This window comes from Loxodonta africana, chromosome 1, assembly GCF_030014295.1.
Source record: "Loxodonta africana isolate mLoxAfr1 chromosome 1, mLoxAfr1.hap2, whole genome shotgun sequence".
Classification (NCBI taxonomy): domain Eukaryota; kingdom Metazoa; phylum Chordata; class Mammalia; order Proboscidea; family Elephantidae; genus Loxodonta; species Loxodonta africana.
The window spans coordinates 146978924-147051012 of NC_087342.1; positions in this window are offsets into that span (position 1 = coordinate 146978924).

Here is a 72089-nt window from a genome sequence, read left to right on the forward strand (position 1 = left end):
AAGGGACAAAATCAAAACTTTAGCTACACAACTTGAACAAATAGATAGACAACAGCAAAAGAAGCCCATAGCCACCAGAGGAAAGGAAATAATAAAGATCAGAGCAGAAATAAATGAAATAGGGAACAGAAAAACAACAGACTCAACAAAACCAAAAGTTTGTTCTTTGAAAGACTCAACAAAATCAACAAACTACTGGTCAAACTGACAAAGGAAAAACAGGAGAGAACATAAATAACTCAAATAAGAAATGAAATGCGGACTATTACAACAGACCCAACTGAAATAAAAAGAATCATAACACAGTATTGTAAAAAAAAACTATACTCTGACAAATTTCAAAACCCAGAGGAAATGGACAAATTTCTAGAAACACACTACCTACCCAAACTAATGCAAAATCATGTTGAAAATCTGAAAAGATCCATAACAAGAGAAGAGATTGAAAAGGCGATTAAAAAAAAAAAAACTTCCAACAACAACAACAAAAGAATCTCTAGCCCAGATGGCTTCACTGGAGAATTCTACCAAACATTCAGAGAAGAGCTTACGCAAGTACTACTCAAACTAGTACTAGTACTAGTACTAGAACATTGAAAAGGAAGCAATACTTCCAAATTCATTCTATGAAGCCAGCATAACCCCGATACCAAAACCAGGCAAAGACACCACAAAAAATTAAAATGAGTATTAATGCAAAAATTCTCAACAAAATTCTAGCGAATAAAATTCAGCATCATACAAAAAAAAAAAAAAACACCACGATCAAGTAGGATTCATACCAGGTATGCAAGGATAGTTCAACATTAGAAAATCACCACCATAATCCAGCACTTAAATAAAAAGAAAGAAAATAATCACATGATCATCTCAACAGAGGTAGAAAAGACATTGGACAAAGTCCAACACCCACTCCTGACAAAAACTCTCAATAAAATAGGTATAAAAGCAAAGAAGTTTCCTGAATGAACTGAATGCTTCAAAGGCCAATGTAGCAGGGGCAGGAGTTTGGGGACCATGGTTTCAGGGGACATCTAAGTCAACTGGCATAATAAAATTTATTAAGAAAACATTCTGCACCACACTTTGAAGAGAGGCTTCTGAGGTCTTAAACGCTAGCAAGCAGCCATCTAAGATGCATCAATTGGTCTCAACCCACCTGGATCAAAGAAGAATGAAGAACACCAAGGACACAAGGTAATTACGAGCCCAAGAGACAGAAAGGGCCACATAAATCAGAGACTACATCATCCTGAGACCAGAAGAACTAGATGGTGCCCGGCTACAACCAGGAGAGCAGTGGGATGCAGACCCCAAATTCTCATCAACAGACCAGACTCAATGATCTGACTGAGACTAGAAGGACCCCAGTGGTCATGACCCCCAGACCTGCTGTTGGCCCAGGACAGGAACCATTCCCAAAGCCAACTCTTCAGACATGGATTGGACTGGACAATGGGTTCGAGAGGGATGCTGGTGAGGCGTGAGCTTCTTGGATTAGGTGGACACTTGAGACTATGTTGGCATTTCCTGCCTGGAGGGTAGATGAGAGGATAGAGGGGGTTAGAAGCTGGCAAAATGGACATGAAAGACAGAGTGGAGGGAGAGACCGGGCTGTCTCATTACGGGGAGAGTAATTGGGAGTATGTAGCAAGGTGTATATGTTTTTGTGTGAATGACTCGATTTGTAAATTTTCACTTAAAGCACAATAAGAATTATTTTAAAAAACATATAAAAAATAGGTGTAGAAGGGAAATTCCTCAACATAATAAACAGCATCTATACAAAGCCAACAGCCAACATAATTCTTAATGGAGAGAGGCTGAAAACATTAGCCTTGAGAACAGGAACAAGACAAGGATATCCTTTATCACCATTGCTATTTAACATTGTACTGGAAACCCTAGGTAGAGCAATAAAACAAGAAAAAGAAATAAAGGCATCCAAATTGGTAATGAAGAAGTAAAACTGTCTTTATTTGCTGATGTTATGATACTATACACAGAAAATCCAAAAGACTCAATGAAAAAACTACTGGAAGTAATAGAAAGATTCAGCAGAGTAGCAAGATATAAGATAAACATACAAAATTCAGCTGGATTCTTATACACCAAAAAAGAGAACAATGAAAAAGAAATCAGGAAAACAATACCGTTTATAACAGCCCCTAAAAAAAAAATAAAATACTTAGGAATAAATCTAACGAGGGAGGTAAAAGACCTATACAAAGAAAACTACAAAACACTACCGCAAGAAACTAAAAGGGATCTACATAAAATGGAAAAACATACCATGTTCCCAGATAGCTAGACATAAGATTGTGAAAATGTCAATTGTACCCAAAGCAATTTACAAATACAATGCAATCCTGATCCAAATACCAACAACATTCTTTAATGAGATGAAAAAACTAATCATTAACTTTATATGGAAAGGGCAGAAGCCTCAGATAAGTAAAGGACTATTGAAGAATAAGAATAAAGTAGAAGGACTCACACTACCTGGCCTCAGAACCTAGTATACATCTACAGTAGTCAAAACAGCCTGGTACTGGTACAAGGACAGATACATTGACCAATGGAACAGATTTGAGAACATAGATGTAAATCCATCCACCTATGGTCACCTGATCTTCAACAAGGGCCCAAAGTTCATCAAATGGGGAAAAGTAAGTCTTTTTAACAATTGGTACAAAACTGGATGTCCATCTGCAAAAAAATGAAACAGGACTCATACCTCACACCATACACAAAAACTAATTCAAAATGGATCAAAGACCTAAATATAAAGCCAAAAATTATAAAGATCATAGAAGAAAAAAATAGGGTCAATGCTAGAGGGATGAATCTGGAGGGCATTATGCTAAGTGAATAAGTCAATCACAAAAGGACAAATATTGTATGACACCACTACTATAAAAACGCATGAAAAGGTTTACACACAAAAAGAAACAATCTTTGATAGTTATGATGGAGGGGAGGGGCGGGGATGGAAAAGCACTAAATGGACAATAGATAAATGGTAACTTTGGTGAAGGGTAACACAATACACAATACTGGGGAAGCCAGTACAACTTGTCCAAGGCAAGGTCATGGAAGCTCCATAGACACATCCGAACTCCCTGAGGGACTGAATTGCTGGGCTGAGGGCTGAGGGTTGTGGGGACCACAGTCTCGGGGATTATCTATCTCAGTTGGCATAACATACTTTATAAAGAGAATGTTCTACATTCTACTTTGGTGAGTAGTGTCTGTCTGGGGTCTTAAAAGCCTGTGACCGGCCATCAAAGACATTCCACTTATCTCATCCCTTCAGGAGCAAGGGAGAATGAAGAAAACTAAAGACGGAAGGGAAAGATTATCCCAAAGAACTTATGGACCACAACTAAGATGGCCTTCACCAGACTGAGTCCATTACAACTAGATGGTGCCCAGCTACCACCACTGACTGCTCTGACAGAGATCACAATAGAGGGTCCCAAAAAGAGCTGAAGAAAAATGTAGAACAAAACTCTAATTCACCAAAAAAAAAAAAACAGACTTACTGGCCTGATAGAGACTGGAGAAATCCTGAGAGTATGGCCCCAGACACCCTTTTAGCTCAGTAATGAAGTCACTCCTGAGGTTCACCTTTCTGCCAAAGATTAGGCAGGCACATAAAACAAAACAAGACTAAAGGGGCACACCACCCCAGAGGCAAGGATCAAAAGGCAGGAGGGGACAAGAAAGCTGGTAATAGGGAACACAAGGTCAAGAAGGGAGAGTGTTCACATATCATGGGGTTGTTAACCAATGCCATAAAACAATATGTGTTCTGTTTAATGAGAAGCTAGTTTGTTCTGTAAACCTTCATTTAAAGTACAATAAAAAAATTCAATGGAACAAATAAATACCAATATCCTAGGCATTAGTGAGCTGAAAAGACTGATATTGGCCATTTTGAATCACACAGCCACATGGCCTACTATGCTGGAAATGACAAATTGAAGAGGAGTGGCGTCACATTCACCATCAAAAAGAACATTTCAAGATCTATCCTGAAGTACTACACTGTCTGTGATAAGATAAAACTCATATGCCTACAAAGAAGACCTGTTAAAGGACTATTATTCGAATTTATATACCAATCATTAATGCCAAAGATAAAGAAACTGAAGATTTTTACAAGCTTCTGCAGTCTGAAATTGACCAAACATGCAATCAGGTTGCCTTGACAATTACTGGTGATTGGAATGCAAAAGTTGGAAACAAAGAAGAAGGTTTGGTATGTGGAAAATATGGCTTTGGTGATAGAAATGATGCCGGAGGTAGCGTGATAGAATTTTGTAAGGCCAATGACTTCTTCACTACAGAAACCTTTTTTTTTTCAACAACATAAATGGCAACTATACGTGGGGACTTCACCAGATGGAATATACAGGAATCAAATCAACTACATCTGTGGAAAGAGATGATGGAGAAGCTCAATATCATCAGTCAGAGTAAGGCCAGGGCTGACTATAGAACAGACCATCAATTGCTCATCTGCAAGTTCAAGAAGAAAGCAAAAAGAAGAAAATTAAAACAAGTCTAGGAGAGCCAAAGTACAACCCTGAGTATGTCACCTGAATTTAGAAGCCATCTCAAGAATAGATTTGATGCAACATTGCTCTATAGACAGAAGCACCATTCTGTCCCTCTGCAGCAAAGACCCAAAAAACTACATAAAACAGATACAAATGTCAGTTCTGGAACCCTAAGCAACAAACGAAGAAACAAAGAAATCAAACACCAGATGGAATAAGGAACTGACAGAAAACAGAGAACGAGCACTACGGAGTGGAGGTCCACTACCAGCTAATGCGGCACAGATTTGCTGACTTGGACTACAGCCACAAAGGAACACAGACAGGGTGTACGGGAAAGCAACTTCATGGTGCTGCCAACAGGAGACACAGACCCAGTAACCAGGAATACACACTTTCCAACCCGCCACCCTTCCCTATACATGGTCTCCATCACTTTCTGATGGGCCACAGCCACTTGGCTGAAGAGACAGCAGCTCACTACCACCTGGGGCTGCCCTGCCCCCACCAGCCAGCTCCTTGGTCACCATTTTTTTTTGTTTTGTTTTGTTTTTGTTATTGTTTTTCTGGCTTTTTTTTTTTTTTGCTTCTCTCTCTCCCTTCCTTTCTCCCACCCAGCCAACCCTGTGTGCTGGCTACTCCCCTTCTTGACGGGCTGTGCCACATCACTTGGCTAGAGAGCCATTAGCCCATGGCTGCCTTGAGTTTGTATTGGCCCTGCCAGTAGGCTCCCCTCAGTGCCATTTTTTATTTTATTTTTTCCTGTTTCTTCTTTCTCTCCCTCTTCCTTTCCTTTCTCCAGCTCACCTAGCCCCATGAGCTGCCCCTGCCCCTTCTCAACAGGCAGTGTTGCATCACCACTGGCACATGGCCTCCCTGGGTCTGCACTGCCCCCACCAACCAGCTTGCTGAACACCATATTTTTAGTTTACTTTATTTTTTTTTTCTGTTTCTTCTTTCTCTCTCCTTTCTTTTCTTTCCTTTCTCCCTCCTTCCTGGAACTGTGTACCACACCCACCTCTTCTTGAAGGGCTGTGCTGTACCACTCAGTTGGAGAGTCACTGGCATGCAGCCTCTCCAGGTCTGTGCCACCATCACTGACCAGCTCCCTCAGTGCCATTTTATTTTTTTAGCTTTTTTTTCTTTGTTCTTTTCTTTTTCCTTTTTTTTTTTTTGTTTGTTTCTTCTCTCTTCCTTTCTTCCTTTCCTTTCTCCCACTCACCTAACTCCATGAGCTGCTCTGCCCCCCCCCCACCCGGCTGTGCTGTATCACTTGGCTGGAGAGCCTCTGGCACATGGCCTCCCCAGACCTGTGTCACCCCCACAGGTCGGCTCCCTCAGTTCCATATTTTTAATTTTTCTTTGTCTTTCCCCTCCTCCCTTTTCCTTCTCCATCTCACCTAGGCCCTGTGCTGCCTTGGCCCCTTCCTGACAGGCTGTGCCATGCCACCCAGTAAGAGAGATATCAGCTCACCGCCACCTGAATTCTGCCTCACCACCAACAGCCACCTCCCCCAACACCATATTTATTTGTTGTTGTTATTGTTATTGTATTGCTGGTTGCTTGATTTCTTCTCTCTCCCTTTCCCTTCTTTCCTTTTCCCACCTACCTAGCCCTGTGTGCTGCCCACACCCCTCCTTGACAGGAAGAGCTAGATTGCTCTTCTAGAGAGCCACTGGCACACAGTGTCCCTGGGTCAGGAACACCCCCACCTACCCAATCCTACAGTGTTACAATTTTAGTTATTTTCTTTTTTCCTTTTTTTTTTTTTTTTTGCTTTTCTTTCTTTCTCTTCTTTCACTCACCTACTTAGCTCCACACATAATGCCCTCTCAATTCCCTCCTACCCATCTGCACCACATGCTGAGCACTGCACCCCCAAGCAGCACCAATGCAGTCTACTGGACCCAGCCCTGCACTGCCCCCTGGTTGTGCCCTGTTGACCCAGTTCATGCTGCAAACTACCTATTCCTGCCCTCCACCCCTGCTGGACCTGCCCTGCTGTACCACAGCTGAGTGACCAGCCCTGCCTACCTGGACAAGGTGGTGAGAAGTATTGTGCCCACAGGAAAGCAAGCAACAAATCATGCCCAGCCTGCCTGCCTAGACATAACTAAATAAAACAAAAAAGCAGGAGAAACAAACCTACGATCAATAAATGAAGAAAATAATTCCTGAATGTCCCAGAGACAGCAGACAATATCAAAACATATGTATATAAACAGAACAGGATGGTTCCAGTAGGCATCCAAAATAAAATACCAGATAACCTTCCAGTAGATGAAAGGACATTGAAACTACCTGATAGAGAATTAAAAACTCTAATATTTGGGGTTCTCCAAGAGATGAAGGAAAATGTAGATAAAAATAAGTAAAAATAGACAAAATCATGGAAAATACAGACAAAACACAGACAAAGCAATGGAAAAATTCAGGAAAATAATACAGGAACAAAATGTCAAAACAAATAAACAACTAGAAATCATACAAAAACGGCTATTAGAAATCCAAAAGAAAAACAATAAGATTTCAGAAATGGACAGTGCAGTAGGTTTTAGGAGCAAATTTGAAACAATGGGAGGATCAGTGAAATTGAAGAAAAACTTGGATACCACTTTGAGTTAAAAACAGAGAAAAGGACGAAGAATAATGAGGAACCCTCAGAACTATGTGGGATACAATCAAAAGCAAATATTTGCATGTTATCAGAGTTCCAGAACAGGGAAGAATATGAAAAACACAGAGAGGATCACTGAATATTTGCTGACATACAACGTCCCTAATATCATGAAAGACAAAAAGCTGACCATTGAAGAAGCTCAACGAATCCCATAAAGGATAGACCCAAAACAAAATCACCAAGATCTATCATAATCACATTCACTAAAACCAAGGACAAAGAAAGAATCCTCAGCACAGCCTGAGAAAAATGAAAAGTTACATACAAAGGGGAATCAGTAAGACTAAGCTCTGATTACTCAACAGAAACCATGCAGGCAACATACAAAACCCTGAAAAAAAAAAAAAAACTGCCAATTGAGAATAATAAATCCTGCAAAACTCTGTCTTAAATATGATGGCAAAATTAGGATATTTCCAGATAAAGAGAAGTTAAGAGAATATGTAAAAACCAAACCAAACTTACAAGAATTAGTAAAGAGAGTCCTTCAGTCACAGAACCACCAACATCAGACAACAACCAGAATCGAGGACACAAGACAGCATCAGCCATATATCAACCAAGGTAATGAACTCTCAAGGATAAAACAAAACTGAAAGATTTACAACACAGTACCAGAAAGGTCAACCTGTAAATGACAACAATATCAGAACAATAAAAGAGGGCATAAACAATGTAGGTATAGAACTTTCAAATGGAGAGGAAGCCAAGGTGGTATCAAGTTATAAAAGACTGGTTCAAACTTAGGAAGATAGGGGTATATTTCAAGGAAACCACAAAAAGGTTAACAAAACTATTCATCAAAATAAAGAAGAACTGGAAGGCATTATGCTGAGTAAAATTAGTCAGATGCAAAAGGACAAATATTGTATAAGATCACTATTATAAGATCTTGAGAAATAGTTTAAACTGAGAAGAACACACTCTTTTGTGGTTATGAGTGGGGGGAGGGAGGGAGGGTGGGAAAGGGTTATTTACTGATTAGATAGTAAATACGAACTACTTTAGGTGAAGGGGAGGACAACGCTCAATACAGGGGAGGTCAGCACAACTGGACTGGACCAAAAGCAAAGAAGTTTCCTGAATAAACTGAATGCTTCGAAGGTCGGCGAAGCGGGGCGGGGGTTTGGGGACGGACTATGGCTTCAGGGGCATCTAAGACAATTGGCAAAATAAATTCTATTAAGAAAACATTCTGCATCACACTTTGAAAAGTGGCATCTGGGGTCTTAAATGCTAGCAAGCAGTCATCTAAGATGCATTAATGAGTCTCATCCCACCTGGATCAAAGAAGAATGAAGAACACCAAGGTCACAAGGTAATTATGAGCCCAAGAGACAGAAAGGGTTACATGAACTAGAGACTACATCATCCTGAGACCAGAAGAACTAGATGGTACCTGGCTACAACCGATGACTGCTCTGACAGGGAGGATAACAGAGAACCCCTGAGGGAGCAGGAGAACAGTGGGATGCAGACCCCAAATTCTCATAAAAAGACCAGACTTAATGGTCTGACTAAGACTAGAAGAATCCCGGTGGCCATGGTCCCCAAACCTTCTGTTGGCCCAGGACAGGAACCATTCCCAAAACCAACTCTTCAGACATGGATTGGACTGGATAATGAGTTGGAGAGAGATGCTGATGAAGAGTGAGCTACTTGCATCAGGTGGATACTTGAGACTATGTTGGTGTCTCCTGCCTGGAGGGGAGATGGGAGGGTAGAGGGGGTTAGAAACTGGAAAAATAGGCATGAAAGGAGAGACTGGAAGGAGGGAGAAGGCTGACTTATTGGGGGGAGATTAAGTAGGAGTATGTAGTAAGGTGTATATAAGTTTATATGTGAGAGACTGACTTAATTTGTAAACTTTCGCTTAAAGCACAATAAAAATTATTTTAAAAAAATAAAGAAGAAAAACATAAAGTCTAACTAAACACAAAATCTACAAAAACGAGAGAAACAAAACAACAAAAAAATCCACAAACGAAAAGAATTCAGCACTGAAGAGTAAGAAGAACAAAGAAAACGTCGGGAACACACACACACAAAACACTACAAAATGACAGCCATAAACTCACATCTATCAATAATTATACTGAATGTAAATGGCTTAAATGAACCCATAAAGAGACAGAGAGTTACAGAAGGATTAAAAAAAAAAAAAGGACCCATCAATATACTGTCTACAAGAGATACACCTTAGAAAAAAAAGAGATAAATTTATTTAAAATAAAATAATGGGAAAAATACATCTAGTAAACAGCAACCAAAAAAGAGCAGCAGTTGCAATCCTAATCTCAGATAAAATAGATTTAAGACAAAATCCATCACAAAAGACAAGGAAAGACATCATATAATGATTAAAGGGACAATCCACCATGAAGATGTAACCATAATAAATATCTCCTCTCCACACCCAATGATAGGGCTCCAAAATACATAAAACAAACTAACAGCACTGAAAAGAGAAATAGGCAGTTCCACAATAACAGTATGAGACTTCAACCCACTATTTTTGGTAAAGGACAGAACATCTAGAAAGAAACTCAACAAAGATATAGAAGATCTAAAGGCCATAATCAAACAACTTGACCTCATAGACATATACAGAATACTCCACCCAACAGCAGCAAAGAACACATTCTTTTCTAACACACATGGAATGTTCTCCAGAATAGACCATGTCTTAGGGCACAAAGCAACCCTTGACAAAATCCAGAACATTGAGATAATACAAAGCATCTTCTCTGATCACAATGCCGTAAAAGTCGAAATTAATAACAAGAAGAACAATGAAAAAAACCCGAATACATGGGAACTAAAAAACACCATGCTTAGAAACAACTAGGTAAAAGGAGAAATAAAAAAAAATAGAGTAAAAAAATTCCTAGAATCAAACTAGAATGCAAACGTTCTTTTGCAAACCTTTGAGACAGTAAAGGTGGTGCTCAGAGGTCAATTTATAACAATAAATGCACACACCAAAGAAGGAACAGACAAAAAACATCAACTATAAAACTTGAATGAATAGAGAACAGCAAAAGAAGCAGAGAGCCACCAGAAGAAAGGAGATAATAAAGACTAGAGCAGAAATAAATGAACTACAGAGTAGAAAAACAACAGAAAGAATCAACAAAATCAAAAGTTGGTTCTTCGAAAGAATCAACAAAATTGACAAACCACTGGTCAAATTGACAAAAGAAAAACAGGAGAGAACACAAATAACCCAAATAAGAAATGAAATTGGAGACGCCACAACAGACCTAACTGAAATAAAAAGGATCATAATAGAGTACTATCAAAAACTATACTCCAACAAATTTGAAAACCTAGAGGAAAGGGACAAATTTCTAGAAACACACTACCTACATAAACTAAGACAAACTGAGGTCAAATATCTGAACACTCCCATAAAAGAGAAGACCTTGAAAAGGATATTAAAAAATCCTAAGCAAACAAAAACCCTGGCTCAGATGGCATCACTGGAGAATACTACCAAACATTCAGAGAAGAGCTTATACCAATACTACTCAAACTATTTCAGAACAAAGAAAAGAAGAATACTTCCAAATTCGTTCTATTAAGCCAGCATAACCCTGATACCAAAGCCAGGCAAAGACACCCCCGCCCCCCCCCCCCGCAAAAAAAGAAAATTACAGACCAATATCTCTCATGAATACAGATGCAAAGACTCTCAACAAATTCTAGTCAATAAAATTCAGCACCATATAAAAAAATAATAATACACCACAACCAAGTGGGATTCAATTATATGCAAGGATGGTTGAACATTAGAAAATCAATCAACATAATTCACCATATAAATAAAAAAAGTCACATGATCATTTCAATTGACGCAGAAAAGGCATTTGATAGAGTTCAACGCCCATTCCTGATAAAAACTGTCAAAATATGTATAGAAGGGAAATTCTTCAACATAATAAATGGCATCTATACAAAACCAACAGCCAACATCATTCACAACTGAGAGAAGTTGAAAGTATTTCCCCTGAGAATGAGAAGGAAACAAGGATGTTCTTCATCACCACTCCTATTTAACATTGTGCTAGAAGTCCTAGCTATAGCAGTAAGGCAAGAAAAAGAAATAAAGGGTACCCAAATTGGTAAGGAAGAAGTAATACTATCCCTATTTGTAGGTAATATGATACTATACATACAGAACACAAAGGACTGTACAAGAAAACCACTGAAACTAACAGAATGATTCAGCAGAGTAGCAGGATACAAGATAGACATAAAAAATCAGTTGGATTCCAATATACCAATAAAGAGAACTGTGAAAAGGAAATCAGGAAAGCAATACCATTTATAACAGCTCCTAAGAAAATAAAACACTTAGGAGTAAATCTAACCAGGGACATAAAAGACTTATTCTAAGAAAACTACAAAACACTACTGCAAGAAACCAAGAGACCTACATACATGGAAAACATTACCATGCTCATAAATAGGTAGATTCAACACCAAAAATCTCAATTCCACCCAAAGCAGTCTACAAATACAAAGCAATCCCAATCCAAATACCAACTGCATTCTTTAACAAGATGGAGAAACTAACCATTAACATTATGTGGAAAGGAAAATGGTCCTGAATAAGAAAAGCACTATAGAAGAATAAAGTACAAGGACTCACACTACCTGACCTCAGGACCTACTAAACAGCTACAGTAGTCAAAACTGCTTGGTACTAGTATGACAGATGCATTGACCAATGGAACAGAACCTAGATGTAAACCTATCCACCTATGGTCACCTGATCTTCCACAAAGGCCCGAAGTCCATCAAATGGTGCTGGCGAAACTGGATGTCCAGCTGCAAAAAAATGAAACAGGACCAACACCTCATGCTATACACAAAACTAATTCAAAATGGATCAAAGACTTAAATATAAAACCAAAAACTATAGAGATCATAGAGGAAAAAATGGGGTCAATACTAGAGGCCCTAATACATGACATAAATAGGATACAAACCACTACTAAAGATGTACATTACTAACAATGTACAAACACTGGAAGACAAATTAGATGACTGGGATCTTCTAAAAATTAAACACACTCATCAAAAGACTTCACCAAAAGAATAAAAAGAGAACCTACAGACTGGTAAAAATTTGGGGCTATGACAAATCCAGCAAAGGTCTAATCTCTAAAATCTACAGGAAAACCCAACACCTCTATAACAAAAAACACAAATAATCCAACTAAAAAATGGGCAAAGTATATGAACAGACACATTACCAAAGAACACACTGAGGTGGCTAACAGACACATGAGGAAATGCTCATGATCACTAGCCATTAGAGAAATGCAAATCAAAGCTACAGTGAGATACCATCTCACCCCAACATTGCTGGCACTAATAAAATTAAAAAAAAACAGAAAATATCAAATGCTGGAGAGATTGTGGTGAGACTGGAATTCTTATGCACTGCTGGTAGGGATGTGAAATGGTACAATCACTACAGAAAATGATATACACCTCCTTAAAAAGCTAGAAATAGAAATACCACATGATCAAGAAATTCTACTCCTAGGATTATATCCTAGAGAAATAAGAGCCATCATGTGAATAGATATATGCACACCTATGTTCTTTGCAGCATTATTCACAATAGCAAAAGACAGAAACAACCTAAGTGCCCATCAACAGATAAATGGATAAACAATCTATGGTACATAAAAAAAAAAAATTGAATACTATGCGGTGATAAAGAACAATGATGAGTCTGTGAAGCATCTCACAAAAACCAAAGACATAAGGGAAAGATTAGTACAAAGTACTAATGGGCCACAACTATCACGGCCTCCACCAGACTGAGTGCAGCACAACTAGATGGTGCCTGGCTACCGCCACTGACTGCCCTGACAGGGATCACAATACAAGATCCCAGACAGAGCTGGGGAAAAATGTGCAGCAAAATTCTAACTCACAAAAGAAGATCAGACTTACTGGTCTGACAGAGACAGGAGAAATGCAAAGAGCATGGTCCCCAGACACATTTTTAACTCATTACTGAAGTCACTCCTGAGGTTCATCCTTCAGCCAAAGATTAGACAGGCACATAAAACAAAATGAAACTAGTTGGGCACACCAGTCCAGGGGCAAAGAAGAGAAGGCAGGAGAGGACAGGAAATTTGGTAATGGGGAACACATAGTTGAGAAGGGAAGAGTGTTGACATGTCATGGGGTTGGCAACCAACGTCACAAAATGATAAGCATATTAAGTATTTAATGAGAAACTACTCTGTAAACCTCCATCTAAAGTACAAAAAAAAATGAATTTGTTAAAGAGGAGCCTAATTTGCTGTGTAAACTCTCACCTAAAACACAAAAAAAAAATTTAAAAAAAAAAAAGAGTAGATTTCACACGTTGAATACTAATGGCCAAAGACCAGATGAGCTGTGGGATAACATCAAACGTCATACATGAAGAAAGAAAAAGATCATTTAAAAGTCAGGAGAGAAAGAAAAGACCAAAATGCATGTCAAAAGAGACTCTGATACCTGCTCTTGAATGTAGAGTAGCTAAAGCAAATGAAAGAAGTGATGAAGTAAAAGAGCTGATCAGAACATTTCAAAGCACAACTTCAGAATACAGAGTGAAGTATTGTAATGCAGTGTGTGAAGACATGGAGTTAGAAAACAAAAAGGGAAGAATACCCTCTGTATATCTCAAGCTGAAAGAACTGAAGAAAAAATTCAAGCTTCGAGTTGCAATATTGAAGAATTCCATGGGCGAAATATTGAATGACACAGGAAACATCAAAAGAAGATAGAAGAAATACACAGAGTCACAATACTAAAAAGAACTGGTTGACTTTCCACCATTTCAGGAGGTAGCATATGATCAAGAGCCAATGGTTTTGAAGGAAGAAGTCCAAGCTGCACTGAAAGCGCTGGTGAAAAACCAGGCTCCAGGAAGTGACAGGGTACCAACTGAGATGTTTCAACTAATGGATGCAAAGCTGGAGGTGTTTACTCATTAATGCCAAGAAATTTGGAAGACAGCTACCTGGCCAACTGACTAGAAAAGATTCATATTTTGCCCATTCCAAAGAAAGGAGGTCCAACTGAATGTGGAAATTATTGAAAAATATCATTAATGTCACACGCAAGTAAAATTTTGCAGAAGATAATTCAAAAGTGGTTGCAGCAGTACATCGACAGGGAACTGCCAGAAATTCAAGCTGGATTCAGAACAGGAAGTGGAACAACGGATATCATTGCTGAAGTCAGGTGGATCTTGGCTGAAAGCAGAGAATACCAGAAAATGTTTACCTGTGTTTTATTGACTATGAGAAGGCATTCCACTGTGTGGATCATAACAAATTATGGATAACATTGCAAAGAGTGGGAATTCTAAAGCACTTAATTGTGCTACTGAGGAATCTGTAAATGGACCAAGAGGGAGTTGTTTGAACAGAACAGGGGAATACTGCCTGGTTTAAAGTTAAGAAAGGTGTGTGTCAGGGTTGTATTGTTTCACCATACTTATTCAATTTGTATGCTGAGAAAATAATCTGAGACGTTGGGCTCTATGAAGAAGTACATGGCATTAGAATTGGAGGAAGACTCATTAACAATCTGTATATGCAGATGATGCAAACTTGGTGGCTGAAAACTGAGAAGTCTTGAAGCCTTTACTGATGAAGATCAAAGACTATACCACAACATAAAGAAAAAAAATTCCTCATAACTGGAGCAATGAACAACGTCATGATAAACAGAAAAAATATTGATGTTTTCAAGAATTTCATTTTACTTGGATTTATAATTAATAGCCATGGAAGTAGCAGTCAAGAAATCAAACAACATATTGTGTTGGCCAAATCTGTTGCAAAAGATCTCTTTAAAGTGTTAAAAAGCAAAGATATCACCTTGAGGACTAAGGTGTGTCTGACCCTATCCATGGTATTTTCAATTGCCTAATTAATATGTAAGAGCTAGACAATGAATAAGGAAGACCAAGAAGGACTGATACCTTCGAATTATGCTTTTGGCATAGAATATTGAATATACTATCGACTGTCAGGAGAATGAAAAAATCTGTCTTTGAAGAATTACTCTTTAGAACGCTCCCTATAAGCAAGGATGGCAAGGCTTCATTTCACTTATTTTGGACATCTTATCTAGAGGGATCAGTTCCTGGATAAGGACATCATGCTTCTTAAAGTAGAGGGTCATAGAACAAGAGGAAGACACTCAACAAGATAGATTTACACAGTGGCTGCAACGATGGGCTCAAGCATAAAAACAATTGTGAGGATGGCACAGGACTGCGCAGTGTTGTGTTCTGTTATACATGGGGTCAATATGAGTCAGAACAGATTTGACAGCACCTAGGACAACAATATCCTCTATCTTCACAGTTTTTCTGGAAATCTAAAGCTGTTCTAAATAAATAGTTTATGTAATTCACAGATCTCCCTTCTTGAGAAGTGAAGGTGTAGCATTCCACCCTACAGATTGTACTATCCTGGGATGTGAGACTTTTGAATGCCTATGTGCACTCATGACTCTTGAGGCTGCTCAGCCTGTGACAGTGGATTAGGGCAACACTCATATACTTAGAAAATGATTTGTACTTGGAGACTTTAAAAGCCTGTGAAAATTTTTTTCCGTATGTACTCTTTTCCAATTTATTCTTCCTGAATCAATTCAACAGCACTGGGTTGTTTCTGTGCAAGACAACAGGGCTCAAGCTCATCAAGAAAATCTACTGGGAAAATACAGAAACTCATGTAACATTAGGAGATCGATTGTTCTGAATTTGTTAGGGAAAGACTACTCCTTGAAGTTCTCATTTATGAGCTTCTCAAACTGGCTCCTAAACTAGCTTCCAGGTAAGAAATGTGTTAAAGCACCAATAAAACTTCTCAAATAATCCCTCCATAACTAAAACCTAATTGAAGCTTATGGAGAGAGAGAATACCAAGTACTCCTTAAAAGGCAAAGAAATGAGATTGGTCTTTGATATTCAGCTGCACTGTGTGATGTTGCTGCTTTCTCTCTGACCATGTCAATCTTGGAACCTTAAGCATCAAAGGAAGGGATAAAGAACTAGATCAAACAACAAATGGAAGAAGAAACTGAAGGAAAACAGAGAATGAGGAGAGATATGAGTGGAGGCTCCCTAACAACTAACACAACACAGCAGCACCATCTTGGAGCACAGCCAACAATGAATCCAGACAGGGAGTACAGAAAGGCAACTTCACGGAACTCCCGGCGGGACACAGAGCACCACCCTGTATGCCACAGCCCCTTCCTGCCTGCGCTTGCTGTGCCACCACAGCTACAGCATCACCAGCTAAGGCCCACCGCTGCACCAGGCCTACACAGCTCCTCTCCTCCCACCACTTGACCAGCAGCTGAAATGAGGGAAGCAAGCTACTACCACTCCATATGACACCACTGCCTATCTGGTGAGGGGCTTTGAATGCTCCCACACTGCTAGACCAACATCAGGATGAAAATAGCACCTGCCTGTCTGCCCTCAGCCACCTTGCCAAACCAATGTATAGTGATCAGGGTTTGTCCTTCCCCCGATGCACTGCCCACCCAGAAAAGGTGATGAGAGCTTTCATGCCCACAGACGTGCAAGCAGCAAAACACACCTGGCCTGCATACACTGATATTACAAGACAAAACAAAGAATCAGAATGAAACAAATGAACATACCATCAATAAATAAAGAAAATGATATCTTAATGTCTCAAGACAGCAGACAATATCAAAACATACAAAAAAGCAGACAAGATGGTTCCAGCAAATAACTAAAACAAAGAATAAGATGATCTTCTAGAAGAAAAGGCAATGAAACTGCCTGACGTGGAATTCGGAAGACTAATATTTAGGACTCTCCAAGAGATAAGGAAAGAGGTCAAGGAAAACACTGACAAAACCAACAAAAACACAGCCAAAATCTAGGAAAACACAGAAAAGCAAAGGAATAAATCAGGAAAATAATACAAGAACAAAACAACAAAATAAATAATTAGAAATAATACAAAAACAGCAACTAGAAATTCAAAAGATAAAAAAATGTTCAGAAATGGACAATAAAATAGAATGTCTTAGGAGCAAATTTGAAATAATAGAAGACAGAATCAGCAAGATTGAAGACAAATCCATGGATGCCACTTTGAGGAAAAATCAGATAAGAATGAAGAAAACCTAAGAATTATGTGGGACACAATCAAGAGCAAAAATTTGCACATGGTTGGTGTTCCAGAACAGATGGAGAAAATGGAAAACACAGAGAAGATGAAGATTTGTTGGGAGAAAACTTCCAAATCTCATGAAAGACAAAAAGCTGACCATCCAAGAAGTTCAATAAATCCAATATAGGATAGACCCCAAAAGAAAATCATTAAGACATATCATAATCACATTTGCCCAAACCAAAAACAAAGAAAGAATCCTGAGAGCAGCTCAAGAAAAATGAAAAGTTACTTACAAAGGGGAAAAGTAAGATTAAGCTCTGATTACTTGGCAGAAGCTATCCAGGCAAGAAGGCAATGGGATGACATATACAAAACCTTGAAAAAAAAAAACTGCCAACCAAGAATAATATATCCTGCAAAACTCTCTCTCAAACTTGATGGGGAAGTTAGGATATTTCCAGATAAACAGAAATTAAGGGAATTTCCAATAGCCAAACCAAACTTACAAGAAAAATTGAAAGGTGTCCTTTGGTTAGAGAACCAACAACATCAGACAACAACCTGAGTCTAGGACAGAGGACAGCATCAGCCAGATATCAACCAAGGTAAAGAACTCTCAATAATAAAACGAAGCTAGAAGACTTAAAAAAGGGAAACAGAGATGTCAATATGTAAATGATGACAATATCAAAACAATAAAAGGGGGGAATAAACAGGGAAGATATAAAATTTTCAAATGGAGAGGAAGTCAAGTCAATATCAAGTAATAAAAGATTGGTTCAAACTTAGGAAGACAAGGGTAAACTTCAAGGTAACCACAAAGATAGTTAACAAACCTACTCATCAGAATAAAAATGAAGAAAAACACAGTCTCAGTAAACACAAAATCTATAATAGTGAAAGAAAAGAAAATATACAAACAAAATGAACTCAACACAACAAAGTAAGAGGAACAAAGAAAACGTCAGCACCAAAAAAAAAAAAAAAACACCAATATGACAGCAAAAAACTTGTATCTATCAATACTCACACTGAACATAAGTCACTTAAATGCACGTATAAAGAGACAGAGAGTGGCGGAATGGATAGAAAGCACGAGCCATCAATATGCTGTCTACAAGAGAGAAATCTTATACATAAAGACATAAATACATTAAAAACCAAAGGATGGAAAAAATATATATCAAGCAAACGATAACCAAAAAGGGCAGGAGTGGCAATACTAATCTCATATAAAATATATAGACTTTAAGGCAAAATCAACCATAAAAGACAAGAAAGGACATTATATAATGATTAAAGGGACAATACACCAAAAGACATAACCTTAATAAATACCTATGCATCCAATGACAGGGTTTCAAAATACATAAAACAAACTCTTAAAGCACTGAAAAGAGAAATATTTCCACAATAATAGTAGACAACTTCAACACACCACTCTCACTAAAGGACAGAACATCCAGAAAGAAACTCAACAAAGATATAGAAGATCAAAAGGCCAAAATCAACCAACTTGACCTCATAGACACATATAGAACACTTAACCAACAGCTGCAAAGTACACATTCTTTTCCAATGCACATGGAGCATTCTGCAAACACATTTTTGGTCACAAAGCAAACACTCAATAAAATCAAAACATGGAAATAATACAAAGCATTCTCTCTGATCATAACACCATAAAAGCAAAAAGCAATAACAGGAAGAATGAAGAAAAAAAATCAAATACATGAAAACCGAATAACACCTTGTTTAAAAACTGGGTAATAGAAGAAATCAAATACAGAATTTAAAAAATTCCTAGAGTTAAATAAGAATGAAAACACATCATACCAAAAACTTTGGAACACAGCAAAGGCAGTGCTCAGAAGTCAATTTTAAGCAATAAATACACATTTCAAAAAGAACAGGCCAAAATCTAAATGTTAGCCCTACAACTTGAACAAATAGAAAGAGAACAGCAAGAATCCCGCAGCCACCAGAAGAAATAGTAAGGATTATGGCAGAAATAAATTAAATAGTGGAAAAACAATAGAAAGAAGCAAAAAGACCAAAAGTTGGTTCTTTGAAAAGATCAATAAAATTAAAAAACCACTGGCCAAACTAACAAAAGAAAAACAGATGAGGAAGCAAATAATCCAAATAAGAAATGAAATGAGGTACATTACAACAGATGCAGCCAAAATAAAAAGGATCATAACAGAATTCTATGAAAAAAATTGTACTTCAACAAACTTGAGAGCCTAAAGGAAATGGAAAAATTTCTACAAGCACACTACCTACCTAAACTAACACAAACTGAGAGAGAAAATCTGAACAGACCATTAACAAGAGATTGATGAAGTAATAAAAAAACACCTCCCAATGAAAAAAAGAGTCCTTGGCCTGGACAGCTTCACTGGAGAATTCTACCAAACATTCAGAGAAGAGCTTACACCAGTGGTGCTCAAACTGTTTCAGATCACAGAAAAGGAAGGAATAATCTCAAATTCATTCTATGAAGCTAGCATAACCATGATATACCAAAGCTAGGCAAAGACACCACAAAAAAAGAAAATTACAGACCAGTATCTCTCATGAATACAGTTGCAAAAATTCTCAATAAAATTCTAGCCAACAGAATTCAGCATCGTATCAAAAATATAATACATCACGATTAAGTGGGATTCATATCAGGTATGCAAGGATGGTTCAACTTTAGAAGATCAATCAACATAATCCACCACATAACTAGAACAAACGAATCATATGATCATCTCAATCAACACAGAAAAGGCATTTGACAAAGTCCAACACCCATTCCTGATAAAAACTGTTAATAAAATGGGCATAGAAGGGAAATTCCTTAACACGATAAAGGGCATCTATACAAAACCAACAGCCAACATCATTCTCAACTGAGAGAGGCTGAAAAGATTTCCCCTGAAAATAGGAACAAGACAAGGATGTCCTTTATCACCACTCCTATTTAGCATTGTGCTGGAAATACTACCTAGAACAATAAACAAGAAAAATGTACCCAAATTGGAATGGAAAATGTAAAATTATTCCTATTCACAGATGATATGATCCTATACTTAGAGAACCTCAAAGATTCCACAAGAAAACTACTGGAACTAACAGAGTATCAGGATACAAGATACACATACAAAAATCAGTTGGATCCCTATGGCCCCCAGACACCCTGCCTACTCAGAAATGAAGCCACTCCATAAATTCATCTTTCAGCCAAATATTAGACAGGCCTATAAACAAATAAGGAGCTCTGGTTGCACAATGGTTAAAGGGATCGACTGCAAACTGAAAGGTCAAAAAGGAACTTAAGAAAGCAATACCATTTATAATAGCCCCTAAAAAAGATAAAATACTTAGGAGTAAATCTAACCAGGGACAAAAGACCTATTCAAAGAAAACTACAAAACACTATTGCAAGAAACCAAAAGAGACCTACATAAATGGAAAAACATACCATGCTCAAGGATAAGAAGACTCAACATTGTAATAATGTCAATCCTACTCAAAGTGATCTACAGACATAATGAAATCCTGATCCAAATACAAACAGCATTCTTTAAAGAGATGGAAAAACTAATCACCAACTTTATAGGGAAGGAAAGTGGGCCTGGATAAGCAAAGCATTATTGAAAAAAAAGAACAAAGTAGGATGCCTCACACTACCTGACTCAGAACCTACTATGCAGTCAAGGTAGTCAAAACAGCCTAGTACTGGTACAACAACAGACATGTAGACCAATGGAACAGAATCGAGAAGCCAGACATAAATCCATCCATCTATGGTTAGCTGATCTTTGACAAAGGGCCAAAGTTGATTAAATGGGGAAAAGACAGTCTTTTTAGCAAATGGTGCTGGCAAACTTGGATGCCCATCTGTAAAAAATGAAACATGATCCACACCTCACATCGTATACAAAAAGTAGCTTAAAATGGATCAAAGAGCTAAATATAAAACCTAAAATGATAAAAATCATGGAAGAAAAAATAGACAATGCTGTTGTTGTTGTTGTTAGGTGCCATCAAGTCAGTTCTGACTCATAGCCACCATACATACAACAGAACCAAATACTGCCCTCTCCTGCACCATCCTCACAATCCTTGATATGCTTAAACCCATTGTTGTGGCCACTGTGTCAATCCATTTATTGAGGGTCTTTCTCTTTTGTGCTGGCCCTTTACTTTACCAAGAATGATGTCCTTCTCCAGGAACTGAGCCCTCCTGATAACATGTCCAAATTATGTGAGATGCAGTCTTGCCATCCTTGCTCCTAAGGAACATTCTGGCTGTATTTCTTCCAAGACAGATTTGTTCATTCTTTTGGCAGTCCATGGTATATTTAATATTCTCCGTCAACACCATATTCAAAGGCATCAATTCTTCTTCAGTCTTCCTTATTCATTGTCCAGCTTTTGCATGCATATGAGGCTATTGGAAACACCATGGCTTGGGTCAGGTGCACCCTAGTCTTCAAGGTAACATCTTTGACTTGACTGCTGCTTCCATGGATGTTGATTATGGATCCAAGTAAAATTAAACCCTTGACTACTTCAATCTTTTCTCCATTTATCATGACGTTGCTTATTGGTCCAGTTGTGAGGATTTTTGTTTTCTTCATGTTGAGGTGTAATCCATACTGAAGGCTGTAATCTTTGATCTTCATCAGTAAGTGCTTCAAGCTCTCTTCACTTTCAGCAAGCAAGGTTGTATCATCTGCATAACGCAGGTTATTGAGGAGTCTTCCTTCAATCCTGATGCCACATTCTTCTTCATATTGTTCAGCTTCTAGGATTATTTGCTCAGCATACAGATTGAATAAATGGGTGAAAGGATACAGCCCTGATGGACACCGTTCCTGATTTTAAACCATGCACATTGCTAGGGGCCCTAAGACACGGCATAAATTCAATACAAACCATAACTAACAATGCACAAACACCAGAAAATAAACTAGATAACTGTGATCTTCTAAAAATTAAACACATATTCATCAAAAGACTTCACCAAAAGAATAAAAAGGGAACCTACAGACTGGGAAAAAAATTGACTATGACATATCCCAGAAGAGTCTAATCTTTACTAATACTTAAACACCTCAACAACAAAGACAAATAACCTGATTAAAAAATGGGCACAGGATATGAGCAGACATATCACCAAAGACGACATTCAGGAGGCTAACAGACACATGTGGAAATGCCCAGGATCATTAGCCATTAAAAAAATGCAAATCAAAACTACCATGAAATACCATCTCACCCTGACATTACTGGCACTAATCAAAAAAGAAAGAAAATAACAAACGTTGGAGAGGTTGTGGTGAGATTGGAGCTCTTATGCATTGCTGGTGGGAATGTAAAATGGTACAATCAGTATGGAAAATGATATGGCACTTCCTTAAACAGATAGAAATACAAATACCATATGTCCAGTGGTCCCACTCCAAGGAATATTTCCTGGAGAAATAAGAGATGTCATAAGAAGAGACATATGCACACCCATATTCATTGGAGCATTGTTCACAATAGGAAAAAGATGGAAAAAACCTAAGTGCCCATCAATAGATGAATGGATAACAAATTGTGGTACATACACACAATGGAATACTAGGCAATGAAAAAGAACAATAATGAATTCACTGAACATCTCACAACATGGATGAACCTGGAGATCGTTATGCTGAGTGAAATAAGTCAGTCACAAAATGAGAAATATTGTATGAGACCACTATTATAAAAACCCAGGAAAATGTTTACACACAGAAAAAAACCAATCTTTGATGGTTATGAGGAAGGGGAGGGGTGGGGAGAAGTAATCACTAACTAGATAGTAAAACTAGATAGTAGACAAGTGTTAGCCTTGGTGAAGGGAAAGACAATATACAATATAGGGGAAGTCAGCACACCTTGACCAGCGAAGTCATAGAAGCCTCCTAGACACATCCGAACACCTTGAGGGACTAAGTTACTGGGGCTGAGGGTTGGGTCCAAGGTCTCAGGGGACACCTAGGTCAATTTGCATAACATAGTTCATGAAGAAAATGTTCTACATACTACTATGGTGAGTGGTGTGTGCAGTCTTAAAAGCTTGTGAGAGGCCATCTAAGATACATCTATTGATCCCATCCAGTCCAGAGCAAAGCAGAAGAAGAAAACAAAGACACAAGAAAAATATTAGTCCAAAGGACTAATGGACCACATGAACCACAGCTTGCACCAGTCCGAGCCCAGAAGAACTAGATGATGCCTGGCTACCACCAACAACAGTTCTAACAGGGATCACAGTAGAGGGTCCCAGACAGAGCAGGAGAAAAATGTAGAACGAAATTTCAAATTCACAAAAGAAGAAGACCAAACTCACTGATCTGACTGAGACTGGAGGACCCATGAGACTATGGCCCCCAGATACCCTGCTAACTCAGAAATGAAGCCACTCTATAAGTCTATCTTTCAGCCAAAGATTAGACAGGCCTATAAAACAAATAAGGAGCCCTGGTTGCACAATTGTTAAAGGGATTGACAGCTAACCAGAAGGTCGGTGGTTTGAAACCACTCGCAGCTCTGCAGAGAAATATGTGGCAGTCTGCTTCTCTACTTATAGCCTTGGAAACCATATGGAGTCACTATGAGTCAGAATCGGCTCAAAGGCAGTGGGTTTGGTTTGGGTCATAAAACAAACAATAACACATGTGAGGAACATGCTTCTTAGTTCAATCATGTATATGAGACCAAATGGGCAATACCTTTCCAAAAGTAAAGATGAGAAGGCAGGAATGGACAGGAAAACTGGACAAATGGTATTGAAGGGATTGCAACTAGTGTCAAAAAAACAATTTGTATATAAATTTTTTAATGAGAAACTAATTTGCGCTGTAAACATTCACCTAAAGCACAATTAAAAAAAAAAGTCTGGTGGACTATAAATGACACATTACATAGAATATCTTAAATCATGCATGGATAGACTGTCTGGAGACTGAGAATTTCTGATGACTTCAGTCTACACCACTTATTCACCTCCCCTACACCAGAGATATTTCTTTCCTGGCTGTGCTCATTCTCTTCCATTTCTGAGACTTCACTCTGAGTCTCCCCTTGAAAACACCTCTGTTAGGTCATTACTACTGTTGTTAGGTGCCATAAAGTTGGTTCTGACTCATAGCCACCCTAGGTACAACAGAATGAAACACTGCCTGCTCCTGCGCTATCCTCGCAATCATTGCTATGTTTGAGCCCATTGTTGTGGCCACTGTGTCAATCCATCTATTGAGGGTCTTCCTCTTTTTCACTGACCCTCTGCTTTACCAAGCATGATGTCCTCCTCCAGGAACTCGTCCCTTCAGATAACATGTCCAAAGTATGGGAGACGAAGTCTTGCCACCCTCACTTCCAAGGAGCAGTCTGGCTGTAAGACAGACTTGTTCGTTCTTCTGGCAGTCCATGGTACATTCAGTATTCTTTCCCAAAACCATAATCCAAAGGCATCAGTTCTTCTTCAGTCTTTCTTATTCATTGTCCAGCTTTCACATGCAATTTTCATTAGCCCACTAATGAAAGGTCATTAACTCACTCCATATTTAGGGATACCTTGCACACTCAAAGCAAGCTCTGATTGTTGGAAGTGGTCAGGAAATTCCTTTCATATCCACCCAATTGCAGTCCTATTTTTCTCTCCATTTTTCTCATTCCAACTGCCCAGTTAGAAATCTCAACCCTTTTTCCTTGTGGTACTTCCCACAATGTGTGTGTGTGTGTATATATATATATATATAGGGCTTTCCTGTTTCCAGTTTTCTTAGAGTAACTTGAAGCAGACTTGAGAGTGCTTATTTAAGGGGCAAAAAAAGCCTCTAGAAAAAGGAGAGATAATGGATGTCCACATCCAGAAATGGGATGCGGGGGACTTAGGGTTTGGAATACAGGTGATTGAGAAGGAGGGAAGGAGGAATAGAAAGACAGTGGCGTTGGGGTAAGGTGGGGAGGATGATAAGATGGTTAATTCCCATAAATCCAAACCAAACCCACTGCTGTGGAGTCAATTCTGACTCCTAGCAGCCATATAGGACAGTAGAACTGCCCCATAGGGTTTCCAAGGCTGTAAATCTTTATGGAAGCAGGTTGCCACATCTTTGTCCCAGGGAGCTGCTGGTGGGTTTGAACCACCAACCTTCTGGTTAACAATCCAGCGCTTTAACCACTGCACCACCAGCGATCCTCTTCATTCCCATAGCATTTTTGTAGTGAAAGGAAAAAAGGTTCTCTGCCAAAACTGCATGTGGGCAAGAATTATAAAAAGTAATAGTAAAATTTTTTTTTTTAATAGTAAATTAAGGGATAGCTGTTGAAGAGAATGGGAGAAAGAACTGCTTGGAAACAAAAGTTAGGATTTCTCTCATCACGTTGCAAGTCCCAGTGAGACCGGCTATAACTTTCATAAGCCAATAATGGCACTTACTAGCCATTTTGGTAGGCTTCATATTAGCATGTAGACCTTAAATATTTCCATAAAATTTCTTTAAAGGAATTTGTGATCCAAAAAGGGAAGCCCTACTGCTCTAGGCAATCATGCAAATTTTTCTGACACAGAGTTTCTATCCTGGAATGCCACAGAAGAAATGCTGACGCGCCTCTATCTGGATTTGAAGTAAAAGAGACATAAGGTGCTGCAGGGAAAATTTACATTCTCATAACTTTCCTTCATCATGGGCATTATTTTGGTATATTGCCAATCGCTAATCAAGTCTGCGTAGTGACTGCATTCCAAAATAATTCTGCAAGAATATATTACTCTATGAACAATAAACTATTGTAATGTTTCTTACTTCCAATATTGGGCCTTAAAGAACACCACATCACTTGTTCTCTTGATTATTTTCTCATGAACCTTGAGTATTTGATTTATGCTCAACTATTTCCACATCTAAAAACATTTTGGTGTTTCATAATCAAATTTTAATCTTCTAAAGTAGATGATTCGGAGAAAATACTTAATCCATCAAAATAACTCCAAACCATGTGTTTTTCAAATCACCCCCAAAATGGCATATAGTTTCCATCATCTTTGGATTGTAAAAGGCTTTGCAATTTATGACTATTGGCTTATTTCCAGTTCCCTGAGCTGTCGATGCGATACTAATACCATCCTCCAGAGATATCGTGTCATGAATTCACAGAGATATCTATGGGTTCAGATTAGCAAGAATAACTGATGAATTTATTAACAGCCATTAGCCTTGAACTCTGTTCCCAAGTGACTTTGTAGTTCACCAGAGGCAGATTCTACCCTTGAATGGGAAATAAGTTAAATGGAAAGAGAAAGAAAACTATAAGTATTAAGTGCCTATAATAAGCCAGGTACCCTACATATATTATTTCATTTAAATTTAGGGGATTATTTACCATATGGCCAGAAAATCAAGGCTCAGGGCTTGATAGTTTACCTAAGAACACACATACAGGGATTAGAACCCAGGTAGGTCTGATTCTTGAGCTCTCGGTCTTTTCACCACTCCATTCTCTTGATTTCTACTAACAATTGTACAAACTAGATAAAGTAAACACCTCCAAAACTCTTTCCTAACAAATTCCATTGGGGATATGAACTCTTTCATATAATTTTTTTCTTCCCCTGCTGAATATACAATATGGGAGTGAATTTGGTCCACCAAGACAGTAACAGTAGAGGAAAATGTCTTTTCTTAAGTCACAGGTAAGAAGACAACACACAGCTCATTGCTTAGTGGGCACCAAGTTTCTCTTAAGGGTGATGGAAAAAACTGGAAACAAACAGTGGTGATGGGTGAACATCACGATGAACTTAATGTCACTGAATTGTACATGTAAAAAGTATTGAAATGGCAAATGCTTTCTTACATACATATCTGCCACAATAAAAAAAAAAGGAGTTCTAAATAACTTTACAGACTTAAACTAAGGCTGGAAAAAGCAGACTGGAAAAATAAAAAGCATATCAAACAGTACACCAAGTGAATAAAAATAAGAAAAATTATCATGAAGTTAATTTCCCCAAGAAAAGTCCTTTTTCCAATGTAAGTAGGAATATATTATTCATATTGTTGGGAATAGCTGCCCTTAATTCTATCTTTAGAAAGTATACACAGACATTGCTGAATATAAAACATGTATACCATGCAATCTTCCAACATAATTCAGGTTTGAAGAAACAAAATAAAACCACCCCTTCAGAAATTCCTTTCTGGTATTTTGTTTTGTTCTTAAGAGATCTATTTTTTAAAGATCTAGAGGACTTTACTGTTCAATAGAATTACTTACTTTCTCACTGCAATGTAGCCTTCAAGTCATTTTCATTATTCTACTACAAAAATGAATACATTTTTATCAATAAAAAAACAAAAAGTGTTGCCTTAGAGTTGATTCTGACTCATAGTGACCCCAAATGTTAGAAAGTAGAACTGAGCTCCATGAGATTTCTTGGCTATAATCTTTATGGAAGATTACCAGGCCTTTCTTCTATGGCACTGATGGGTGGGTTCAAACCATCAAACTTCTGATTAGTAGTTGAACACAAACCGTTTGCACCACCCAGGGATCTTATCAACAAAAGATCTTTTAAAATTTTTACTTCTTATTAAAGCCTTCCAAATGCTTTTCTAGGGATGCTTCAAATGCTTTTCTTTTTCTTATTGTTTTAAGTATGTTTCTACCTCTTGCCTTACCGGAAAAGCAACGACAATAACAAAAACCAAAACCTAGCTTGAGGAGCAGTATTTGTTGTGGTTGATTAAGGGTCTTAGACCCCTGAGTCAAAAAGGACTTAGTTTACCACTTATGAGTCATGTGACCTCATACAAAGTACTGAGGCTCTCTAATGCTCAATTTTCTCATCCTTGAAATGGAATCCTAGTACCTTCTCAGAATCATCATGAAGATTATACGAGGCATATGGAACATTTATACCATGCCTGATACTGCCTTTCACTCAATCTTGGACATCATTAGCTCTTAATTATGGATTGGTATGGTAAGACATAGAGTCTATTCACCTGAAGACTTGGAAATTCTAGTAGACACAATCATATAAACATTTCCATTTCATTATCTACATTGGACTGTTATGACTGATAAGACCACTCATGCAGAAACAGAATATGGATCTGTCCTCAGGGTTCGTCTGAATGCCCCGATATTGTGTGGCTAGTTCCACATTCATATAATGTAAAAACATAAGAGGACACTAATATTTTTGAAGATTACAATTTTTTGTTTTTTCATCATCTCTTCCCTTGTCTATCAAGTTATTTTTCCTTGTCTTTCTTCAACCAATCAAATCATAGCTACTGAGTACTGGATTGGAGGCTTACCCAGTAGCAGTGAATTACAAGGTTTGGTCCTTGAAATCTGTGTAAAAGACAAAATTATGGCACAAAAAAAGAAACCTTAGTTCAGGATGGTGGATTGCTTAGTGTGAAATAGTAGATACAAAGGAGTTCATAGAAGAGAAACTCTTATAAGTGGGAAAAAAATACTTTTATTTTTTTAATATCGCCTGCCCTCCCACCATGCCCTCCAGCCTAGCTATCTGTGGTTTTCAAATAACGTGCTCTGAAAGTTCAATGGATCCAGTAGATGAGAAGGTGATTGTTTTTTCTTGGGCCCTGTGAGATTTAACTTTAGGGAATGTATAAATTATTGTGTTTCAGCCAATTTTAAGAGAATGCGGAGGTAGGAGAAGCTACTCCCTAGCTCCCAACAAAACTGATGTGTGCCCCTCCCAACATTCCCTATTCAACTCCCTGTGTACAATAGTCAACATTCCCTTTCATTGCCAAATTCAGACTCACCCTGACTCAGAGAGGGAGGAAGCGGTTTGAACTGTGTTGCCTACAAAGTGTTGCACAAATAGGGTTAGCCTAGCTTGAAAACAGCCACTGAGGATTTGAGTGACTAGAGTCAAAACACCAATTTCTACCATTAAAAAATATAAACCTTAGCACTTCACTTTCCACTCAAGTTGTTTTCCCTAATGGCCTTGTGTTCCACATTATGGTAACCTGCAGCCCACCTTGTCGGAGCTCCATCTGGAAGCCTAGGTAAACTCTTTCCTGTTCTTCTTAGTGTCTCCTGTGTTTACACTTGCTTCAGTAAACAGTGAGGGCTGGGGAGAGCATTATTCTACATAGTCAGGGAAGAAGAAATTGCCAGATTTGGGTTTGTTAACAATGTGATGACATATTTCTCATTTAGAACCTCCTTGTTCTCAGCAGTCTAGTTATACCTCTTTTTGATAGTGTGAGTTGCAATTTTAGCTACAAAATCTGAAAGTTGCTAGAAGAGTTATTCAATGGCAAAGAAAGGAAGGGGAAGTTTTTTCTGAGAAAAGATGGGGAGAGAGGTGAATCTGATGTATAAAATCCTTAACTTTTAATAGAGAATGGCATAACCCATTGTGGTCGGGTAGATTTCGACTCATGGCAATACTTTAGACAGAGTAAAACTGCCCCATAGGGTTTCCAAGGAGCAGCTGGTGAATTTTTTGATTAGCAGCTGAGCTCTAAACCACTGCACTACCAGGGCTCCACAAAGAACAGCATAAGGATCATCATAATTACTACTTTGATTTCCATAATTCACACCTTTCATTTAAGAATACTTCCTAGGAGATCTCCAATTTTAATCATTTCTGGCAAAGTTAATTATTATTTTTAATGAGCAGAGTCTAAATAAGAGATGGGGAGGGGCAGCTGACCAAAAGTCAGAGAGGCACAAACAGCAGATCCAAAAGAGGAAGGAGACTGGTGCTCTCATGCATGCCCCCTAGAGGGGCTTATAGAAATTCTGTCTCAAAATCACTGAACAAGTAATTTTGTGACCTGTCAATTTCTTTTTTTTTTTCTAGTTATGATGTGCTGGACCTCATGCAAAGAGAATCATGCAATCCCTACTTAGAGGAATATATATTGAAACAAAGCAAACAAACAAAAAACCCATTGCCTTTGAGTCAATTCCGATTCATGGTGGACCTACGGGACAGAGTAGAACTGCCCCATAGAGTTTCCAAGGAGTGGCTGGTGGATTCGAACTGCCAACCTTTTGGTTAGCAGCCGAGCTCTTAATCACCGTGCCACCAGGGCTCCAGAGGAATATATGTTTAAGAAACGTACGAGTAGAGCAACACATATACAGGCTACCCAATAAATGTTTACATTATTATATAAGATAATTAACAAGTGAGTCGTAGAAAGGGCATTTTAAGGGTGGGAGACAAGGATGAGGCACAACCTGGTTAAAGAAATAATTCTGTTTCCAGTTCAGCTGTGAGCAGCATATCCATTTTGTCTCCTGATTAGTTTCTGTATCTGTGGGCAAAGCCTTGAATCTAAGCTAGAAGTTTTTATGAGGAATTATTTCAGGCTTCAGACTTGGACAGATGCCAGAAGAGCCTTGGAAGAATAACCTGGAGATTTACTTCTGAAATATTAGCTATTGAATACCCTGTGGAGTACAGTTCTATTCTCACACATATGGGGTCACCATCAGTCAGAGTTGATTCCATGGCAACTGGTTAGGATCATTCAGTGCTTGGTGACTGTTCTTTTATTCACTCATTTCTTCCATTCTTTTGTGAGTAGCTACCATGTTCTAGCGTCTATGCTGTGTCAAGATTTTAGCTTCTGCCTTCACTGAATTCCCACTCCAGTTACAGGGTAGACTTAAAATCCAAAGTTGCTGCCTCTGTGTACTGGGAGAGATGGGAGGCTCAAGGTGAGAGGGTTGTTTATCTGCAGAAGCTTCCTTAACTACTTCAACTACAAATGTGAGTGGTGACTCTTTCCCCTACTTAGTGTTGATGTGCAGCTTGCTGTTTTGTTCCCCCTCAACTCACCCATTCCTACTAGTATGTGGTCTGTAGAAGCTGAGGAAGAAGAAAGAGAGGAGGAATATAAAATGGAGATAAAAAGAGCCCCTTAGAAAGTGGTAGAACTGGGACACCACCACTTAATAGTATGATTCCTAAAAAGTAGTTCTTGGCCAATTCTTTCTCTTTCTATCACCTGTATTTATGTATTTATCATCACCAAAGTTCCTGGGAGGTATATGTGGTTAAAACCTCACCGCTAACCAAAAGGTTGAGGGTTCAAGTCCACCCAGAGCACCTTGGATAAAAAACTTGGCAATCTACTTCTGAAAAATTAGTCATTGAAAACCCTATGGATGAACTGTACATGTAGAAACAGTTGAATTTGGTGTATATTTTGCTGCGTATATTCACAACAACAAAACAAATTTAAAAACAAAACAAAAGAAAATACTATGGAGCACAGTTCTACTCTGAAACACATGGGCTACCACGAGTCAGGGTTGACTTGGAAATAGGTATTTGTTACCTCCACACATATTTTAAAAACCACGTAAACTTTAATGATTTGTTATCTCTAGTTAGAATGAGGCTGTCAATTATCCAACAAATATTTACTGAATGCCTATTACTTGTCAGGAAACCCTGGTGGTGTAGTGGTTAAGAGCTAGACCTGCTAACCAAAAGGTCAGCAGTTCAAATCCACCAGGCACTCCTTGGAAACTCTATGGGGCAGTTCTACTCTGTCCTATAGGGTTGCTATGAGTCAGAATCGACTCTACAGCAATGGGTTTGTTTTTTGTTTTTTGTTTTTTTTTGGTTTATTACTTGCCAAATGCTGGGATTTCACAGTCTACTTTATTTGTTTCTATTTAAACACTGACCCAGGTAGAAAACCAAACCCACTGCCTTCAAGTCAATTCTGACTCATAAAAAAAGAAAAACCCATTGTTGTCCAGGGGATTCCAACTCATAGTGACCCTATAGGATAGAGTAGAGCTGCCCCATGGGGTTTCCAAGGAGCACCTGGTGGATTCGAACTGCTGACATTTTCATTAGCAGTTGTGGCACTTAACCTCTACACCCCCAGGGTTTCCGACTCATAGACATGCGAATAATTACAAAGCCTAATCCTGAAACCCTGGGGGTGTAGTGGTTAAGTGCTATAGCTGCTAACCAAGAGGTTGGCAGTTCAAATCCGCCAGGCGCTCCTTGGAAACTCCATGGGGCAGTTCTACTCTGTCCTATAGGGTCACTGTGAGTCGTAATGGACTCGACCGCAGTGGGTTTTTTTTTTTTTTAATCCTGATAGCAAAAACCAAACCCGCTGCTGCAGAGTCAATTCCGACTCATAGCAACCCTACAATGCTGTGTGACCTTGGATAATTTACTTTATCTCTCTGGATCACAGATTCTTCTTGTCCAGAATCAAGAGATTATGATTCCTAGCTAAGATCCCCTTTATTTCTACCATCCTGAGGTCCTCTCTTCCCTCAAGAGAAGAAAAAATTATATAAGATATTCAAGTAAAAATACAAGTGTTTTAAAAATATATTATATCATGTTAGTTTTCAAACAATTAATGGACACTGATAAACCAAATTCTATATAAAGAAAAACTTTAAAAAATTTTTTAAACCTCAATTGCTTAGGAGTGAAATCAATCTTTAAGCACATGAATTGCTTTTCCAACAAAAATGTTCAGTTTTCCATAAGCAATTATATTAAATTGTCCCTAAAATTTTACTTAAATACGTTTTGGGAGAGAAATTTAGCATAACAGCAGCTTGCTCTTGGACCTCATGCAAGTGACAGAAGGGACAGAAAGGATTCACGGTGGTGCAGCTGCAGTAAATGAAGACAAGAGCATGGCCTTAGTGGACAAGGCGCCAGTGAGTTTCATATGCCCTGGGAGGAAAAAGTATAAATCGTATCTAGTTTTTTTTTTTTTAAATGATGTTTGTCTCCCTTTCCATATTTCATAGTGACTCCAACTGATATGGCCTCAGGAGATTGAATTTAAATGAATGATACCCCCAATTGTTGTACTGTCAGCTTGCAGAGTTTTGAATATTTGGACTTGCTAGGTTTGACAAACTGACAAACTTTAAACAAAGGTGAAATAGCTGAGTGTAAGACAACAGACTCATAAATTTGAAGGGAAGGTGGGATGGCTTGGGTGAGGGTTACAGGGGTGACATTTTTTCTACTATTAACTGCTAGAGAGGAAATAAGGCTTAAAGTATTGAAGGGATGATGAGGGAGAGGGGAAGAGGGATCAGGTAAACGGATTGCAAAAACACTACAGAAAAGGGCAAAGGGTGTGCACTGAGGAGTTGGTTTTAGCAACTGATTCTGTTACACAGAAAGAGGAGCCAATAACCTGGAATCCTCTGATATGAACTCTTAAATATCTTAACTGGCATGCTATCTCAAGCGAAGCCATCAGAAGACATGTTTTTCTTCTCATTCCTTAAACCCACGTTAAAATCTTTGGATGGTAAATTTATTACTTGTGATCACTCCTGAAAACCATCACTTTATGATTCCTTTGCTTTAGGCTTCCCAAACATCACAGTCACAGATCTCAGGAGAGCAATAGCTGCAGGAAAACATCAGTAGCAATGCTGTGACAATAGTGTTTGCATGCAGTTATTTATGTCACAACAGCAAGACATGGGGAAATTTTAGAAGAAAAGGTGTTAGAGACAGGACTATTTGGGTTAGGTCACTATGGTAATAAGACTGGCTCTATTAGCCGGTCACTTAACAACTTCCACAGAACCTGATTGCCTTCCAGGGAAACACTTCATTTTATTTCCCCGTAATTCACTCCTTCGCCTGCCCATCACACCTTTAATAACGCTACGTCATATGCTCATGAATCTTTCTACTTCTACATCATAGATTTTTACATTTTAATATTAGAGCTAGTCATCGTGTTAGTTTGATTTATTGTTTTCCTCTTTTAAAAAGTCCACATACTTTTTCTGTGTACTATAAATAACAAAGCGTGACTCCAGATTGAATAACAAAGTTGTAATTCAGGCTAGGGACTTAGCTGCCATTCCTAAAGCCTCAAGCCGCAGCCCTGGGAATCTTGAGGTCAGTAGAGGCTGGTGATTGAATTACGGCCCTGCAGTCAATCAGGAATCTTGGACTATTCAAAATATTCCTACAGATGACAAGTTATTAATGCTTTGAAATGAAAGTCCGAACTACACAGTAGACTGGATGCTAGTTTAATGAGGACAGCTGTTTTTTCCTATTTAATGAGGCAGGAGCCTTTTTTCTACTTCTTATGGAAATAAAGCATGAGCAATAAATAAACGAAAGCACTTAGGTAGCAAAATTTCAATATTGTTGTTGTTGTTTCTATTATTTCAAATATTGCACTGAGTTCTCTGCAGAACCCCCATATTCATTTTGAGTACTAAAAAAAGTGAAAAGAAGAAAACAGAAAGGAGGAAGACAGGAAGGAAAGAAAGGAGGAAGGAAGGAAAGGAGAGAGAAAAAGGAAGGAAGACTGTTTGAATGCTAAAGTTCCAATTACCTCATAATGGAATTTCATACTTTTAAGTACTGTAAAGAATTATAGACATGAGCACTTGGCAAATGACAAAGGAAAATGAAACTAACTTATAAGCCTTAATATATCAAGTCAAATAGAGTCATATATCTTGGTTATTAATGTCTCAGGAAAACAAGTCATAGATGTACAATATAAAATACTGGGGAGCCCCTCGAAATGAATTTTTAACTCTTTCTCAAACACTAACAGAATGCTCCTTTGTAATTCCTGAAGTACTATGATTTTTGAGAACAAAGGTATTTAAAAAAAAAAAACTACCTCGGAAATACAACTCAATCTGCTTCCATCTGCCAAAAAAGGCTTATATGTCAAGTAGGTTAGCTGAAAAATTTCTTACCTTTAGGCAGAGGCCCTTTATCATGGAAGTCTTTGAGAATCTGATGAAAGCTGTAGACTTTTGTCCCAGGAAAAATAATAACACACCACATATCTCTCTCTCGTCTCTTCTTCCTTTCCATATTCTCTACCCCCCCCCACACATACACACAATATTTTGTACATTTCAGAGGATCCATGATCCTAGATTGAGAACCTTGCTTAACGTGGCAAACTGTGTCTAAAGAAGGAAGTAAACCTTTCTCCAATTTTAACTTATTGCTGGGTGCCGTCAAGTAGATTCTGACTCATAGTGATCCTATGTACAACAGAACGAAACATTGCCTGGTCCTTTGCCATCCTCACAATCATTGCTGTGTTTGAGCCCATTTTTGCAGCCACTGTGTCAATCCATCTTGCCGAGGGTCTTCCTCTTTTTCTCTGACCCTCTGTTTTACCAAGCACGATGTTCCTCTCCAGGGGCTGATCCTGCCTGATAACATGTCCAAAGTACATGAGATTAAGTCTCGCCATCCTCACTTCTAAGGAGCATTCTGGCTGTACTTCTCCCAAGACAGATTTGGTATATTCAATATTCTTCACCAACACTATAATCCAAAGGCATCGATCCTTCTCTGGTCTTCCTTACTCATTGTCCAGCTTTCGCATGCATATTAGGTGACTGAAAATTCCCCGGCTTGAGTCAGGCACACCTTAGTCTTCAAAGTGACATCTTTGCATTTTAACTTAGTTTACATATAATTTTGATCAAGTAACAAAATGTATTTAATGCTGGATTTGAAGATTAGAACCAATTCAATTGTCCATGGGGACCTAACTTTAAAAAAAAAAAAAAAAACTTTACTGAGGTTTATTTACTGAGGGTTTATTATGTTTTAGAAAAAAAATAATTACCTTATTTCAGAAGATTAAAATGTTTGATATAGGGCCTTTTGTTTGTTTCTACTTTTACTCAGAGATAATATAAGTACCATGCTGTTAAAGCGTTCTCGACATGGAAAGATAACATAATAATCTAAGACTTAATGTCTTTTTATTGCTATTATTATAGCCAAGTAAATCATAAGCCTAATTATTAATAGGCATAATGAAACAATAAATATTGGAAATACTCCCTGGGGCCGATTTTTGTCTTCACAATATAACCATATTTATTAACCCAACCTATAATGTAAGGAGCCCTAGTGGCACATCGGATAAGTATTTGGCTAACAGAAAGATTGGCAGTTTGAACCCACCCAGTGACTCCACAGGAGAAAGATATGGCAATCTACTTCTGCAAAGGTTAAAACCAAAACCCACTGCCGTGAAGTTGATTCTGACTCACAGCAACCCTGAAGGACAGAGGAGAACTGCCCCATAAGTTGTCCAAGGCTGTAAATCTTTACAGAAGCAGATGCTACATCTTTTGCCCACAAGCGGCTGATGGGTTCCAACTGCCAACCTTTAGGTTAGGAGCTGAGTGCTTAACCACTGCACCACCAGGGCTCCTCTGTAAAGATGCCCACCCCATTGCCATCAAGTCGATTCTCATAGTGACCCTATAGGATTTCCAAGTCTGTAAATTTCTATGGAAGCAGACTGCCACATCTTTCTCCCACCAGCTGGTGGGTTCCAACTGCCAACCTTCAGCTTAGCGGTTGAGCACTTAACTGCTGCACCACCAGGGCTCTTCTGTAAAGACTACAGCCTAGAAAATCCTAGGGCAGTTCTACTCTGTCACACGGGGTTGCTATGAGTTGAAATTAACTAGACGGAACACAACAACAATAGCAATAATGTAAAACACTACAACAAAAATGTAGTATTTTAGATAACAAGACTTTGATAAAGCCTGATATTGTGGAGTGTACCTTATAAGCATATTAATTCATATTCACATGCCCAGAGGCAAAAGGAAATGAAAATAAAGCATTAATACATTTCTTCAACAAACTTTGCTTTTCTTCAACACTTCCTTTAACTTACACTTCTTTCTTTCTCTGCTTCTAAATTTTCAAGCCATTGGTGAAAATACTTTATCTTATTCTTTTGTTTCTGTTTCCTTTTTAGGCATATGTATGTGTGTATATTATAAAGGGTCTGAGGGTGTGCACATGCTGATGGCAGTTTTTCTGTAGCCTTGGTTAAGCAACATGAGAAGCTGTTCAGGAGCCAGCAAGCAAGCCGTGGGTGTGAACAGGTGACCATTTGGAGTCCATTTTCCACATCATTCAAGGTCTTTGAGACTCACAGTGACAGAAACCCTTGATGTCTTTCCTCTGCTATGACTCACAGGGCAGCCGTTGCCCAGGGGTTACTTCGTCAAGCTTTCCTACTTCACCCAGGCTCAGATTCATTTGAAGCTTAACTCAAGATGGAAGCGTTTTTAATAGTAGCTAACTCTGCCAAACCGGCTAGCACAGTAAATTGAGCCTTCTCAGTTTAAAATAAACTGGAACATACTTCATTCATTCCTGTGTCAAGAACGTCCCCATCCAGTAAATGTCAGAGATAATCTGGGCTTGCCCTGAGTGAACCAGGTTGAAGCCGCTACACTTAGCCTGACAGTAAGGCATTCTGGGATTCCCAGTCTATGAACACACATTTGCTCTCCTGCCTTTCAGTAATTAAAATCCACTCTGTAAAAAATTACACATGAAAAAAACATCAAATAAGAATGTAGGCAATAAGTTGGGGCATTGTAACCCTGAGTCTACAATCCAAATTAGTCTAGCACATTTACCACCTGTATGAATGAGCAGCCCTGTCAAGAATGAAAGTATCAGGGTGATGTCTAAAATTAATCAAGTGTGAAGTGTTTTGAGTTATTGTGAGTTCATGTTCCTTGGAACTTCATCTGTGAGAATTCCTTGAGACCTATGTTTAGAGTGCATCCATTAGAATGTTCTTTCTTAAAGTGATTTTTTTTTTCTACTAGAATTGCCCTTTTGCCATTCTATTAAATTTAGTTTAATTTCTCATTTGGAAACTATCACATGCATAGGAACATTAACTATGTCTGTAGGCAAACTCTGGGAAGCATCTACAAAACCCTCTTAGGAGACTCAGAGCCAACTTTAACACACATTTACTGAGTGTTTACTATATTTGAAGTCCCAAGTACAGTATTTTTATATGTGTTACCTTATTAAAGTTTCACAAATCTGGGAAGTAGTCATATTAATTTCATTTTGCAGATTTAGAAATTCAGAGAGAGAAGAAGTAGAAACTTTTGCATTGGTTTGGCAGATAGGAAATAGATTATAATGAGAACTCTTCTGTCCTCTCTAGTTCTTTTTCCATTCATTCTTTTAACTACATTATTTCCTCCTGTACTCTGGAACAGTCCAACTAGAAAATTAATTACAGATCTACTTTCACCTGAAATCATGGTTTGGTGCAGGATTACTCTAACATTTTTTGGTTCTCAAATGACATTATAGAGTTATTTTCCTAGCAACATGAAAATCCCTGCAAGTATTGCACAAATACAATTGCTAATTAAAATTTTTCGAATAATGATTTTAATGCATGGTTAAACTGGGCAGAAATAAGGGAACTCTTCAGATGCTGGAAATTATGAAAAATCATAAATCCTCAGGGGTAAGTGGACATTCGAGCTGCATTTGCCTGGGGAATACATGTCAGTTTTTGGTGCCACAGGCACAGACTTAAAAGCCAGGATCCCTGAGGAGTAATTTCCTAAGTGGTTGAACTAGAATAAAGCCCATCACATGGAGAAAGGCAAAGTGAATGTACGCTTACCTCTACTTCTCCCTTGGGAATTGCTAATCTCATGCCACACTCAGTGAGGACTGATGTAAGAGTCTGAATTTATATGTAGCCAAAAAAGCAAACAAACAAAAGGCCCTAAACCAAAAATGTATTTTAAAATGGTTCCAAGTGATAGTGACCTCATGTGTCTGGTGAAAGAAAATTAGACTGTTCTAAAGGAATGTACAGGCTTCAAAAAATTCTAGCAGATAAAGGCCAAAGAAGAACTCACAATCAAAGGAAATTAAGCACAAGAGGACACAAGTCACCATGAACACGTGTCAGCAGAAACACAAACTATAGAGTCCTACATACAAAGATTGCAGATATAGAATTGGTAGGTATAGAAGGTAAAATATGTTTAACAAAGGTGAAAAGAACATTGAAAATATAAGAAAATAACCAAAAGTCTATCAAAATTGACAAGGCAGATTTGAAAAGGCGCTAGAAGTTTTAAACACAGATATAAATATATATCCATTGCCGTCAAGTCGATTCCAACTCAATGAAAAGGTTAAGCAATGGATTAGTATTAGACTCAGGTAAAGAGAGAATTCATAAACTGGAATATAGAACTGAATAAAATTTATAGAATACAGCATGGCAAGAAAAAGATGATGATGATGAAATGGCAAATGCGTTATATACATTTTTTTCTACCACAATTTTTCAAACCTGCCCCCCCAAAAAGTGAAAGGAGATGATAAACATGAAAGAGAAATTAAGAGACATTAGAGTCAGAAGTTCCAACATACAGCTACTTAGAGCACCAGAAAAGGAGTAATAGAAAGAATTAAATAGAGGCTGATAATCTTCAAAAATTGATTTAAAAACATCAATCCTCACTTTAAAAATTCCGATCAAACTGCATGCATGATAAATAAAATAGAGGCATCAGAGTCAAACTGCATAACACCAAAGATAAAGAAAAGATCCTAAAAAGAGTCAGAATGAAGTGTTTAGGGAGAAGCATTTACTGATGTCTGCAATTCACTTTGGAATACACCAGAAATAAGAGGGATTAATGATTGGACGGGAGGATGAATAAATAGATGGATATGTATGTGATAAAGTAAGTGTAGTAAAATGTTGATAATGAAATCTAGATGGAGTATATAGCTGTAAAAAAATAGCTATAGTCACTATAAAATTCTTCACTGTATGTTTAAAAAGTAATAATAAAATGTTGAGAAAAAGAAAAAATAACAACAATAAAAGGTATATTACTCAGAAAGGAAAGACAGCCTGATAGCTATCACCTCAAAAACAGCAAGGGAAGCCAGAGAAGTCAGTCAAATAATGGCTTCAGGATCCTTAAAAAAAAAAACAAAAAAAACTGTCGACCTAGAATTCTATACATATTAAAACCACCGATAAAGAATGAAGACAAAATAAAAACATTTTAGGGAAAAAAACAGGATAATAAGGAATTTCTAAAGGATATACTTTAGGAAGTAGGAAAATAATTCTAGGAGGAAGGTCTAACACGAGGAGGAAGAAAAAACATTAAATGCGTTGGTAAATTTAAATGTTGACAGAATAAAAATTGGCTATAATGCCTTATTTATGGGATCAAAAATAAGATTAAAACTAAAATAAGGGACAACAACAACATGTAAGAATGCAGGGGCAATTGTAAAAGCATTCTAAGGTGCTTGTATTATTCAAGAGGAGAGTTAAACTACTGATTAACTTAGAAACTTCTAAGCTCTAAATGAATAAAAACATACTGTAACTTCTGTGATACTAAAAGAAATGGAACGAGAAAGAAATGATTCTTAACCCAACAGAAAAGAGACAGAGAGAAAGAGAACTAGAAGGAAAAAAGAAACAAAAAAAAAAAAGAAAAAAAACAAGGAGATAAACATTGACAAAGCCTGGCAAATAGAGTACCAAACAAATTGACTGAAGGGAATCCAAACATATCGGAAGCATCATCAATGCAGATAAATTAAACATTCCAGTTAATAGGCAGATTAAAAAGCTAACTTTATCAATTTCTAAAACAAAAGTATACAGAAAAATTTAAAGTAAAAAATATGGGAAGAGATAAATCTGGCAAGTTCTAACTAAAAGAGAGCAGTATAAGCTACATTGGAGAAAGATTTTAAGGAAAATGTATTATTAGAAATACAGAGGATCCCTTCATAATTACAGAAAGTTGAGTTCACCAGAAAGTTTTTAACAATTTCAAAGATAAAGAGAACTTAAAAACAAACAACAACAACAAAAAAAAAAACAGGCATGGTGAAATATTCAGGGAAACTTACTTTCTGAAACTTACTTTGATGTATACCAGAAATAAGATGGGCTGTTGTTAGGTGTTAGGTATCACAGCAACATGCAAGCCACCACAGTATGACAAACTGACAGATAAAAAAAAAAAAAAATTTTTTTTTTTTTACGGGGGATAATGATATAAGTAAATGCTATTTTCAACATCTCATATTACCAAACACCTAGCAATGAATCTAACAAAAATGTTTAAGACCTTTAATGAAAATTATAAAACTTTATTGAGAGAAATTAAAGATGATTTCTCTATTGCTATTTATTATTGCTATGTTAAAAAAAACTACCAAACGTAGGGGCTTAAAACAAAGAATTTTATTTTGCTCATGGATTTTATAGTTCAAGAATTCAAAAAAGGGAAAGTGGGATATCTCATCTCCGCTCCAGGGTGCCCAGAGCCTCTATTGGAAAGACTTGAAGGCTGGGAGTGACCCTACAGTTGGGAGCTAGAAACATCTGAAGGTTTATTCATTCATATGTTGAACCCTGGGCTGGAAAGACATGAACATAAGACTGCTGTTGGGAGTACCCACAGGTGGTTTCCCCAGGTGGCTTGACTACCTTACAGCATGGTAGCCTAAGGGTTTTTGATTTCATGAGGCTATTCAGGGCTCCAGGCATGAAAGTGTTCAGAAAACAAGGCCTAAGCTGAATCACCTTTTCTGACTTAGACTTGGAAATCATGCCGTGTCTGCATTCTATTTGTTACAAGTTATAAGCCTGTCCAGATTCAGAAGAACTCCTCCTCTCAATAGGAGGAGGACTATCAATAGAAGGAATATCATGTAGTTTGGGAGATATTATTCCATCATCTTTGGAAAACACAACTGACCACAAAGACCCAAAATAAATGGAGATGTACATCATGTTCATGTATTGGAAGATTCAATTTTGTAAAACTATCAATTACCTCCAAAAAGATTTATAGATCCAGTGCAATCTCAATTGTAATTCCAATAAGTTGTGTGTGTAACTTGACAAGCGGAATCTGAAATTTATATAGATGTGCAATGAGCCAAAACATCCTTGAAAAAGAAGGAAGAGGAATTGCTGTACTAAATATAAAGACTCAAAGTTATAGCAATTACAACTGCATAAAATTAAAACCCACTGCCGTCGAGTCAATTCCGACTCATAGCGACCCTATAGGACAGAGTAGAACTGCCCCATAGAGTTTCCAAGGAACACTAGGGAAAAACAAGTACAGAGAGTCCCCGGGTTACAAACGTCTGACTTAGGGACAACTTGCCCTTTATTGTTTTTATAAATTTGCCCTCACTTTGAAACAACTGAGCCAACTCCTACTCAAGACAAATTCTTCACCACAATCACCTTCACTTGCTGCACATGCAGCTTTTAAATCACTGAAAAGTCTTCAAGCCTTTTCTTGCACTAAAGTAAGACTAAATAAGAACCGCATGTACCTGTTCCGACTCACCTACAAATCTGACTTAAAGACTAAAGACACAGTTAGGAACTGATCTCGTTCGTAACCTGTGACTGTATGTGGTTCAATGGAACACAAAAGAGATTCCAGGGGAAAAAAAAACATAAATGTGCACATGATTGATTTCTAGAGGGAAAAATTGTGACACTGCAGATCGGTGGGGGAAAGAATTGACTTTTTAATAAATGATGCTAGGAAAATCAATATCCGTATGGAAGGTTTGAAGATGAGTCTCCATAACTCACACCATACCAACACAGCTAAATCCGGGAGAATTAAATACCTATTCATGAAATGCAAAGAAAAATTAAAAATTTTCAATAAATAAAAATTTTAGAAAATAATATCAGATGCCTTTATGACCTCACGATATGGTAGAATTTCTTAAGATGCAAAAAGCACTAACCATAAAGGAAAGGATTAGGACATTTGATTGAATCAATAAATCAAGAAAGATGTTCATCCTAAGACATTACAAAGGATGTGAAAAAATAAGCCACAGAGTAGGAAAAGATATTTCTGACTTCCTTCTAATAACAACAAAGAACTTGTATCCCAAATATATAAAGGCCTTCTCTAAGTCATTATTAAAAAGACAGACCACCCAATAATAGAAAAATGGAAAAAAGAAAAGGTGCTTAAAAAAAAAAATGAAATGTTCAAGAAACTTTGAAAAGGCATTCATATCACTTACTAATCAAGAAATAAACTATAAACACAATGAGATTTTGTTTCACACCCACCAGAATAGCAAAAATTAAGAAATCTGACTATATTCAAGTATTGACAAGAATGCACAGTAATAAACTTCTGGTAGAGAGCAAATTGTTACAATCACTTTGAAAAAATAATTTGGGATTACATAGGAAAGCTGAATATGCATATATTTTACAACCCAGTAATTTTCCTCATAGATTTCACCATGAGACATGCGTGAAGATGTTAAGTGCATCATTGGTCGTCAAAAAAAAAAGTAATCCACAAATGTCTATCAAGAGTGTTGTTGTCCTTGTTAGCTGCTGTTGAGTCAGCTCTGACTCATAGTGACCCCATGTACACTGGAACAAAATGCTGCCCAGTCCTGTGCCATCATCACAATTGTTGGTATGCTTGAGTCCATTGTTATGGCTACTGTGTATTTTCAGTACCTTCCAATCTAAGGACTCGTCTTCTAGCACTATATCAGGCAATATTCTACTGTGATCCCTAGGGTTTACATTGGTTAATTTTAGGAAGCAGTTTGCCAGACTATTCTTCCTAGGCTTTCTTAGTCTGGAAGCTCCACTGAAGCTTATCTACCATGGGGAATTCTTCTGGTATTTGCATACTGGTGTCACAGCTTCCAGTATAATATTAACACACAAGCCATCACAGTATGAGAAGCTGACAGATGGGTGGTAGCTATCAACCACAGAGTGGATAACTTATAATATATTCATATAGTAGAATACTATACAGCAATGAAAAGGAACTGCAGCTACATGCATTAATGTGAATAACAATGTAATGATCAGTGGAGAATACTCACAGAAGAATGCATATAGTGGAGTCTCACCTATTTAAAGTTCAAAAATGAGCAAAAACAATACATTGTCTAAGAACATATAAATATGTGTTAAAACTATTAAAAAAAAGGCAAGAGAATAATTTACTCAAAATTCAGGTTAGTATTAGCTTTGATGGAAGGGAAGCGGATGGGATCAGAAATAGCTTTAAAGATACTGACAATGTTGTATTTCTTGAGCTAAGTGGTGGGTAAATGAGTATTCATGTTATTAGTCTTCTTCAGATTGTACAGATATCTTATGTATGCTCTTTTTATGTATGATATTTTTCACAATAAAAATATTTAATTATACTATGTTGCTGTTGTTGTTAAATGCCATCAAGTCAGTTTCAACTCACAGTAACACCATCTACAACAGAACGGAACACTGCCCTGTCCTGTGCACAATTGTTGTTATACTTGAGCCCATTGTTGGAGCCACTGTGTCAGTCCATTTCATTGAGGCTCTTCCTCTTTTTCTCTGACGCTCTATTTTCCCAAGCATGTTGTCCTTCTCCAGGGACTTATCCCTCTTGATAACATGTCCAAAGTATGTGAGACGTAGTCTCGCCATCCTTGCTTCTAAATAGAATTCTGGTTGTAGTTTTTCCAAGACAGATTAGTTCATTCTTTTGTCAGTCCATGGCATATGCAATATTCTTTGCGAAGGCCACAATTCAAAGGTGTCAACTCTTCTTCAGTCTTCCATACAACATCCCTTTGTTCTGTTCGAACAACTGCTTCTTGATCTATGTACAGGTTTCTCATGAGCGTAATTAAGTGTTCCAGAATTACCATTCTTTGAAATGTTGTCCATAATTTGTCATGATCCACACAGTCAAATGCCTTTGCATAGGCAATAACACAGATAAACAGCTTTCTGGTATTCTCTGCTTTCAGCCAGGATCCATCTGACATCAGCTATGATATCCCTGGTTACATGTCTTCTTCCAAATCCAGCTTAAATTTCTGGCAGTTCTCTGTTGATATACTGCTGCAGCTGCTTTTGAATGATCTTTAGCAAAATTTTACTTGCATGTGATATTAATGAGATTGTTCAATAACTTCCACATTCCGCTGGATCACCTTTCTTGGGAATAGGCATAGATATGGATCTCTTCCAGTCGAATGACCAAGGTAGCTGTCTTCCAAATTTCTTGGCATAGACGAGTGAGCACTTCCAGTGCTGCATTTGTTTGTTGAAATATCTCAATTGGTATTCGGTCAATTGCTGGAACTTTCTTTTTCGCCTATGCCTTCAGTGCAGCTTAGACACCTACCAAAGTCTGACTGTTTGGTAAACAGCAGAGTTCATTCAGTTCATTACACTGTATTCTACAGTAATTATAAAGCTCTAATATGGTTGCTATGGTCACACAGAATGGACACCAAACAATTATTTAGCAAAATCCTATGGTTCAAGAGCTAGAAATTATTTGAAAGTACAGCTCGGGAGGTAGCTTTCAAGTCAATGACTTGAAAACAGGAGCTGAGAAATTTACACATGGTGGAAATTTCAGCAGAAATATTGTTCTTTTCTTTCATACAAAAAACAGTCATTGGCTATAAAACTGCCATTCTCAAGCATGTGAAGAGCACAAGGACAGCACAGTGAAGGAGAGTGGTCCTCCTTTACATCCCAGCCTTATAGGGATCTGCACTGTGTGAACAGGTTAGAAACAGCAGTTGTATTCACTGCAGAAATACAGCTAGTGATGACACTTAAAAACCATGAATTCTGAGCAACTGAAGCAGTGACAGTGAGACTTTGCACAATTAAGGTATTAGTCTTGTTAGGAGGATATGAATTTTTAAGTGGGATGTGGAGCGTCAGGTGAGACTGAAGATCAGAAATTATGCACAATAAGATGGTGAAAGAAGAGGGTGGCATGGACCATTCCCTTAGCCACCTGGCTAAGAATTACACTGATGGCTTAGAGAAGGGAAATTGGGAACAATATCAGAACAGCACTGCATGTGAGTATAGGTTTGTTAAGTATATTTTCTCCTAAGTAAATGTCTGACTGTTCGGTAAATAGCAGAGTTCATTCAGTGGTAAGGGGTCAGTCCTTTTCAAATTCCTTTGTTCTATTCAGAAATTTCCAAATAAGGAAACTCCTTCAGTGATTTATATAGAGACACTTATTTATGCAGGGTGGGTCCAACTGGAGGCTGTAATTAGAATTCTTGATGCCAACAAGGGATAAACAGACTCCGAGTTATAGAATACCATCTGGACCAAGCCTCTTCCTACCTGGGAAGGGTTGCGCATTGTTACTTTAACATTTTTTTTAATAACCTGTCTCCCCAGGTAACTAATTACCCTCCGTTTGCTGCTCTTTCTGCTCCTCCACTAATGACCGCTAAAGTCTGACAAACTCAAAATTCTGAAAGTGATTCAACTGTTTAACTCAGCCGTCTTTTTTTTTTTCTTAAGAGACAAAGGAACCTCCAGATGTAGATCATTTATTCAAATGACATATCATTCCTTTAAACTGACACGCAGCCAACTCACGATTATTCCCAATAACAGACGAGGTACAGCAGGCATAACTTAATTCACTGATGATCAAACAAGTTCATTTTGTCTTTTTTATCAAACTTTTTCCAGAGCTACTAGCCAGCATCTGAAATGACTAGTTCAACTTTCACCTTCTTTTCTTTATCTCACATTTTCTGTAATGAGAGGGCTAATAAATTGCCAACGTCAGGTAATGGGGCTAGGAGATCCAAGGAGAAGAAACTCATATAATCCATTAACTAGATACTTATCCCTGAGTCACAAAGCTGAATACATTTTCTCCTTGGTTTTAAGGTTAATTTAGAAACTACAAGTTTTGCTCTTGATATTGATGACTAAGGTGACCCATTTTTCACCACTGCTGCTCCTGTCAACAACATGTCTGTCAACATATCCTATACTTTATCCTTTTTCTTCTTACCTCCTGTCATGAATTGAATTGTGTCCCTCAAAAATGTGTGTATCAATTTGGCTAGGCCATGATTCCCAGTACTGTGTGATTTCCACCATTTTGTCATCTGATTTGATTTTCCTATGTGTGGTAAATCCCAGCACTATGAGATGGATTAGTGGCAGTTATATTGATGAGATGATTAGATAGTGTCTTAAGCCAACATCTTTTGAGATATAAAAGAGAAAATTGAGCAGAGAGACATGGGGACATCAAACCACCAAGAAAGCAGCACCAGGAGCAGAGCATGTCCATTGGACCCGGGGTCCCTGTGCCTGAGAAGCTCCTTGACAGGGGAAGATTGATGACAAGGACCTTCCACCATAGCCAATAAAAGAAAAATCCTTCCCCTGGAATGATACACTGAATTCAGACTTCTAGCCTCCTAGACTGTTAGAGAATAAATTTCTTTTTGTTAAAGACATCTACTTGTGGTATTTCTGTTATAGCAGCACTAGATAACCTAGACACTTCCCTTTTGTTTCTTTCTTTTTATGGTTTTTTTTTACCAGCTAGTTTTTTTTTTTTTTTCCAGTGTCTCATTTTCCTGAACTCTTTGCTGTAGCAGAAAACATGTAAGCTCCATAGGAGCAAATAAGGGCCCTAAACATTAGTTAAGGGACCTCAGGAATGGGGAACATCTTCTAGCACCTTCCTCTCCTACTTCCCCAAGAGGTACACATCATCACTCTTTCTACCTCCCTCTGGCTCCAAGAAAAGAAACCAACATCTGTTGAGCACTAGCCATATGCCAGGCACTGTTCTGACATATATACTCTACATTTATCCTACTCAACCTTGTCTCTAGCTAGACGAGGTTTTGGTTTATTATGTCTATTTTACAAAGTTCTCAGAGGGATTAAGTTTCATTTGGGAACTAAGTAGCTGAGGCAAGATAGAGATCCAAGCTTTTACAGATTGCTCCCTATCAGGTAGAGAGGAGGTAGGTGGGATATGTGGGAATGCCTATTGATAAAAGTGAAATCCAAATTAAAACAAGAATTTTTCATTTTAGACTGTGTATTAGCTTTACCAAGACAACTGACTGTGTCATCAAAAGTTTGAGTGCCTTCATTTTGATTTGTATCAGTAATGCTGTCAGACTTCATTCTTGTGGGGTTTATTTGTTCTTTTTTTTTTTTTAATATTTTTAACTGAATGAAGATGACAAAGAGAAATTGTTTGCAAACTAGTACTTAGGTTGAAGTATTTTCTTTATTTATACTCTTAATATACAGCACTTAACAACAATAACAATGTGGTTAAATTATGGTATTTTTTTATTAAGGATAAAGAGTTTTACAACTAGTGCCGCAGAAGAAAATACGCTATGAAAAGAAAACCTAATCTGCATGACCACCTTTAGTTTATGATGAAAACAAGAGCTGCTCCTAGGTTAGATTCCACAGTCTCAGTCAGGTGGATATGGGGATGACAACGAGGAACTGATGCAGAAGGACTCATGAAAGTGAAACTTGCATCCCCTCCTCCGTACTACACAACTGGGTCACTGTCCCTTCTCCACCCTAAGAATGGAGGGTTTGGGCATCACAGCTCTTGGGGTACAAAGATCTGGTGGGAATTCTCCTGAGTTAGGAGCAATCATTGAGCACCAGCTCGTTACTTGTGTATGGGAAGAAACCTGAGTGAGGCAGAGAAGGGTCATTACCAAATGCCCTCTGGATTAGTACTAGTGCTAAGCACGGTATTTGGCATACAGCAGGCACACATAAAAGCATGTTGGGTGAAGGAATGGCAGATACAAGCTAGAAGACACTGCCATATTTTACAGACCTAAGTAAAAAGTAGGCAGACAATTCTAAGTTGTTTTTTTTTTCTTTTTTATTTAATCTGTAGCCATTTGAGGAGAAAGCCCTCTCCTAGTGTCAGAAGAAGCAGCAGTACAAGTGGTTTTTCTTCACTGAAGCTGGAGGGGCCTAGGAAAACAAGGGGTCCTCAAAGTACAGAAAATATTCGGTAGCTTGAATAACCTAGATCATGGAAGGGAGAAAGGCAGGGAGGGCTGAAAGCTCTCAGGTGAAGAGCAAACTTAGCTGAATTTCAAGGTAATAAAAGACTGAGGCACTGTCAGTGTGAACAAGCATATTCTTGATTGCCGAGGGCATTTAAGGGCTAGGAGTCAGGGAGATGGGAAATGATAGCAACAGCCAATGTCTATTGAGCATGGATACTGATTGGCTATGTTCTATGTTCTATTCAAAGAGCTTTAGATGTGTCTACACACTTAATCATCACAACAACCCTAGGTAGTAAGGGTGTGTGCACTGTTCACTGTAAATGCCAGGGCTCCTCATACTGCAAGGTGCTGTGGGATTATTGCAGAAGCTTTGGGCTAGCTGTTGGACCCTGGAAAGCCAAGGTCACCACTCTTGAGCAAGGAGTCGAGGTTTAAATAAGCCCTGAGGGTTGTAGAATACAACGTGGGTTGTGTATTCTTCAGTCATTCACCGCGATAGGTCCAATGAGGGAGATAGTTTTATTGGTCTCATTTTACACAGAATAAACCAAGGCACAAAGAGAGTCAGTAACTTTCCCTAGTAAGTGGTGGGGCTTGTCTTCAAGCCCAGGTAGTCCATCTCCAGTTAGACCTCTGTTCTCAATCACACACTTCACTGCCTCCCTTATAAAAATGGCAGGGTGAGAAGGGAGAAGAATCATAAAAGTCAGGATAATATAATAGAAAATGAAGAGGGAAAAGGAAAGAAAAAGTAGAAGAGAGCATTTGCTTCAGGTACCAACCAGTGACGTTATTCATAGATGAATCTGGAGTACTATGATGAGATAATTTTTTCATAACGGATTGCCTCCCCTCTGGTGAGTGAGTAAGACCTTCATGGAGAAAAAAAATTTGTCAGGAAGCACCTTCTCCTACAGTAAAAGTGGGTTTTGATTTTTTTTTTAAGGGACAGAATTACTATCAGTGATACTTCCTCACAGGCAGTTGCACTGTCTTTTGTATTTGACCTCCCTGTGCACTCAAGTTCATGGTAAGCTGCTTAAAAATAAGGCGAGCGCACCTGCAGTGCAAGAAATGTGATATCGTCCTCTGGGAGAAGTGGAAAAGAGAGATCTATCAACCTGAAGGAGATAGTATGTCTGTGAGTTTAGGTGATGGGCCCACGATCAAGGAAGTGACTGAAAGGTTCCACAAATGTTAAAATTGCCCATCACACAAGCCAGAGAAACCTCATACTACAGGAGGTAGGGAGATCACTACCAGGGTTATTGAATGGCTTTGCTTATATTCTTTGCTTATGTGGCAAAAACATTACTTGTGCTATAATGTAAGAAATATTGCTCATTTTCTTTCATGTCTGAATAATTCTGCCTATTCTGAATAATACCTGTCCATATATTTTATATACAACAGTGTAAATTTTAAGTGGACACGCTTGGAGTTTGACGAAAGCTCCACACCTTCCCCTACTCCCACCACGAGGAGCTAGATGAAAAGTATACCATGCTAGAAAGAAAGAATTGAAATACCAGTATAAACAACAAACCACAAAAATGCTCATTCTAAATCAGAACACTCCCAAGGGTGTATTTCTCATGCTCATAAACTGTCTTTTGGTTCCCAGAGATATGGATGTCCTGGGACAAAATCTGTGTCCTCCATATTGAACAGGTGAGAATATGGCCCTTGGTTTGGCCATTGTCTCTAGGATACCCCTCTTCTGAGCATGAAGAATGAATCTTTCACTTGCAAAAATCAGTTTATTTAACACTGAAAAAAAAGGCGACATGATTAACCAGTCATGACTCCTACTGAATACTGGCAACGTGCAAGGCACTCACATTTAACATTAGAGATACTTACATTCTAGCCTTTATGGAGCTAGCAATCTAACTAGGAAGATAGTTCCACAGAGATACTACCCCTACTACTACTAATAGCTGGACAATGAATAAGAAAGAGAAGAATCGACAAATTTGAATTACGGTGTTGGTGAAGAATATTGAATATACCATGGACTGCCAGATGAACAAACAAATCTGTCTTGGAAGAAGTACAGCCAGAATGCTCCTTAGAAACAAGAATGGTGAGACCTCATCTCACATACTTTGGACATGTTATCAGGAGGGACCTGTCCCTGGAGAAGGACATCATGCTTGGTAAAGTAGAGGCTCAGCGAAAAAGAGGAAAACCCTCAACGAGATGGACTGACTCAGTGGCTACAACAATGGACTCAAGCATAACAACGATTGTGAGGGTGGCACAGGACCGGGCCATGTTTTTTTCTGCTGTACATATGATTACTATGAGTTGGAATCAACTCAACAGCACCTAATAGTTATTAATAATAGTTATAGTGAACGTTTGCTGAGAACATGTTCCAGGCACCAAGCTTTATGTATACTAAGTTCATTTAATTCCTACAACAACCCTGCAAGAGTCATTATTGTCCCCCTTTTACCATTGAGGAAACTAAGATTTAAAGAGATATATTTTGTTTAGGCCACAGATTATAGAAGACTTTGAAGGTTGAGCCCAGAAGTGTATACTTACCCTTAAAAAAAAAAAAAAAAAAAATTTTACCCTTAGTAAACCATTAATGGCTTATTATCAAGGAAGAAATCTGATCCAAATGAGAGTTTAAGATTACTGTGGCTGTGTTATACAACAGCTAATATTTTAGAGCTCTGACCAAGTGCCAGCCACTCATTTAACCCCCAAAACAACTCTATGATATAAATATAATTATTTTTCTCATTTTGGAGAAGAAATTACACCACAGAGAATTAAGTGACTTTTCCAAAGTCACACAGCTACGATGACAGAGCTGAGATTCAAGCCCAGAGCAGCTCACTCCAGAGTCTGGTCTACAGTTTAAACTTTGCAGCCTCTAGGATGGAATGAATATTCTGAGTAAAAACAAACCAAGTTATTACACACAGTAAAGTACAGTTTATCAGTCCTTTTATTATCCTTTTATTGTCAAAGGTAGAGGAGAGAAGATCAAACTTTGAGCCCCAAATAGCCATACAGGAATCCCTGATTCCTACATTCTAGCATTTTTGAGAGGTTTCCCATTCCTCAAACTTTCTTGGAACTACTGAAGGTTGGTCTCTAGAACCCGTATCTTTAGAAATTCCTGAAAACACTCTTTCACTGTGACCAGGGTCTGGTGACATTTGTCTCCAAGAGTCCCCATTGATCATTTACTCCCCATTCAATTCCTAAGCACAGGAAATCAGAGGACAGATGAGACTCCTTGATAACTCTGGACAAGTGAATAACAAGCATTCCATAAGGGAAGGAAAGGGCCAGCTATATACACAATTTTTAGGGTCCAGGACAAAATGAAAATGGAGGTCCACTTCTTCAAAAAGCAAAAAAGTGCTGTTCAAGGTACCAAAATATAAAGCTATTTCCTTTCTTCTGAAGTCTTACTCTTGATTTGTTATTGTGTTTTTGTTAAAGAAATATTAAAATTTTAAATTATTAGTGCTGGGAGCCAGGCTGCAAGGGCGGCCCCTCTGCACCCACTGCCCCCAGCATAAACATCGAAGAATTCCTGAAAAGTCAGGAATATCTCTGTCATCTGTGTTATGTTTCTATTTCATTTTCAGCCTGTATATAGCAGAATGTATAAGCATAAAATTCCATTATAGATTTAGGGACCTTTGGACGGGGGGCGTCCTACTCATAATCCCCTGGTGAAATCTCGGGTAGGGACAGCCCGTGTGTTACTTGGGGATCAACATGAAGTTGTCTTAGGGGAAAAACAAATAGCTCGACTATGGAAAACAAGAATAGGATGGTGAAATCCTGGTATTTACCAAGGCCCTTTTTTGTGATTAAACCACCACCCACACATGACCCCATAAAAGTGGAAAAACAAAAGGCAGTGAGTTCTCTCAGCCAATCTCTCAGCCAATTACAGGTCAACTTTCTCGTCCACCCCGCTCACTGCTGCGCTTGACTGGTCTTTGGGTATAGAGATTGGGCTAATTGTCCTTGGCATAATCGTGGACAATATGACGTAACCCAAAGTGGCTGGGCTTCAGGAACTTGACCACCCTGGACAAGATGGACAAAGCCTATGTAACAATGATTTTGCAAAAAGATTAATTGTTATAAAAAACTGTGGAAGGTATTGCAAGATTAAGCATAAGTGTAAAGCAATATGAAGTCAATTATTATTTTGTGTAAAAATATATCAACAAAATATTCTCTTCAATTAAACAAAAAACTCATTGTACTTGTGTATGTATGCGGAACTGTACTATGTGTCACTTGGAAAATTATGTCTCTGGGAAATGATGTTATACTGCCCCTTTGTTGATCATGCGATGTTATGCTTTTGTAAGCTTATGATATAAAAGACCATGTAAAAAATAAAGAGAGCCTTCTTCTTCTGCAGAATGAAAATATAAGACACTCTACCGCTCATTTCTTTTTTCGCCGAACTCTACCCCTCCTCTGGTAACCCTGTTCATTGCTGAGGCTGGCCCCCGGCATATTAGCATGAATTTTACTGTTCATCTTCCTATAGTGCAATGAACTTGGGATGGGAGAGGACTTATGAGAGACAATATGCCAAGTCTCAGATGTAGAGAAAGGAGGCTGGCAGAGTAAAAAAAAAAACCTGAAAATATATCAGAGGTCTAGAGGAGAGGAGTCCCTGGGTGGTACAAACAGTTACCACACTCAGATGCTAAAAGACTGGAGGTTAGAGTCCATACAGAGGTGCCTCAGAAGAAAGGCCTGGTGATCTACTTCCGAAAAATTGACAAGCATGTAAGAAGTAGTTATATTCTGACACACGTGGAATCACCATGGGTTGGAATTGACTCGATAGCAACTTTTATTTTGTTTTGTTTTGTTTTGTTTTGAAGTGGCACCAGACAAGGCAGGGAGCTGGCTAATCAAGGACTAAATCATGCAGGACCATGTCAGCCAAGACAAGTGGTTAGGTGCTTCATCTTGCTTTCCTCCATATTTGAAAACATAGCCAAACATAAGGATTTTTACTATATTTTTACCCCCAACCCATAGAAGGGGATACTTAATCTTCAGAGTGTTAACTTAGATAAAACACTTGTTAGCACACAGTGGTTGAGAAGAGTGAAGAAAACAAGCATAACAGGGAAAAATCTTTTTTTTTTAAACAACCAGAACTTTGAATTCTGAAATAGAAATCATGATTCTATTACTTTGTGACACTTGAATAAAAATGTAAGATCGTAATCAAAATTGAAAGTAAAAGTATCCCCCTATCGTATCCAATTACACTGGGCGCCCATCACCCAAACATGCTAGTCTCACTGCAAAGGAGACCCTTCTTTTCTAAGACGGCCACCCATCTGCACAGTAAATGGTCCCTTAATCAGCTATGACTCAACTCAAGCAGGTTTTCACCACATCTTCAAACAGCCACACTGCTTGAACTCTAATTCCTTGGATTAAAACAAAACAAAAAACCCAAACCTGTTGCCTTCAAGTCGATTCTAACTCATAAATTCAGCCCTTTGATTTGGATCCTGCCTCCATGCTTACTTGAGAATGCAGGACAATAGGAATAGTTTAGAGATGCCAATTCCCTACTGAAACATGAAACTGACAGCCTCCTTGTCTGCCTGCTCCTTTCAGTTACAATTCCTTCTCTAGAAACACCACTTGCAAAATCAGGGACTATCCTTTTGTGCTGCACAGCACCCCCTCCTTCAGTAAACCCGCCCCAGATTAATTGGCACTAATTCAGCCATTCACAGCTGTATACAAGATGTCGGGGAGTCCGGAGCACAGACAGGCGATTATGGTTGCCTGCACACTGTCATTGCCTTGTAAGAACAGACTTGCCTCCTTCAGAAATGGCATGATAATGGAATGTAATAACAGAGCCCCTTTGCAATCAATGCCATGGTGGAAATAAGAGCACATCTCAGTGACAAACACAAAGATGGAATGTGAAACAACAAAGCCCTCTCTCTCTTGGCCAGAACTCTCCAGAGCAGCTCATTACTTTAACCTTTCCACCTTCACTGAATGCACAATTAGAAACATGCATTTCCATGGGCATTAAATCCACTGGCTTGCTCACTCTGCCCTCATTAGAACACTCAATAGGGCCCAATTAGCTGGATGGTCATAAACAGATGTTTGTGCCTTGAGAAAACAGAAAGAGAGCATTCTTGGAGCCAAAAGAGAATGGAGACAATCTGGTACACCCCATATTACTAATTACCTAAAATCTAGAGTTTTAGGTTTGACAGGAACCGACAGTTTTTGCTTAGATGGAAAAAACTTATGGCCAGAAACATTGATTTCTCCTTGGCAGAAATTAATGTTTTGTTTAAGTTATACAAAAGCTTTTAAAATTTAATCAATATTTACAAATGGAGAAATTTTGAAGATTGTTTGAATCCCTTGAAAAGATGTCAGATGATTTGGCAATACTGAGCCTACTGTCCTATATGGAGGTAAGTAGCTACTGCTCCTAGACTGGGAATATATGCTCCACATCACCATCTATCTTATCACCCTTGATTGCCTCCTGGACCTGGTCCGCTTCTCTTATACATGCTGCCTGCCTTTCACCTGTAGGGATAGAATCATAGTTCCACCACTTACCAGCTCTGGGGCAAGTTAATTAACTTCTCTGTGTCTCAGGTAGATATATACACACATATATATAATGAGGTTATAATACCCAAGCACTGGCTTGCTGTGACAATTAAATGAGTTAAAACATATAAATTGTGTCTAATACATAATATAAGTACTTAATAAATTTGTAACGTGCCTGTCAGTTTGTCATACTGTGAGGGCTTCTGTGTTGCTGTGATGTTGGAAGTTATGCCACCAGTATTCAAACACTAGCAGGGTTACCGATGGCAGAGAGGTTTTAGCTGAGCTTCCAGACTAAGACAGACTAGGAAGAAGGACCCGGTGGTCTACTTCTGAAGAGAATTGGCCAGTGAAAACCTTATGAATGGCAGTGGAACATTATGTGATATAGTACTGGAAGATGAGCCCCTCAGATTGGAAGGTACTCAAAATATGACTGGGGAAGAGCTGCCTCCTCAAAGTAGAGTCCACCTTAATGATACGGATGGAGTTAAGCTTTGGGGACCTTTATTTGCTGACGTGGCATGATTCAAAATGAGAAGAAACAGCTGCAAACATCCATTAATAAATCAGAACCTGGAATGTACGAAGTATGAGTCTAAGAAAATTGGAAATCATCAAAAATGAAATGGATCGCATAAAGAGCTATATCCTAGACATTAGCTGAAGTGGACTGGTATTCATCATTTTCAATCAGACAATCATATTGTCTACACTGCTGGGAATGACAACTTAAAGACGAATGGTGTTGCATTCATCAAAAAGAACATTTCAAGACCTATCCTGAAGTACAATGCTGTTAGCATAGAATAATACCCATATGCTTATAAGGAAGACCAGTTAATATGACTATTATTCAAATTTATGCACCAACCACTAAGGCCAAAGATGAAGAAATTGAAGAATTTTATCAACTTCTGCAGTCTGAAATTGATTGAACATGCTATCAGGATGCACTGATAATTACTGGTAATTGGAATGCGTAAGTTGGAGACCAAGAAGAGGGACTGGTAGTTGGAAAACATGGCCTTTGTGATAGAAACTATGCCAGGGATTGAAAGGTTGAAAGGTTGAATTTTGCAAGACCAATGACTTCTTCATTGCAAATATCTTTTTTGAACAACATAAATGGCGGCTATACACATGGAGTACAAAGGAATTAAATGGACTACATCTGTGGAAACAGATGATGGAAAAGCTCAATATCATCAGTCAGCACAAGGCCAGGGGCTAGCTAAGGATTAGACCATCAGTTACTCATATGCAAGTTCAAGTTGAAAGTGAAGAAAAATTAGAATGAGTCCATGACAGCCAAAGTACGACCTTGAGTATATCCTACCTGAATGTAGACACCATCTCAAGAATAGATTTGACACATTAAACACTAATGACCAAAGACCAGACGAGTTATGGAATGACATCAAAAACATCATACATGAAGAAAGCAAGAGGTCATTAAAAAGACAGGAGAGAAAGAAAAGACCTAAATGGATGTCAGAAGAGACTCTGAAATTAGCTCTTGAATATCGAGTAGCAAAAACAAAAGAAAAAAATGATGCCATAAAAGATCTGAACAGAAGATTTCAAAGGGTGGCTCAAGAAGACAAAGTAAAGTATTGTAATTACATGTGCTAAGATCTGGAGATAGAAAACCAAAAAGGAAGAACATGCTCGACATTTCCCAAGCTGAAAGAACTGAAGAAAAAATTCAAGCCTCAAGTTGCAATACTGAAGGATTCTATGGGGAAAATATTAAATGATGCAGGAAACATCAAAATAGCATGGAAGCAATACACAGAGTCACTACACCAAAAAGAATTGGTCAGCATTCAACCATTTCAGGAGGTAACATATGATCAAGAAGTGATGGTACTGAAGGAAGAAGTCCAAGCTGCACTGAAGGCATTGGCAAAAAACAAGGCTCTGGGAATTGATGGAAAACCAACTGAGATGTTTCAACAAACGAATGCAGCACTGGAAGTTCTCACTAGTCTATACCAAGAAATTTGGAAGACAGCTACCTGGCCAACTGACTGGAAGTGACCCATATTTATGCCTATTCCCAAGAAAGGTGATCTAACCAAATACGGAAATTATCAAACAATCTCGTTAATATCACATGCAAGCAAAATTTTGCTGAAGATCATTCAAAAGTGGCTGCAGCAGTATATCAACAGGAAACTGCCAGGAATTCAAGCTGAATTTAGAAGAGGACATGCAACCAGGGATATTATAGCTGATGTCATATGGATGCTGGCTGAAACCAGAGAATACCAGAAAGAGGTCTGCCTGTGTTTTATTGACTATGCTAAGGCATTCAACTGTGTGGGTCATAACAAATTATGGATAACTTTGCGAAGAATGGGAATTCCAGAACACTTAATTGTGCTCATGAGGAAGCTGTATATAGATCAAGAGGCAGTTGTTCAAACAGAACAAGGGGATACTACATGGTTAAAGTCAGGAAAGGTGTGCATCAGGGTTGTATCCTTTCACCGTACTTATTCAATCTGTATGCTGAGCAAATAATCTGAGAAGCTGAACTATATGAAGAACAGGGCATCAGGATTGGAGGAAGACCCATTAACAACCTTCGATATGCAGATGACACAACCCTGCTTGCTGAAAGTGAAGAGGACTTGAAGCACTTACTGTTGAAGATCAAAGACCACAGCCTTCAATATGGATTACACTTCAACATAAAGAAAACAAATCCTCACAACTTGACCAAAAAGCACCGTGATAAATGGAGAAAAGATTGAGGTTGTCAAGGATTTCATTTTTCTTGCATCCACAATCAGCAACCATGGAAGCACCAGTCAAGAAATGAAAAGAAGTATTGTATTGGGCAAATTGGCTGCAACAGACCTCTTTAAAGTGCTGGAAAGCAAAGATGTCACTTTGAGGACTAAGGTACGCCTGACCCAAGCCATGGTGTTTTCAATCACCTCACATGCATGTGAAAGCTGGACAGTGAATAAGAAAGACTGAAGAAGAATTGATGTCTTTGAATTGTTGTGTTGGGGAAGAATATTCAATATACCATGGACTGCCAAAAGAACAAACAAATCTGCCTTGGAATAAGCACAACCAGAATGCTCCTTAGAATCAAGGATGGCAAGACTATGTCTCACATAATTTGGACACATTATCAGGAGGGATCAGTCCCTGGAGAGGGCATCATGCTTGGTAAAGTAAAGGATCATCAAAAGAGAGGAAGACCCTCAATGAGATGGATTGACACAGTGAGTGTAACAGTGGGCTCAAGCATAACAGCAGTTGTGAGGATGCCGCAGGACTGGGCAGTGTTTCATTCTGTTGTGGACAGGGTCGCTATGAGCCAGAACAGGCTCGACAGCACCTAACGACAACAACAACAGTATATTTGGCCTTTGTTTTATCATCACCACCATCATCACCTGTCCTGGGGACGTAACCCAATCTGAGTTCCTCAAGCCTCCAGTGGAGAAATTAATGCAATGTAGTTATCACTAAAAGCACACTGTATAATAAAGATGGTTCTGAAACCATTTTTATCCAGAACATCATGCCAATAATATTTATTATAATTCTACTGTGTGGTGAACACTGGACTGGAAACAGGGCAGAGAAGACAAAATGCAAGAAATAACAATCATGCCCCAATCTTGATACCCTCACAGTGTCTGAGGGTGGGCATCAGAAAATATGAGCAAGCGTGGCACATATGAAAGAAACAGTGAGCACAATACTGAGCAAGGTTCTGCCGCAGAGCACTAGCCCCATAAATGCTCAAGAGAAGAAAGCAATTTGTTTTTGAGGAACAGTCAGGTCCAGGTGAATCCATATCTGCTGAATACTCAAGTGAGAACTCTATTAAGTGAACAGGAATCAGGCTTTGCTCCAGTGGAGGTCATTCACCTTTCTGGTCCTGCCTAACTCAACACCACCTACTCCCAGTGATTTTCACTGAGCCTCCAGGAGTAGAAGAGGGTGTCAAAGTGTCTTACTGAAGTGCACATATCTGGAGGGTTTTTGTTTATTTGTTCAGTTAAAAAAAAAATTTTTTTTTTTTTTGCTTTAACACTTTCAAAGGACGGGTTAATATTACATTATAGAGTATCTTCTAATTAAGATCCTCAATCTGGTTTAGTACTGCTGCTCCTCCTAAGGCATTTACAAATGTGTGGATATTTTTTTGGTTGTCACAGTGATGGGGTATCCTACTAGCAGTTACTGGGCTGGGACCAGGATGGTAAATGTCTTATTAATGCTCAAGAGAGTCAGGCACAACCAACTAATGTCCACATCAAAATGCCAAGGACACCCCCATTGAAAAACAAAATGATCATTATTATTCCTGTTCAAATATGCCATGAGCAAAAATAATCTTCCCTGAAGCATAAGGAGCACATTCTGATAGACTGTGATTAGTTAACATGTGGCCCCATTCCCATATGCCATGTAATGAAGGGGTTAAGTGGAATCTCCAGTTGAGGGTTATCAGTGGTGGCAGCAGCAGCATCTACTCAAGATACCCCTCTATAACTTTAGTCTTTCGTTCTTTCTTTGATATTTCTGGTACAAACTTATATAATTCCAAAGTGTCCAGTGGTGAAAAGAATGTCTCCCAGAGATCCTAACTCCTCTTTCTGTGGAAATATTACCAAAACCCTGGTACGTCCAAAAGGTCAAAAATTACTCTAAAGCAAAGATAAGGGGACAAGGAAACTAGAGTCCTGGAAATGGAACAACCAGAACACAATTAAAGAGAGAGTTGATACATTGTAAAAACTGTAAACAATACCAATGAACAATTTGTATTGAGACTGTCAAATTGGATCCTAATTTGCTGAGTAAATTTTCACTGAAAGCATAATAAAATATTATTTTTAAAAAACCTTAGTATGTACTAGGTCCTTGTGTCCCGCATCCCCAAGGCCACCCTCAGGCAAGATGATTCACTGGAAGGACTCATAGGACTTATATGCCCATGGTTACAGTTTATTACAGTGAAAGGATACTGATTAAATGCAGCAAAGGATAAAGGTTTGTGGGGTGAAGTCTGGAGGAAGCCTGGGATAAGCTTCAAGGAGGACCTTCCCTGTGGACTTGCACAGGGATACACGTCATTCTCCCGGCATCAATGTGTGACAACACATGTGAAGTGTGGCCAACCAGAGAAGCTCACCAAACCCTTGGTGTCCAGGTTTTTACTAGGGTCAGTCATGTAGGTATGCAGTGCCTGTGTGACTGGCCTTGGCTACTCAGACTCCAGCCATCCACTCCAGAGGTCAAACCAATACAGCATGGCCCAGGGACTCAGGCATATAAAAACACTCTTATTAGGCAGGATAGTCCAAGGGCTTAGAGATTATCTTCCAGTAACCAGTCAAGGGCTACTCCTGAAGATAAGCCTTTCTCTGGAATATGCAGGATTGGAGCATCCCAGGCCTGCTGAGTAAACTCTTTCCTGCACAATTCTATTCTGGATGCTGGGAACATACCTTAGTTAAACAGACAGACAAGGTTTATGCTCTCATCAGTCTCCCATTCTAGAAAAGGAAGACAAACTACAGATTAGTTAACCAATAATGAAAAAGATAATTTTCAATGACAAGAACGGGTATGAGTATAATAAAAGACAGTGTGATGGTAGGATGGGATAGCCTAGGGCTTCTCCAGATAGGAACAGTCAGCAACAGCTTCCCTGAGAAGGTGTTTTTGGAGCAGATCCCTGAGTGACAAGAAGGAGTTTATTTTGTGAAGATGTGGTTTGGTGGGTACAGAATCCCATTTTAACTCCAAAATTCTATTTTTGATCCTATGGTATCATTAAAAATCATTAGAGGTGATAAATGCAAGACCAAAACAAAAATCAATCGCTATTGAGTCAACTCCAACTCATGGCAACTCCAAGTGTTTCAGAGTAGAACTGAGCCCCAGAAGGTTTTCAATGGCTGTGGCCTTTCAGAAGTAGATCACTAGGCCATTCTTCTGAGGTGCCTCTTGATGGATTCGAACTGCCAACCTTTCAATTAGTAGCCAAGCACTTAACCACTTATGCCAATCAAGGACTTCTTTGAATATAGGACAGAGCCTAGAAAATGGAGTCTTGGTATAACACGACCAGCTAAAGCTCATTTGCTGGAAGGATCTCTTTTCACAAAAGACATAAAGTCTCTAGAGAGACCACAGAACCCTGTACTTTTATGTTCTCTCAAACTCTGCAATGTCGTTAAGAGTCCTATGGCAAGGAACCCATAATGGTACTCATGTACAAGTTGTAATGATTTAAAACCAAATGGCTCCTACATTTGATGTTTTAACCACAAATACTTCTAATTGTTTACATTGGACACAAAATATAGAAAGTATTGATTTTTTCCATTGTTATTGTTAAGCAATTTGGCTTTTTCAAAGTGTGCCCTTAACAGTAACTTTGAACAAGAAATACGTTTTGTAATGTACACTTCCCCCTCTCCCAATAGCATGCAATCCTCATCACCAAGAAATGCCATCTGGCAACCATTGTAGCACTTGGTTCACAGCTGCTTATAGAGGAGTTAAAAGGGCTGTAAGAGAGGACATGGAAATCAATTTTTAACTCCTATTTTAATTACTGGTTGCTTTGGTTTAATACTTGGTTACTTTTCCTAAACATCTTGTATTAGGCAGGCAGCAGATCTTTCTTGACTAAAGGGCATTACTTTTTAATTTATGCTTCCACTCAAATGACTGATTTCCATGCCAAACAGAATTTGGCTTCCTTGGGCATACCTGCCTCATTCTGGAGGGAGACATTCAAATCTCAAGCTGCCTCACCCAGGATCCATTAGCTATCAGCACCATGAAGAAGGTGACTTTCTCTGGTACAAATTAGCATCTTATAGAGGAAAATGATAATTGATGTTTCCTAAATAGCTATGCAATTTGTAAGAAAATCTAAAGAAATTCTTTCATGTTCACATTTGCCTAAGAAATAGAATCCTCCAACTAAGAATAAATTTTGATTTTTGCAACTAATCCAAAATGTAATCAGTGGAGGCGGAGCCAAGATAGCGGAATAGACAGACACTTCCGTCGAGCCCTCTTTACAACAAAAAAAGAAACCCAAAAAAACAAGTGAAACGAGTATATTTGTCACAAGCTGGGAGTCCTGAGCATCAAAGGCAAGCTTAGACAACCAACTGAGGGGCAGGGGGAGGAAAAGGCCATTCAGAAGTGGAGAGGAGTTACCAGACTTGAATCGTGGGGAGCCCTCAGGCACCATTCCTGAAGCGGAGGCAGCAGCGGGCTGGCACTAGCATTGGGCTGCAGTTTCCTCAGGGAGAAGCAGCCAGCCACACAGCCTACTCACGCCTCCGGAACCTGAGGAGAACTGCGTTCTCAGCAAAAGCTAAGTACTTGTGTATATTTTCCGCTTGCCCCCCCACCCCCAAGCCAGCTTCAGCAGCTGAATCCCTGGGCCTCAGATAGACCCTGGTGAGCACCTGGAGCCGTCCTCCTGGCCTTGGGGAAGGAAAAAATTTGCAACTGGGGGGAAAAGATAGTTTGCTAGCTCCATTAATTGCAGGAGCTCAGGACAGAAGTGGCTCTCATCCAGGCATAAACTGTCTGTGGACCTTGAGCACCTTTCCCTTCTGCATAGACCTGTGTGGGCCTATTTTGGGAGAACAGGCCCTTGTGGGTAAACTCCAACCATTTCAGCTGTGCGGTGGAGAGGTGGGTGTTTGATGTTTGACATTGCTTTGCCTATGAAACAAGGCCGTCACCTACCCACATCAGGGACCTAAGAACTGGTAGCTCCACTCAGGTCACCCAGCCACCTGCCACAGGGGTCCAAAGATAACTGGTACCTCCCAATCCTTACAAACAAAAACTTTGGGTGCCCATGGTCCCTCTGCAGAACCCACCCACCAGCACGCTCTAGGGAACAGAGACGTGTTTTCCTCAGAGACACTTGGGGGTTGGTTCTCAGCCCCTGCCTTCTTCAGAGTGTGACCCCCTGCTGCAATCAGATACCGGTATATATGCCAATCACCCCTGCCCCTCTAAGACTGTAGGACAGAGCCTATACTACAGACTTAATATCAGCTACCTGGAAATCTGAGCTGAATTCATACAAGAAAACTGAATGGACTCCTAGACTGATATACCTGATAACAGCTCTAGCCTGCTGGGGACAGGACGTCAGAGCTCCAAAGACGAAAATAATCAAGCAAGCTCACTCAAGCAACCCATAGGGGTATATCAAAACAAAACAAAGGAAGCAGCTACGACACAGTAAGCAAGCATAAACTAATACAGTAACTTATAGATGGCTCAGAGAAAACAGTCAATATCAAGTCACATAAAGAAACAGACCATGATCACCTCAACAGGCTATCAGAACAAAGAATCCGGGATCTTCTAGAAGAAAGGGCACTCCTGGAATTATCAGATGCAGAATACAAATTTTAATATACAGAACCCTTCAAGACATCAGGAAGGAAATGAGGCAATATGCAGAACAAGCCAAGGAACACACAGATAAAGCAACTGAAGAAATTAGAAAGATAATTCAGGAATATAATGAAAAGTTTAATAAGCTGGAAAAATCCAAAGACAGACAGCAATCAGAAATTCAGAAGATTAACAATAAACTTACAGAATTAGGTAACTCAATAGAAAGTCAGAGGAGCAGAACTGAGCAAGTGGAAGCTAGAATTTCTGAACTCAAAGATAAATCACTTGGCACTAATATATTTGAAGAAAAATCAGAGAAAAGAATTTTAAAAAATGAAGAAACCTTAAGAATCATGTGGGACTCTATCAAGAGAAATAACCTACAAGTGATTGGAGTACCAGAACAGGGAGGGATAACCCAAAAAATACAGAGAAAATTGTTGAAGATTTGTTGGCAGAAAACTTCCCTGATAGTGTGAAAGATGAGAAGATATCTATCCAAGATGCTCATCGAACTCCACAAAAGGTAGATCTTAAAAGAAAGTCACCAAGACATATTATAATCAACTTGCAAAAACCAAAGATAAAGAGAGAATTATAAGAGCAGCAAGGGATAAACAAAAAGTCACCTACAAAGGAGAGCCAATAAGAATAAGCTCGGACTACTTGGCGGAAACCATGCAGGCAAGAAGGCAATGGGAGGACATATTTTAAAAATTGAAGGAAAAAAATTGCATGCCAAAAACCATATATCCATTAAAACTGTCTCTTAAATATGAAGGTGAAATTAAGACATTTCCAGATAAAAACAAGTTGAGGGAATTCATAAAAACCAAACCAAAACTACAAGAAATACTAAAGGGAGTTCTTTGGTTAGAAAATCAATAATATCAGGTATCAACCCAAGACTAGAAAACTGGGCAGAGAAACCAGAAGTCAACCCAGGCACAGAAATCGAAAAAAACAAAGCAAGATTATTTAAAAAAAAAAAAAAAAAAAGCCCAAAACAGGGTAACAACAATGTTATTATATAAAAGAAGACAACATTAAAATAATAAAGAGGGACTAAGAAATAAGAAATGTAATCATACACCTTCCATATGGAGAGGAAGATACAGCGATACAGAGAAATAAAAGTTAGATTTAAATTTAGAAAAATAGGGGTAAACAATAAGGTAACCACAAAGGAGACAAACTATTCTACTCACCAAAATAAAATACAAGGAAAAAATACAGACTCAGCAGAAACAAAATCAACAACAAAATGAGGAAAGGACAATATATAAAGGAAATCTACTCAGCACATAAAATCAAGTGGGAAAAAGAAACTGTCAACACACAAAAAAAGACATCAAAATGATAGCACTAAATTCATACCTATCCAGAATTACCCTGAATGTAAATGGACTAAATGCATCAATAAAGAGACAGAGAGTGGCAGAATGGATTGAAAAACAAGATCCGTCTATATGTTGCTTACAAGAGACACACCCTAGACATAGAGACACAATCAAACTAAAACTCAAAGGATGGAAAAAAATACATGAAGCAAACAACAATCAAAAAACAGCAAGAGTGGCAATATTAATTTCTGACAAAATAGACTTTAAAGTTAAATCCATCAGAAAGGATAAGGAAGGACACTATATAATGATTAAAGGGACAGTACACCAAGAAGATATAGCCATATTAAATATTTATGCACCCAATGACAGGGCTGCAAGATACATAAAACACTCTATCAGCATTGAAAATGAGATAGACAGCTCCACAATACTAGTAGGAGACTTCAACACACCACTTTCGGTGAAGGCCAGGACATCCAGAAAGAAGCTCAATAAAGACATGGAAGATCTAAATGCCACAATCAACCAACTTGACCTCGTAGACATATACAGAGCACTCTACCCAACAGCAACCAACTATACTTTCTTTTCTAGTGCACATGGAACATTCTCTAGAATAGACCACATATTAGGTCATAAAGCAAGCCTTAGCAGAATCCAAAACATTAAAATATTACAAAGCATCTTCTCGGACCATAAGGCCATAAAAATGGAAATCAATAACAGGAAAAGCAGGGAAAAGAAATCAAACACTTGGAAACTGAATAATACCCTGCTCAAAAAAGACTGGATTATAAAAGACATTAAGGATGGAATAAAGAAATTCAGAGAATCCAATGAGAATGAAAACACTTCCTATCAGAACCTTTGGGACACAGCAAAAGCGGTGCTCAGAGGCCAATTTATATCAATAAATGCACACACCCAAAAAAGAAGAAAGGGCAAAAATCAAAGAATTATCCCTACAACTTGAACAAATAGAAGAGAGCAACAAAAGAAATGCACAGGTACAAGAAGAAAACAAGTAATAAAAATTAGAGCTGAGCTAAATGAAATAGAAAACAGAAAAAAAATTGAAAGAACTAACAAGAGCGAAAGCTGGTTCTTCGAAAAAAATCAACAAAATTGATAAACCACTGGCCAAACTGACAAAAGAAAAACAGGAGAGGAAGAAAATAACCTGAATAAGAAATGAGATGGGCTATATTACAACAGACCCAACTGAAATTAAAAGTATCATATCAGATTACTATGAAAAACTATACTCAAACAAATTTGAAAACCTAGAAGTAATGGGTGAATTCCTAGAAACACACTACCTACCTAAACTAACACAAACAGAGGTAGAACAACTAAATAGACCCATAACAAAAGAAGAGATTGAAAAGGTAATCAAAAAACTCCCAACAAAAAAAAAGCCCTGGCAGATGGCTTCACTGCAGAGTTCTACCAAACTTTCAGAGAAGAGTTAACACCACTACTACTAAAGGTATTTCAGAGCTTAGAAAAGGACAGAATACTACCAAATTCATTCTATGAAGCCACCATATCCCTGATACCAAAACAAGGTAAAGACACCACAAGAAAAGAAAATTGTAGACCTATATGCCTCATGAACGTAGATGCAAAAATCCTCAACAAAATTCTAGCCAATAGAATTCAACAACATATCCAAAAAATCATTCACCATGACCAAGTGGGATTCATACTGGGTATGCAGGGATGGTTCAACATTAGAAAAACAATTAATGTAATCCACCACATAAATAAAACAAAAGACAAGAATCACATGATTTTATCAATTGATGCAGAAAAGGCATTTGAGAAAGTTCAACACTCATTTATGATAAAAACTCTCAGCAAAATAGGAATAGAAGGAAAATTTCTCAACATAATAAGGGGCATTTATACAAAGCCAATAGCCAACATCACCCTAAAGGGAGAGAGTCGAAAACATTCCCATTGAGATCGGGAACCAGACAAGGACGCCCTTTTTCACCACTCTTATTCAACATTGTGCTGGAAGTCCTAGCCAGAGCAATCAGGCTAGAAAAGGAAATAAAGGGCATCCAGATTGGCAAAGAAGAAGTAAAAGTATCTCTATTTGCAGATGACATGATCTTATACACAGAAAACCCTAAGGAATCCTCCAGAAAACTCCTGAAACTAATAGAAAAGTTCAACAGAGTATAGGGATACAAGATAAACATACGAAAATCACATGGATTCCTCTACACCAACAAAAAGAACATCGGAGAGGAAATCACCAAATTAATGCCAATTACAGTAACCGCCAAGAAGATAAAATACTTAGGAATAAATCTTACCAGAGATGTAAAAGCCTTATACAAAGAAGACTACAGTGCACTTCTGCAAGAAACCATTAGAGACTTACATAAGTGGAAGAACATACCTTACTCGTGGATAGGAAGACTTAACATTATAAAAATGTCTATTCTACCAAAAGCGATCTATACATTTCATGCAATTCCAATCCAAATCCCAACGACATTCTTTAATGAGATGGAGAAACAAATCACAAATTTCATATGGAAGGGAAGTAGGCCCTGGACAAATAAGGCAATACTGAAAAAGAAGAACAAAGTGGGAGGCCTTAGTTTACCTGATTTCAGAACCTATTATACCGCCACAGTAGTCAAAACAGCCTGGTACTGGTACAACAACAGATACATGGACCAATGGAACAGAATTGAGAATCCAGACATAAATCCATCCATATATAAGCAGTTGATATTGACAAAGGCCCCAAAACTGTTAAATGGGGAAAAGACAGACTTTTTAACAAATGGTGCTGGCATAACAGGATATCCATCTGCAAAAAAATGAAACAAGACCCATACCTCACTCCATGCACAAAAACTAACTCAAAATGGATCAAAGAGCTAAATATAAAATCTAAAACGATAAAGATCATGGAAGAAAAAATAGGGACAACATTAGGAGCCCTAATACATGACATAAACAGTATACAAAACATTATAAAGAATGTAGAAGAAAAACTAGATAACTGGGAGCTCCTAAAAATCAAACACCTATGCTCATCCAAAGACTTCACCAAAAGAGTAAAAAGATTACCTACAGACTCGGAAAAAGTTTTTAGCTTTGACATTTCTGATCAGCACCTGATCTCTAAAATCTGTATGATACAGCAAAAACTGAACTACAAAAAGACAAATAACCTAATTTAAAAATGGGCAAAAGATATGAATAGACACTTCACTAAAGAAGAGATTCAGGTAGCTAACAGATATATGAGGAAATGTTCACAATCATTAGCCATTAGAAAAATGCAGATCAAAACTACAATGAGATTTCATCTCATTCCAACAAGGCTGGCATTAATCCAAAAAACACAAAATAATAAATGTTGGAGAGGCTGTGGAGAGACTGGAACACTTATACACTGCTGGTGGGACTGTCAAATGGTACAACCACTTTGGGAATCGATTTGGCGCTTCCTTAAAAAGCTAGAAATAGAACTACCATAGGATCCAGTAATCCCACTCCTTGGAATATATCCTAGAGAAATAAGAGCCTTTACACGAACAGATATATGCACACCCATGTTTATTGCAGCACTGTTTACAATAGCAAAAAGATGGAAGCAACCAAGGTACCCATCAACAGATGAATGGATAAATAAATTACGGTATATTCACACAATGGAATATTACGCATTGATAAAGAACAGTGAGGAATCTGTGAAACATTTCATAACATGGAGGAATCTGGAAGGCATTATGCTGAGTGAAATTAGCCAGTTGCAAAAGGACAAATATTGTATAAGACCACTATTATAAGAACTTGAGAAATAGTTTAAACTGAGAAGAAAACATTCTTTCGTGTTTACGAAAGGTGGGAGGGAGGGAGGGTGGGAGAGGGGCATTCACTAACTAGATAGTACATAAGAACTACTTTAGGTGAAGGGGAGGTCAGCACAATTGGACTAAACCAAAAGCAAAGAAGTTTCCTGAATAAACTGAATGCTTTGAAGGCCAGAGTAGCAGGGGCAGGGGTCTGGGTACCATGGTTTCATGGGAAATCTAAGTCAATTGGCATAATAAAATCTATTAAGAAAACATTCTGCATTCCACTTTGAGGAGTGGCATCTGAGGTCTTAAACGCTAGCAAGCAGCTATCTAAGATGCATCAATTGGTCTCAACCCACCTGGATCAAAGAAGAATGAAGAACACCAAGGACACAAGGCAATTACGAGCCCAAGAGGCAGAAAGGGCCACATGAACCGGAGACTACATCAGCCTGATACCAGAAGAACTAGATGGTGCCCAGTTACAACCGATGACTGCCCTGACAGGGAACACAACAGAGAACCCCTGAGGGAGCCAGATAGCAGTGGGATACAGACCCCAAATTTTCATAAGACCAGACTTAATGGTCTGACTGAGACTAGAAGGACCCTGGTGGTCATGGCCCCCAGACTTTCTGTTGGTCCAGGACAGGAACCATTCCCGAATCCAACTCTTCAGACATGGATTGGACCGGACAATGGGTTGGAGAGGGATGCTGGTGAGGAGTGAGCTTCTTAGATCTAGTAGACACTTGAGACTATGTTGGCATCTCCTGCCTGGAAGGAAGATGAGAGGGTGGAGGGGGTTAGAAGCTGGCAAAATGGACACGAAAAGAGAGAGTGGAGGGAGAGAGGGGGCTGTCTCATTAGGGGGAGAGTAATTGGGAGTGTGTAGCAAGGTGTATATGGGTTTTTGTGTGAATGACTGACTTGATTTGTAAACTTTCACTTATAGCACAATAAAAATTATAAAAAAAAAATGTAATTACTGCTTATACAAAACCCCACAAAGAGGAAGAACTAAATCCTGGAACAGAATAAAAACAAGGGAGGAAGCATCTATATCACTTCCAGGAGCAGCTTTCTGTCTCCAGCCCCATCATAACTCCCCCCATTCCCCACTTTTCCAGCTTCCCTTGTAGCTAGGGATGACGTTGGGACTCAGTTTTAGACAAATGAATGTAAAGAAGAATCTGCTACAATATTTTTACTTTCCTTATAAAAGTAACAACAACAAAATACAAAATACAGCTGGCATCACCACCTTTTCGGTCCTGCCTTCCTTTCTTACTTATGCTTTGAGCCCAAAGATGGATATGGCTGCAGCATCCATCTTACAACCGTTATGGAAAGGTTGAAAGAGCCAGGGAGATAACAACCTAAAACTCTAATACTGTGAAGCAACTGAAAAAGGATCTGCACTTGTTGTGTGAGAGAACAATACTTGATTTGAGCCACATTAGTTGAGTTTTTCTATCTGACATTCTTTAGTTTACCACAGATAAACTCAATCGCCAGCCATAGATCCCAGGAAGACCCAGAGCCTCTTCCTTCTCAGAATCCAACCTATTACCTCCATAGAATGTTCCTACATGAAAATAGTCTTGTAAACCAAAATGTATTCCATTTCTTGGTACTAAACTCATATTTATTGTGACAAATCTCGAACAGACATTGTATTGGTCAGGGTACAGTTAAGAAATGGAGTTCACTTCAGGTAGTCCACAGAGAGGATTTAATATTGAGACAAATATTGAGCTCTTATAAAGGCAGTGGGAGAGCTGAAAAGCCAAACAGATGGTGAGGGAACTTGTTCTGTACCAAAACAGGAAGCCACAACCACCCCTAGGACTGGAAGGACCAAGGAAAGGGATCTGGGGCTGCCCAAACAGAAAGTAATACTACAGTGGAAGCTGCCCAGTGGGAGCTGAAACCATGAAGGGAAGGGCTGTCAAATGGGAGCTGGACCTGTGGAGGGAACACAGCCATTGCCTTAGATGACAACAAAGAAAGGGGTTAAATGCTCTGACTTCTCTCTTCTTCCTGCTTCTCTGTCTCCTTCCACTGCCTCCTATAGACTGAACCTCCCTAAAGTTATTGACAAGAGAGACTGAGAAAGGTTGTTTTCAGGAATCACACCGTCGCATTACCATAAAAAGAAATTACACAGAAAGAGCAGAGAACGGATTTGAGAGCAAAGGGCTAATGACTAGCACAGACTTTTGCTGCTGTTAACAGTGAGGGATGTATAATATACTTCAGTGACTTTTTTACCCTGTCCTCTGTGTCCCCTACACATTCTCCATTGAACTTAAAATGATCATAAAATGCTCATTACATAGAATGCCAGGTGCAAGCGTTTCCCTGGGAGAAAAACATACTTTTTTCTTAATATTTGTAATGCAAAAACACAAGGAGGTTCCATTCTAAGCAATTACAAGATTGAATTACAGAACAAAGACAAGAAGAGCAAATGACCTAGAAGCATAATTGCCATCCTAATGGCCCCTTTGATTATATTGAAATCATCAGGAAAAAATTCCCCCTCAGCTTGACTCCATGATTATGCTCTTCTCTGAACACAAAAGAGCCCTGACCCACATGCTTTTTACCTCAGTGGAGAAGGAAGACGGCCAACAGTAGAGAGGCAGGGAATTTCAA